Source organism: Suncus etruscus, chromosome 15 (assembly GCF_024139225.1).
Source record: "Suncus etruscus isolate mSunEtr1 chromosome 15, mSunEtr1.pri.cur, whole genome shotgun sequence".
NCBI lineage: Eukaryota > Metazoa > Chordata > Mammalia > Eulipotyphla > Soricidae > Suncus > Suncus etruscus.
This window is the reverse complement of record NC_064862.1, coordinates 20548123-20618685: the sequence shown is the minus strand read 5'-3', so window position 1 is coordinate 20618685 and position 70563 is coordinate 20548123. Positions and strand designations below refer to the sequence as shown.

General features: G+C 48.8%; 1 protein-coding gene, 1 long non-coding RNA gene and 1 other non-coding gene across 3 annotated transcripts; 2 read left to right on the top strand and 1 right to left on the bottom strand.

The window, feature by feature from the left end:
• Positions 1-17055: 17055 nt before the first annotated feature.
• ACAD10 (acyl-CoA dehydrogenase family member 10) lies at positions 17056-52846 on the top strand. Its single transcript, XM_049789324.1, has 21 exons — positions 17056-17154; positions 20162-20352; positions 21699-21847; positions 23321-23515; positions 28429-28587; positions 29797-29953; positions 31739-31880; positions 33395-33463; positions 34452-34633; positions 36661-36811; positions 38599-38744; positions 40191-40364; positions 41328-41731; positions 42215-42355; positions 43414-43551; positions 43626-43716; positions 45553-45711; positions 46579-46751; positions 51037-51180; positions 51837-51914; positions 52658-52846. Exons 2-21 carry the CDS (start codon positions 20175-20177, stop codon positions 52796-52798), a joined length of 3171 nt encoding a protein of 1056 aa, XP_049645281.1. The 5' UTR covers positions 17056-17154; positions 20162-20174; the 3' UTR covers positions 52799-52846.
• On the top strand, positions 41182-41288 carry LOC126031654 (U6 spliceosomal RNA). The gene has a single exon (XR_007503487.1). It is a non-coding gene; the product is annotated as a U6 spliceosomal RNA (small nuclear RNA).
• Positions 52847-61797: 8951 nt separating the features above from the next.
• Positions 61798-62309, bottom strand: LOC126031119 (uncharacterized). Its single transcript, XR_007503238.1, has 3 exons — positions 62275-62309; positions 61934-61984; positions 61798-61828 (listed from the first exon to the last, which is right to left on the bottom strand). It is a non-coding gene; the product is annotated as an uncharacterized LOC126031119 (long non-coding RNA).
• Between the last annotated feature and the right edge of the window lie 8254 nt (positions 62310-70563).

Sequence of the window (70563 nt, the reverse complement as noted above, 5' to 3'; positions counted from 1 at the left end):
AATTTTTTAAACTTTATTTTTCAGTTATAAAATGAACAACCCCCTTCACCTGTGCAACATCCCACCACCAATGTGCCCATCTTCCTCCTTCCCTACACCCTGCATTTATTTGAGACAGATATTTTACTTATCTCACCCATTACCAATGTTATAATAATTTTTAATGAAGATATTTCTCTAACTGCACTCACCACCCTTTGTGGTAAACTTCCTATCATGAGCCAGTCCTTTAAGCTCTCATCTTTATTGTCTCTGGGTATTATTAAAATAATGTGTTTTATTTTCTTAAAACCCATAAATAAATGAGACTATTCTGTGTCTATCTCTCTCCCTCTGACTTATTTCACTCAGCATACTAGTTTCATGTCTATCCATTTATAGAAAAATTGCATGAGTTCATCTCTTCTGATGGCTGCATAGTATTCCATTCTGTATTTGTACCAGTTTCTTTAGATACTAATCTGTTGTCAGGTATCTGGTTTGTTTACAGATTCTAGCTCTTATAAATAGCACTGAAATAAATATAGGTGTTCAGAAGGCATTTTTGTCTTGTGTCTTTGCATTCTTAGGATATATTCCTAGGAGTGATATAACTAGATCATATGGGAGTTAATGTCCAGTTTTATGAGAAATCTCCATATTGTTTTCCATAAAGGCTGGCCTAGAAAGAATTCCCACCAGCAGTGAATGAGAATTCCTTTCTCCCCACATCCTCTCCAGAACTGATAGTTCTTATTCCTTGTGATGTGTGCTAGAATCTGTGGCATAAGATGGTACCTCATTGTTGTTTTGATTTGCATCTCCCTGATGATTAGTGATGTGGAGCATTTTGTCATGTGTCTTTTGGCCGTTTGTAGTTTTTCATTGATTTTTTTTGTTTTGTTTTGTTGTAGGGCCACAACTGGTGATGCTCAGGGGTTGCGCCTGGCTATGCACTCAAAATCGCTCCTGGCTTGTGGGACCATATGGGACTCCAGGGGATCGAACTGCAATCCTTTCTAGGTCAGCTGCGTGCAAGGCAAACTCCCTACATCTGTGCCACTGCTCAAGTCCCAGTAGTTCTTCTTTGAGAAAATGTCTGTTCATTTCTTTTCCCCATTTTTGATGGGTTAGATGTTTTATTTTCTTGTTAAGTTCTCTCAGTACATTGTTTATCTTAGATATTAGCCCCTTATCTGATAGGTATTGGGTGAAAAGTTTCTCCCAGTCTGTGGGTGGTTTTTTTTTTTTTTTTTTTTTTTTTTTTTTTGTTTTTGGGTCACACCCGGCATTGCTCAGGGGTTACTCCTGGCTGTCTGCTCAGAAATAGCTCCTGGCAGGCACGGGGGACCATATGGGACACCAGGATTCGAACTAACCACCTTTGGTCCTGGATCGGCTGCTTGCAAGGCAAACGCCGCTGTGCCATCTCTCCGGGCCCTGTGGGTGGTTTTTGTATCCTAGTCTCTATTTCCTCTGAGATGCAGAAGTTTCTCAACTTAATATAGTCCATCTCTGCTTCCACTAGTTTGGAGAGTGATGTTTCCTTGAAGATGACTTTAGTCTCAATGTCATGGAGTGTTTTACCTACCTTTTGTTCTATGAATTCAGGGTCTGATACCAAGGTCTTTAATCCATTTGGATTTGCCCTTTGTGCATGGTGTTAGATGGAGGTCTGAGTTCACTTTTTTGCATGAGACTGGCCAGTTGTACCAATACCACTTGTTTGTTTTGTTTTTTGTTTTGTTTTTGGGCCACACACAGTGATGCACAAGGTTACTCTTGGCTATGCATTCAAAATCGCTCTTGGCTTAGGGGACCATATGGGATGCCATGGTCTGTCCTAGGTTATCCTTGTGCAAGGCAAATGCCCTACCACTGTGTCACTGCTCCAGCCCCTGGAATTGTTTTTTTTTTTTGTTGTTGTTGTTGTTGTTTTGTTTTGTTTTGGGCCACACCCGTTTGATGCTCAGGGGTTACTCCTGGCTAAGCGCTCAGAAATCGCCCCTGGATTGGGAGGACCATATAGGACACCGGGGGACCGAACCGGGTCCTTCCTTGGCTAGCGCTTACAAGGCAGACACCTTACCTCTAGCGCCACCTCTCCAGCCCCTGGAATTGTTTTTTATGTCCATTTCTTCTTTATTAGTGTCTAAGAAGGCCATGAATTTTGTGTGTGAATTTGTACCCTACTACTTTGCTATATATATATATTGTTTCTAGAAGTTTTTTGGTCGAGTTTTTATGGTTTTCTAAATATAGTATCATGTCATCTGCAAACAGTGAAAGCTTGGATTCTTCCTTTCCTATCTGGATGCCCTTGATATATTTTCTTGCCTAATTTCTATGGCAAGAACTTCCAGCACTATGTTGAATAGGAGTGCTGACAAGGGAAGCCTTGCCTTTCTTTTTTAAACTTTTACTCTTTGATTTCATGAAACAATATTTCATTTAATTTTTTTGATGTGTAATTCATACCCAGCAGACCCAGGTAACATTCATGTTTTTACACTCAGGAATCACCTTTGCTTATGTTTGGGGTCATGGATATCGAAACCCAGTTGACAAGTTGCAAAGCTAGTGTCTTTTTAGTTTTGTTTTTGTTTTTGTTTTTGGGTCCCACTCAGCAGCGCTCAGCGGTTACTCCTGGCTCTATGCTCAGAAATTGTCCCTGGCAGGCACAGGGCACTATATGGGATGCCGGGATTCGAATCACCGTCCTTCTGCATGAAAGGCAAAACACCCTACTGCTGTGCTATCTCTCTGGCCCCTGGACAATACAATATTAACCCTTTTTGACTTGTTTTTCTCCTTAGAAATGTTTTCCTCAAGTAAGATGATTCTTTCAATATTTTATCATCATTTTTGAATGGTCTTATTTAATTATACTACTACTGCTGCTGCTGCTGCTAAGCTTTTACATAGCTTAAGGTGACCTTTAGGACTTAGGAAAAGTCCTTGTGACCTCTTCATGAGCAATTTCTATGAGTCATAGATGGTGAGTCATAGAAACATACTGTTTCAGGGCATGGCCTACTGGACTTTGCCAAGGTGGGTGGTGGGGGGCTCGAGAGGACCATGAGGCATTGGTGGGGGGACTCTGACAGTACTGTTGTGTGTGGAGCAGGAACTTTACGTCTGACAAGATGTTGTTCGCTGTTGCCTACAGTGTTGGAGATTCTGGAGCCTAAGGAAAAATGAGAAGAGGGGTCAAGAGTTAAGGAAAGTAGTGAATTTCCTGGTGGGGTGTTTTGGATCTCCCCACTACATAAATATTGTTTGTCTTTTATTTTTCAGAGTGATTTGCTACTTTGGAAGCACTTTGAAGTGCCACCCTCACAGTTACTATTCCCACCACCTCGCCAGGATCCTTCTCATCCTTTTGCCAGTTAGCCTCGCCTTCTCCTTCAGCTGCGGCCTGTACCAGATCATCTCCATGGAGAGAAGTACCCTGAAACGGGAGTTTTACATCACCTTTGACAAAGTATGAGTTTTGGGAGAAAATGGTTGGCTGGTTAGTTGGCTGTTTGGTTGTTTGTTTAGCTGGTTGGTTTTGGGGTCACGTCCATCATGCTCATTATCATAGTGGTCTTTTCTCCAGAGAATTGTTGGTTTTTTTTTTTTTCTTTTGTTTTGGGCCACTCCCGGTGATGCTCAGGAGTTACTCTTGGCTACACATTTAGAAATCGCTCCTGGCTTGGTGGACTATATGGGATGTCCGGGGATTGAACTGCGGTTTATCCTAGGTTAACGCGGTCAAGGCTTTACCACTTGTGCCACTGCTCTGGCTTCTCCAGAGAATCTTTTTTTTTTTTATTTTTTTATTTTTTTTTGGTTTTTGGGTCACACCCGGCGGTGCTCAGGGGTTACTCCTGGCTGTCTGCTCAGAAAGAGCACGGAGGACCATATGGCAGGCACGGGGGACCATATGGGACACCGGGATTCGAACCAACCACCTTTGGTCCTGGATCGGCTGCTTGCAAGGCAAACACCGCTGTGCTATCTCTCCGGGCCCCGTCCAGAGAATTTTTACAGATATTTAAATATAGTTTTTTTTCTTTATTTTCATACAAATATTAGTATTCAGGCTACAGGTTTTTTTAACATCTCTAGTTTTTACATTCATTCCCAATTTATCATTTCAATGATGTTATTATTTTTCTTTCAAATTTAATCTTGGAAATGAGAATATATTTCCATTGTTTCTCAGGAAACAGAGGGAAATCAAGATGTTCCTTGAGTATAATGTTAAGAATTTTCTCACTCTGAGCTCAAGAAACAGCTCATGGGGGCTAATGATAGATGAGATGGATTGTCCCACCTCTCCCTGCAGTAAACTCCTTTCCTTTGTTCTCTTGGCAGGTTCTTAAAATGGGCGTCATCTCTGCCAGTCTGTCTCCATGGTCATTCTCTTTAAAGTCTTCCTGTGCCACAGTCTGCATAGTTCCAAAGCTGGGGTGGTGGGAGCGGGAAAAGGGTAATAAAAGAAATGCTTTGAAATCTGCTTAATAAACTTTTGTGAAACAGTGTTGTTAAAAGTTGATTTATGGGGGCCGGAGCGGTGGTGCAGTGGTAGGGCGGTCCGCCCTGGCATCCCATATGGTGCCCTCAGCCAAGAGTGATTTCTGAGCGCATAGCCAGAAGTAACTGCTGAGCATCACCGGGTTTGGCCCAAAAACCAAAAAAAGAAAAAGTTGATTTATGTATTGCTATATGGAAATAAAGGTTAAGGAGATGATATATTTTAGTAATAGGTTCACCCTCCATTTTGAAATGCTTCATTTTAATCTGTAAGGGACTCCAGTTGAATAATCTTATAAAAAGTAATCAAGGGGCAGGATCGATAGCATAGATAGGGCATTTGCATTGCAGGCGGCTGAAATGGGACTGGCCCAGGTTTGATTTCTGGCATCCCATATAGTCCTTACAGACTGCCAGGAGTGATTTCTGAGTGCAGAGCCAGGAGTAATTCCTAAGTGCTGCTGGTGTGGACCACAAAACAAAGAAAAATATTGAACATTCTATTGCTTTTTATTTCATTCTTTTTTTGTTTTTGTTTTGTTTTGTTTTGTTTTGGGTTTTGGGTCACACCCGGCAGTGCTCAGGGGTTACTCCTGGCTCTTCGCTCAGAAATGGCTGCTAGCAGGCTCGGGACCATATGAAATGCCCGGATTCGGACCAATGACCTTCTGCATGCAAGGCAAACACCTTATCTCCATGCTATCTCTCCGGCCCCTGCTTTGTTTTTTATTTATTAAACATCCCTGTAACTTTTTTAATCATTTCTCTTTTTGTTTTCTTTGTTTTTTGGGTTACGCCCAGAAGTTCTCAGGGGTTACTCCTGGCTCTGTGCTCAGAAATTGCTCCTGGCAAGCTTGGAGGACCATATGGAATGACAGGATTCGAACCACTCTCCATCCTGGGTCGGCTGAGTGCAAGGCAAACACCCTACTGCTATTCTATATCTCTGGCCCCTGTTTGTTTTATTTTGTTTTTGGGTCACACCTGATGGCACTCTGATGACTCTATGCTCAGAAGTCGCTCCTGGAGGCTCGGTTGACCATATGGGATGCCAGGATTTGAAACACCATCCGTGTCTGTCGTGTGTTGACCTCGTGCAAGGCAAATCCCTTACAGCTGTACTATCATTCTGCCCCACCCCCTGCAACCTTAATGTCAAGAGATCTGTTACAAGCACACCCCAAAAGGCAAGTATTTCATTCTTCCTTTCATGTTAGCAGAACCCAGATGATTTGGCAACCTGTCAGTGCCAATCCCAGCCATGAAAGAAATTTAAGTAGTGCCATGTTTTTCCTATTTGCACAGTTCCCTCTGGGCACGTTGGTACAAGATATTCATGAAAGACTAAGGTAGCTTAGCAGGGTTTTGTTTTGGTTTGCTTTTTTGGTTTTTGGTTTTGGTGGGAGAGACAACTCCTCGGGGTTTACTTACTAACACTAAAGGAAAAAATGGAGGAAGAGTAGTAATTATTTGGGGTAGTCACACCCGTGCTCAAGGCACTTGGTCTGTAATAAATGATCAGTTCTGGCAGTGCTGGGGGACGATATGAGGTACCATGAATATATATTGAATATGCATTGCTTGTGTTGGTTGCATACAACCAATTCTCTCTCTCAGTTTAACCCAGGGAACTGAAGTTCTTGTTCAGCTACAGAGAAGAAAGGGGTCAAGAACTGGTTAAATAGTTTGGGTCCAGGTGTCAAAGTTGCCAGTAGTGTATGAACATTCAGTCAGGTCATTGTTCCAGCTCAGGTTAGCAGGAGATAGCAAAGGCTTCTACAAATCTTGTGTGTATGGGATCCAGAATAGAAAGGCATGATATCTGGATCTTTGGACATACATGAGTGTGGAAGAGGAGATCTCCACACTGGCATCGTTGTAGCCGAGGATGTTCTAATCTAATGGAATGATCTTTGAGGGTTTTCTCTCAAGTTCAAAAGTAAGTATAAGAGGGTGGAGGATGGAAATGCTGTTACAAAGTGTCCAAAACAGGAACAGTGTTCAGAGCTCACTAATGTTTGAAGAGGACTCCAACTAGGGTCAGGACACATAGATTGCAAGGCCACATTTCATAGACCTTAAATCAACTCTAGGAGGGAGGTCCACTCACTCGGACATAGCCCTAGTGCTGCTGCCACTTGATGACTCTTAAAGGTCACCATAACTTCAGCAGAACCTGATACTAGCCTGGCTTACAGATGTCTGAGTAGAGCAAATAGTCTTGAGGAAAACTGAAGACAGAGGCTGGTCCAATGAGCACACATCCATAGGAGCTGAAGGCTGAAGACAAACAATATGACAGGAGGCAGTGGCCGGGAATGGGATCTGGTCACCCTGAGGAAGTTCAGCTAGGTGGATAAGGGGCAGGGAAGCCCTCTACCAGGGCAAGATCATAAGTGAATCTGAGACCCCACGTTCTGGCTGACATATGTATTAGTGGACCTTAGAAACTGTTACCTAGGGCCTGGAGAGATAGCACAGTGGCGTTTGCCTTGCAAGCAGCCAATCCAGGACCAAAGGTGTCCCATATGGTCCCCCGTGCCTGCCAGAAGCTATTTCTGAGCAGACAGCCAGGAGTAACCCCTGAGCACCGCCAGGTGTGGCCCAAAAACAAACAAACAAACAAAAAAGAATGTTTGCAGAACTAAGTCAAGAGTATGTATTTGGGTTCTGGGCTCTATATCTAATTTTACAGTTCTTGAACATTTTTGATCTTAGAATGAAATCTTTAATGGTGAACTCAAACTGTAAGAGCTTTTGTTAGTGTGGATTTAAGGCTGATTCATTTATAAATGAAACAGAAACAAATGCATATGAAATCATTTTTAAAACGGAGCTTCTGAGCTCTATATCTAATTTTATAGTTCTTGAACATTTTGATCTTGAAATCTAAAATTCTGAAAAGCTAGTAGAGAACTCAAACTGTAAGAGCTTTTGTTCATGTGGACTTAAAATTGATTCATTTATAAATAAAACAGGAACAAATATATATGAGATCATTTTAAAATACAGAGCTTCTGAGCTTTGTATCTAATCTTACAGTTCTAGAACATTTTGATCTTGGAATCTCTTTAACATTCTGAAAAGCTAATAGAGACAAACTGTAAGAGCTCTTGTTAGTGTGGATTTAAGGCTGATTCATGTATAAATGAAACATAAACAAATGTATATGAATTCATTTTAAAATAATATGCTCATTGCATGCTAACAGATTTGTAAAAATGACTGCCCTTCCGAACAACAATGTGAAAAAACAAATGACTACCATCAGGTTTCATAAAAGCTAACTGGAAAACGCGGTCTTAAGGAGATAAGCATTTTAACAGTCATTCTGCTAACATGGGGACACTGTTTTGGTACTACACAACTTCACATCTATAACTGGTTCTGAACTGTGGCAGTGTTGCAGTGAGGAACTGAAACCCTATCAAAGTCCTTTCTGTAAGGTTCCACTGAATTGAACCTTAGTGGTTGATCTTGCAGGTTCGGGTCTTTGACCCAGGAGTGATTTTGTAACATTGGGCATATATGTATGTATGTATGTAAGTATGTATGTATATGTATATGTATATGTATATGTATATGTATATGTATATGTATATATAGGTAGGTAGATAGATAGATAGATAGATAGATAGATAGATAGATAGATAGATAGATAGATAGATAGATAGATATCTTGCAGGAAAACTCCACTGCCAGGTCTAGATAGGCAACTTCAGTATTAAGTATACATCTCAGGATCAAGAGACATGTGCAACTCACTATCTTGGGAATTCCCTCCCTATCTGGGGTGGTGTAGGGGAGTCCAGTATTTCTAGTAAGAGAACCACTCAGGTAGCTGGCTCCAGGTTGGATCATGTCCTAGCAGCTTCTGCCAACAGAGAGCGTGTTGAAATCATCCCCTTAAACGCAGAACAACTGAGCGAAATTTAAAGCTGAAAGCTCAAGGTATGCCAGAGGAGAACACGCAACCCAGACAAACAAGCTTAAAACAAATGGCTCCTTACCTAAACTCTATCCTGCAGAACTATTGATGTCTATTTGTCTATTTTAGCCTTGGATGTGTCTCTTCTCTTTCCTCTTGCTCTTCCTCCTCCTCCTTAACCCCTCCCTTGCCCCCACCTCCATGGGAACCAGCAGAACTCAGGTCGGGTACCCAAGATCGGCTTGCTACAAGCCCCCAGCTAGACTAGTCTGTGCATGCGCTCGCGGGTCCGGGCCAGGTCAGGGGTCGTGAGCCGGGTTGGTGGGGCGCCAAGGGGAGCCAGGGCCACAGCTGGTGTTCGCGGGGTGGGCAATCCCTTCCTCCCTCCCTCCGTCCCTCCCTCCTTCCCTTCCTCCCTCCCTCCTTCCTTACTCCCTCCCTCCCTCCCTCCTTCCCTCCCTCCCTCCCTCCTTCCCTCCCTCCCTCCCTTTCCTTCCTTCCTTCCTTCCTTCCTTCCTTCCTTCCTTCCTCCTTCCTTGCTTCCTTCCTTCCTTCCTTCCTTGCTTCCTTCCTTCCTTCCTTCCTTCCTTCCTTCCTTCCTTCCTTCCTTCCTTCCTTCCTTCCTTCCTTCCTTCCTTCCTTCCTTCCTTCCTTCCTTCCTTCCTCTGCACCTCGACCACGCCTGCTGTAATCCATGTCTCCCCTTCCCCTGAGTGGACCTGGCCCGGGCACTGCTATCTTCTCAGCATCCCCAGGGGGTGATGGGCTTTCCTTGAGGCCCCTGGAAGGGGTGAGGCAGAGGACATAGGGGAGTGTATTGGGGACGGACAGTTAGCGTGGGCCCAGGCAGACTTGGCCTTTGAGCAGTGGGGTCCCCCAGAGCATCTGCTCCCCACAATCACCATCTGAGCCCTGTCTGGACAGTTAAGGGTGAAAATGGATCTCCCTTATGCCTAGCTTGTCCTTCTTTCCCTGGTGATCGGGTCCAGGATACAATCATCCACACAGCCACGCTCACACCTTTCCATCTCCTTTTTCTGTAACACTGGATTTAGTTAGCAATGCCCCAGTTGGAGTTTGAGATGGCAAATGATGTTGGCTGGTACAAATCTCTTAGTCCTGACTTATCCTTTTCCCTGGTTTCTATCCTAGTATATAATATCTCTCATTCCTGATTTACAGTCATTTTTTTCTCCTTATGGGGGAGGGTCACACCCTGTAGTGCTCAGAAGTTACCATATATTTTGCTCTGTAAGATGCACCTGATATTAAGCCACACATAGTTTTAGATGCTCTACTCCTCTGCACTCAGTCTTCAGCACTAGGTGGAATTTGCTTTATAAGACGCATCTTTTGGGGAAAAAAGTCGTCCTAAGTTATGAAAATATGGTACTTCCTGGCTCTGCACTCAGGAATCACTCCTGGCAGGTTCAAGGGACCACATGGGATGCTGGGGGATTGAACTTGGGTTGGCTGCAAGAAAGGCAAATACCCTACCCAGTGTACTATTGCTCTGTTGCCCTTCTCCTTTTGTTTGTTCCTGGGGCCACATATGGTGGTGCTCGGGGTGACTTCCTGGCTTTGCACTCATTAATCACTCCTGGCTTGTGGGAGCTTGTGGGACCATTTAGGATGTCGTGGATCATGTGAACCCAGGTTGGCCGTATGCAAAGCAATTGCCTGACCCTGGTGCTATCTCCCTGGCCATTATTATGCTTTTTCTGTAACACTGGATTTAGTTAGCAATGCCCCAGTTGGAGTTTGCATCCCTACCATTATGAGATATAGTTCTGCTCTTATGAATGTCTTTGATTTGAATTTCAGCGCACTGTTGGCTTCATAAAACACTTAGTGTTTTGCCCCAACTAGCAGAAGAGTTTGTGTGAAACTGCTATTCCTTTTTTCATAACTTCCCCCCCTTTTCCTCAAATGTTTGCTGTTTTTTTTTTTTTCCCCAGTGAGGCCATTAGGCCTGAAGTTTTACTTGTTGGAGACTTTTTTTTTTTTTTTTTTTTTTTTGGTTTTTCGGGCCACACCCGTTTGATGCTCAGGGGTTATTCCTGGCTACTAGCTCAGAAATTGCCCCTGGCTTGGGGGGACCATATGGGACGCCGGGGGATCGAACTGTGGTCCTTTCCTTGGCTAGCGCTTGCAAGGCAGACACCTTGCCTCTAGCGCCACCTCGTCGGCCCCAAAAATAGCACTTTCCCTAACTTTTATTTTTTTATTTTTTTATTTTTTTTTGGTTTTTGGGTCACATCCAGCACCACTCAGGGGTTACTCCTGGCTTCATGCTCAGAAATCGCCCCTGGCAGGCTCAGGGGACCATATGGGATGCCGGAATTCGAACCAATGACCTTCTGCATGAAAGGCAAATGCCTTACCTCCATGCTATCTCTCCGGCCTGTTGGAGACTTTTTATAAAAAGTTTTGTTTTAGACGGCGTGATGGCGCTAGAGGTAAGGTGTCTGCCTTGCCAGCGCTAGCCTAGGACAGACCGAGTTATGATCCCCCGGCATCCCATATGGTCCCCCAAGCCAGGAGCGACTTCTGAGCACATAGCCAGGAGTAACCCCTGAGCGTTACCGGGTGAGGCCCAAAAACCAAAAAAAAAAAAAAAGGAGTTTTGTTCTAGGGGCCAGAGTGATGGCACTAGAGGTAAGGCATCTGCCTTGCAAGCGCTAGCCCTGGATGGTTTGATCCCCAGCATCCAATATGGTCCCCCAAGCCAGGAGTGATTTCTGAGCGCATAGCCAAGAGTAATCCCTGAGCATCAATGAGCATGCCCCCCCCCTTCAAAAAATTTTTGTTTTAGGAACTGTATTGGGCAGTGCTGTTCATGATAGGGTTTCAGGCATGATAATAGAGCACCTTACTAGACCCTCTCTCCACAGCACTCACTCTTGTTGGAAGACTTGAATTTTAAATACACCTTCTGCATTTCTAGAGGACGATTCCAGCTATGTGTTTTTCTCTTTGAGTGAGCTTTGATTGGTTGTATCTTGTTTTTTTGTTTTTTTTTTTTTTTTGGGTTTTTGGGCCACACCCATTTGACGCTCAGGGGTTACTCCTGGCTATGTGCTCAGAAATCGCCCCTGGCTTGGGGGGACCATATGGGACGCCGGGGGATCGAACCGCGGTCCTTCCTTGGCTAGCGCTTGCAAGGCAGACACCTTACCTCCAGCGCCACCTACCCGGCCCTGATTGGTTGTATCTTGTAAAATAAATCCCATGCTGTGAAATCACCACACGTACCTTATTTCCAATGCCAGGCGGATGGGTCTGAAGCAGGTAGGGTATCTGCAAAGAATTCATGAAACAAGCCTCAGGAGAGAATCATGGAATCAGTTAGCTTTTCGCCTTGTATTATCTCTGAGCACACCAAGCCATAACTGACTCTTTATTAATCCAGTCCCAATTCAGCAGGAAGGGGAAGATTGAGAAAGAGACAAAAGTACCTATCCAAGTGTGCTTTTAGATATCAAAAGTCTAGGTGAAAAGGAAAAAGGAAACTGATGGGAATGACTTTGTTTTGGGTTAATAGCTGGGTATGTTCTTACAAACCTTTTTTATGTTTGTTTGGCTTTTTGAGCCCCAGGAGGCAGCACTCAAGTTACTCCTGGTTCTGTGCTTAGAAATCATTCCTCTCTGACTTGGGGGACTCAATCCGATGCTGGGGATTGAACCCTGGTTGTCAGCCGTGTTTATGTGCAAGATAAACAGCCCCCTGGCTCTTTTTTAGCTCTGGGTCCTTTGCTTTTCTTTTTCATCGATTTCTGCTTTTTCTTCTATTTCTCTTGTTTTTAAAGATGGTTGAAATCTGCATTTTGAAGCATTTTCTCTTTCTTTTTTTTTTTTTTTTTTTTTTTTTTTTTTTTTTTTTGTGGTTTTTGGGTCACACCCAGCAGTGCTCAGGGTTACTCCTGGCTCCATGCTCAGAAATTGCTCCTGGCAGGCACGGGGGACCATATGGGACGCTGGGATTCGAACCGATGACCTCTTGCATGAAAGGCAAACGCCTTACCTCCATGCTATCTCTCCAGCCCCGCATTTTCTCTTTCTATACAAACATCTGATGCTGTGGAAACTTTCCTTTAAACCCTGCTGTATTGAGGCCCCCTGCCTTATCTGCTTGTCTTCTGGTTTTTGTTTTTCCTTTTCTGTCAGAATGTTTTGCTTTCCCTAGTGAACTTCCTCTCTGACCCAGACATGATTTTGAAGCAGGTGTTTAATTTTTTGGCATCTGGAGGGTTTTCTTCCTTTCTGTTGTTTGTTTCTTTTTCTTTTTTCTTTTTCTTTTTTTTTTTTTCAGGCCACACCCGTTTGATGCTCAGGGGTTACTCCTGGCTAAGCGCTCAGAAATTGCCCCTGGCTTGGGGGACCATATGGGACAGTGGGGGATCGAACTGCAGTCACGATCTTTCCTTGGCTCGCTCTTGCAAGGCAGACACCTTACCTCTAGCACCACCTCGCCGGCCCCTCTATTGTTTGTTTCAAATTTAGTCTACGGGGCCGGGCGGTGGCGCTGGAGGTAAGGTGCCTGCCTTGCCTGCGCTAGCCTAGGACGGACCGCGGTTCGATCCCCCGGCGTCCCATATGGTCCCCCAAGAAGCCAGGAGCAACTTCTGAGCGCATAGCCAGGAGTAACCCCTGAGCGTCACAGGGTGTGGCCCAAAAACCAAAAAAAAAAAAAAAAAAAAAAAAAAAATTTAGTCTTCATGCAGTCTAAGAACATGCTTTGATTTTATGTGTAATTGTAATCCACTTATTATATACATATCAACTGAATTCAGAATTAAAGGTGTTTTTTCTTTTTCTTTTTTCTTTTTGGGCCACACCCATTGATGCTCAGGGGTTACTCCTGGCTCTGTGCTCAGGAATTGCTTCTGGCTTGGGGGACATATGGGATTCGGGGGATCAAACAGAGGTCTGTCCTGGGTCATCCACATGCAAGGCAAATGCCCTCCTGCTGTGCCCTGTGCTCTGCTGTGCTCTAGTTTTTTCTTTATTTTATTGTTTGGGGGGACAGATCTAATGGTTACCCCATAACCACTGTTTGTTTACTTCTGGTTCTGCACTTAGGGATCACTCCTGGTGGTGCTATGGGATGCCGGAGATCAAATCTGTCTCAGCTGCTCTTGTACTCTTGCTCTATCCCCAGAATTAGATATTTTGGGTCTGTGTTTTATGGTTTGGAATGGTGTGTCTGGATGCAGAATTCACTTGGGGAAAAACTAACACCACAACTGTGCCCTTGGTTGTAGTTGGGTAGAATGTTCTGGTAGTGTGGCATAGGTCACCTTGACAAGCACCAGTCCCTGAGTCTCCTGAACTGTAATGACAGGTCCTGGACAAGGGATACGGGAACTTAGTCCCTCTTGTCCTCTTCCCAACTCAGCTGCCAGAACAGCCCTTTGAGAACTTGTCCTCATGCCAGACCTGGTCGCTATTGGTGGAAATGTTGGGGTGTCCTTATGGCGGTCTTTTCGCAGGCTGTCCACCACTTCAGGGTACTGTCCAGGGACAGTACCATATACCAAATGACTATAGGTGGCATTTGGTACCCTTGGGACCCTATTCCTGGATGGACATGGCCCTGTCTCAGTGGATGCTCTTGGGGTCACCTCTACTGGAGGCTGTTTCTCTCCTGCTTCATGCCTCCCCCTTTCCCCAAAGGCCAGGCTGGATCCAGTGGTTGCCAGCAGCTCAGGGTTATTGAGGTGAAGCTACCACTGGGTGACTCTTTCACCCATGGTCCCCCCCCTTTTGCTGAGTCATTTGGGAGGGCAGCTTCGCTTAGCAGGGCACGTCCACCCCCCAGAACAGGGTCAGGGGTACAGCGGCCTCCTTCTGACCTGGAAGGATCCTGGGAATACCGTGGTGGATAAAACATAGGGCCATGCCCTCCTACCCCCACTCCATCATGGGTCCACGCCGAATGATCCAGTCTGCCCTGCTTTCCCTATCCAATCTCAGATCACTCATGCTCTCATGGATGATAGAGAGGGTAGGGGGACTGATGGCCCCCAGGTGACTGCACCAGGAAGCGGGAGGGCATGTGAGCCCTGTGTTTGGTGGAAAAGGGGTCGGGGCTGTGAGGGCACAAGTCATCTGAACTTCTCAGGGCTGGTGGGAAGGAGACAGTTCCCCCACTAAGTGAGGATACAGGGAGTCCTGGGAGAAGAGGGAAGAGAGACACACACCCTTCAGCATGACCCACTTAATGCCTATCGGGTCCCCACCTGTAGCCAGAGATGTCCCCTCTTCTGGGTAGCCATTATACTGTGAACTCTGGCTTTATTTTTCATCTTCTAACACTGCATTCATGTGTGTGGCGGGGGGGGGGGGGAATCTTTTATGCTTCTTGTACATGTGAAGGAAACTGAGGCTACAACTGCTTAAAACAGCTTGGGTCAGTCCCACTGCCAGCCTGAGGGCTCAGTTCCAGACTAAGGGATGCCCGGATTTGGGGAAACCTCACATGTGTTCCTGGGACGAGGGGCATCCTGAGTACTTGTTTCACTAACAGTTCCAGGGCTGGTGTGATAGCATGCAGCTGACCTGGATTCTATCCCTGGCATCCCATAGGCTTATTCTTTTTCCTACAATGGTTGTGATTTTTCTGATGCGTTTGTGATGTGAGCTTTATGTGGAACAATTTTATGTGGATAGGAAAAATACAAATATTTTATAGGTTTCTTATATATTACTTACATGAAATCATGTATTAAATGTAAATATTATAATCTAGCACACTTGGTGGCAATAAAAAAAAAAACAAGTTTATATTCATACCAGGATTCTAACAAATGAACTTTATATATATTTAGTAAGGTTTTTCCATTTAGTTCTTGTATGGAATTTAAGTATTATCACACTGCATACTTATTATTTCTCCTTTAATTTATTATTCCTCCTTTAATTTCATTATTCTTAATGTCTTTTGAAATAGGACTATGTGATATTTTTAAAAAATATGTGAAATTGGGTCCGGAGAGATAGCACAGCAGTGTTTGCCTTGCAAGCAGCCGATCCAGGACCAAAGGTGGTTGTTTCAAATTCAGGTGTCCCATATGGTCCCCCATGCCTGCCAGGAGCTATTTCTGAGCAGAGAGCCAGGAGTAACCCCTGAGTACCGCCGGGTGTGGACCCCCCCAAAAAATGTGGAATTTAGGGACCAGAATGATAGCACAGCTGGTAGGGCATTTGCCTTACATGCAGTCAACCTGAATTTGATCCCCAGCATCCCCGACCCATATGATCCCCAAGCCTACCAGGTGCAATTTCTAAGCGCAGAACTAGAGTAACCCTGTGTGCAAGGCAAATGCGCTACCACTGTGTTATCGCTCTGCCCCCCTCCATGAATCCTATTTTTTAAGTCCTCAGGTGCAAGCAATGGTGGTGGGCCCAAAATAAAGAGAAGCAGGTCCCTTAACAAATGATAGAGCCAAATCCTTTAGGCATCTTTACATCTTTCTTAAACACTGAAAATCTGTGTGTTCACTCACTTTGCAATCAGCGAAAGCCAAAACTGGAAAAGGCGTTTGGGGCCTCATCTCAAATACCCTCAGGATGCGATACTGACCTAACGCCAGATTCAGGTTGCTGCACCTGCCACTGTCTCCTTCCTCCCCAGGTTTAGATTTGGGGCACTGGGGCAACAAGGGAACATTCCTTAAAATCACCGAAATCAATGAATGACTGGAGAGCTGCGTGGGAGGGGGACGTCAGAATTCGGTCACCCACAAAATATCACGCTCCAGTCTTTCACAGACCTCTCCAAAATCCAAATTTCGCTTCTCGGGACCGTGCCCTGGACCCCAAAACCCTCCCCGCAAGCCAACAAACAGATCCATCCCGTAAGGATTCCCCAGAAGGATGCTCAAGACTCTCGGGGGACACTGCTCGAGGCCCAAAGTAGGGGTGACCCCGGAACCGCGGAGGTGCCAGAAATCCGGCTCAGCAAAACAGCGACTGTACCCCAAGGCGGGGTGGGTTGGGGTGGGGGACCCCCAGAACTGGTTGCTGGGTCAGGGCGGACCAGAGTCCATCGATTCCGTCCATCGAAGAAACCGGGGTTCGAGTCCTGCCTGGGACGCTGGCCCGAGACGGGGTCCGAGTGAGGGGATCGAGTCCAGCTCGGGGTGGGGGACCCCGTCTCGGGGTTTGGGGGGCTGCAGGGCAGCCACGGAGACACGACCCGCCGGGCTGAGCTGGGTCTCAGGGCCCCGGGAGGGGGCATCTTGGGGACCGGGAATTGCCGACAGGGGCTCCCCCGTCTTCACACACACCCCGAACCCGACCCCCGCACCCCTCGGAGCCGGTCCCCGGGACCCACACGTCGAGATGAAGCCACTTCCGCCTTCCGGCTTCCGTCGCTAATCCCAGGATCACGCCTACGCAGTTGTCGCGCGCTGATTGGTCGCGCTGGAGACCACGTGACGCGAGTCTAAACCCCGCCCCCAGGAACTTCAACTTCAGTTCCGCCCCGAGCTGGCGGAGAACGCGCGCGGTTCCTACAGGTCTCCGGAGGCTTCGAGGAAGAACTCAAGCCTGCGCAGACGCCGCGTGCGCTGATTGGCCGCTCTGGGTCACGTGACGCGCGACAAACTCCGCCCCCGGGAACTTCAACCTCAGTTCCGCCCGGAGCTGGAGGAGACCGCGCGTGGCTTCTGCGGTCCCAGAGCCTCCGAGGGAGGAACTCGCGCCTGCGGCTGTGGACTCGGGTTCGAATCCCGCCTCTGGCTCCGGGAACGGGTGGCGGGGACCGGCTGCACTCGGCGGCTAGGTGCGCGAGGGTAATAGAATCGCTGCTCTGCCGGCTCCATGGCACCCTCAATGTTTTTTTGGACTCTGGCCTGTGACCCCCTGCAGGGACTGCTGAAGCTTTGCAAGAGGGTTGGCACCCTAGGGCTCGGTTCTGCAGGGCATGCCACCCAGCACCCGCAGTAGCTTCTGCACGCCTCTCAATCACAGAAAGGCATGATAACACAGAGAGGCGGCCTGAGCTACTAATTGCACCGTGCAAGAATGAGTTCTGGGTCTTTTCCGTTTCTTACTTGTTGGGGGTGTTGGAGTCACAGGGGTGGCTAAAGAGAAAAGCACCTTGTTCTTTGGAAATCAGTTTCTCCTGAACGTCAACCTCGAAGCAAACGTAAATCACAGATTTCTGTGAAAATGCGTGTGCAACATAGAATGTACATGGGCACATAGATTTGACATGCACCAGACCATGTGCCTGCTTTGTTTTATTACTACTGGAGTTGACAGCATTTAATTTAATTGTGTGCGCCAGTCCCTTGAGTGCTTTGCAAGTTAAAACAACTATATATATATATATACATATATATTTATGTATGTATACAGTATATATCATGCTATAGCAACAGGTGAACGAGACAGGGTCTGTAATTCTTGCCATTTGCAGAAGAGGAGCCGGATGAGCCTGCGGGAGGGCAGAGCTGGGTCAGGATCCCACGCGACATGGCAGAGGACATCTGCACCCATCCTTCTGGTTCCAACTCCCACACTCCCGTGCTTCCCTAACCCTTTTCGCTAATAAGGACAACAACACACACCCTGTGGGTCTATCTAGGAAAGCCTAAAGAAGGCAAAGGTTCAACATTCTCTTGCCAATACCATTATCTTAAGTAAAACCCCAGAGATGCTTCCTCTGTGTCAGTGTCCCCTGTAAGTTATCTGTGCTGTCAAATCCTTTGTTGGGTATTTGTGAATCCAAGAACAGTCTCCAGAATGAGAAATTACTTCCCATCCCCTTGTCCCTTTTCGAGTGGAGACCTTGGTAATATTTATCCGCACAAATAATAATCCACACAGACAAGAAGGATAGGGTGTAAAAGATTGGGCAAAGAGAGCGAAAGAATCCTCTTGCAGCCTGCAACCAGTTCTTGCAAAAAGACCCCTCTTCCCTGTCCATCAAGCTATTTATTGCCAACTCCACAGCGCCCCACCTGGAAGGTCTAGGTGGGGCAATAGTCACAGAACAATCCTAAGGAAATATTTTTATATACAATTCCAAGAATAATCTTATGGAAACTTTTTCATATACTACAGCACCCCACATGATGAGTTGGTGCTTTTAGAAGCTTTTAAATAGGTCTTGCTTTTTTCTCACAACTTTATTTATTTATTTTTGGTTTTTTGGACCACACCCATTTGATGCTCAGGGGTTACTCCTGGCTAAGTGCTCAGAAATTGCCCCTGGTTTGGCGGGACCATATGGGACACCAGGGGATTGAACCACAGTCCTTCCTTGGCTAGAGCTTGCAAAGCAGACACCTTACCTCTAGCGCCACCTCGCCGGCCTTTTCTCACAACTTTAACTTGGCCCTGGAACACAAGTAAAATTGGAAATGCTAAGCAGCCTCTAACTTTTTTTTCTTGTCTTTTTTTTTTTTTTTTTTCGGTTTTTGGCTTTTTGGGCCACCCTGCGGTGCTCAGGGGTTCCTCCTGGCTCTGTGCTCAGAAATTCCTCCTGGTACACTCGGGACCATATGGGATGCTGGGGATTAAACCCGACTCCATCATGCGTTGGCTGTGTGCAATACCCTACCACTATGCTATCGCTCCAGCCCCTCTAACTTCAATTTTTATATTTTTGGGCTACACCTGGCAATGCTAGAGCTCACTGCTGGCAGGGCTCGGGATCATTAGGGATGATGGGGACTGAACTTGACTTATCCACTTACAAAACAAGTGCTCTACCGACTATGCTATTGCTCTGATCCCATCTGCCCTAACTTTTTTTGGGGGGCGGCACTCCTGCTGGTTCACAGGATTATGCCTGGCTTTGCACTTAAATCACTTCTGGGAATGTTTCAGGGACCATATGGGATGCCGGAAATTGAACCCAGGTGGGCTGCATGCAAAGCAAACACCTTACTTGCTGTAATTATGTGTTATTATTTTTTGGGGTGAGGGGAGCATACCAGGCAGTACTCAGGGGTTATCCCTGGCCCTACGCTCTGAAATCACTCCTGGCAGGCTTGGGAGACCATATGGGATGTCGGGTTCAAAATACGGTCTGCCATGTGTAAGGCAAACACCCTCCTTGCTGTGCTGCTATGCTATTGCTCTGGCCCTCGACTTGTGTACTATTGATCCGACCCTGCTTCCAACATTTTAGTTCCAAAATTTTTCATCCACTCAGTTTCTAAGGACACAAGGGGCCTGTGGAATGCTCTCAGATTCCTGGCCTAATCATTTATATACTCATGCATCTCTTGAATTTGTACACAGTCTGAGTGTGAAGGTTGCAGGGTTGAGCCCAAATCCAGTGCTATGAAGTGGGGTTGGCCCCTGCCATTCAGTGCTGTGATATGGGGCTCCAACTTACATCCAGCTCCTCGCTTTACAGTGAAGGTTTGAAGTGGGGTTCTAGTGAGATCAGGTCCACCTTTGGAGAGCCAACTATGCTTGGAGAGAGGAGTCAGTGAGAAGATTTGGGGGACCAATTAGGAGGCTATTTGTGTGATGGATGGGGTGGTGGTGTGGGATGCTCAAAAGGAAGAACTGGCTCCCCCATCCCCCAAAGTCAGGGGGCTGGGTTGATTCGGGGCTCCAGATGGAGGCAGCAAAGTACAACAAGCTGGTGCCTTTGACTGAACCAAGAACTGTTGCAGAGGTGGACACCGGGAGTTTCTTTGGGGGCGGGTGAGGGCCCCTTGAGCTCGTTTGGATGATGGTGCCTGGACACTTTGCCTTCTTCCACAGCTTCAGATCCAACATGGGCCTCCGGAGGCTGTTGTTGCCCACACCGCTCCGTTGGGCCTCGAGGGCCACTTTGCTGAGAGCCCCCGAGTGCAGAACCCGACGATGGACACGCTCTGCCAGTGGGCAGTGTAGGGCTGTGATATTTGACATGGGCGGCGTGCTAATCCCTTCCCCAGGGAGATTGGCTGCAGGTGAGGGGGCCTGGGTCTCCCTGGGCACCGGGCAGAGGGAGAGAGGACCCCTAGGCCACAGTGCTGCATGGACGAATATTCTGGCTTTCCCGTGCAATTTCAGGCACCCAGTGGCTGCGTGGCTGTGTATCTGGGGCAACTTAATTTAACTTCTCTGAGTCTTCATTAATTAATTTTACCGAGTTAGGAGGAAATTAAGACCTACTTCTGGGGCGCTGTAGGACAATGAAATGAGCTGGTACATGGAAAGCACTTAGTCCCCCCTGAGCACTTGGTTATTCCTGCATCCTCACCAGAACGTGAACTGCTGTTGTTGCTAGAGGCAAAGTGCCTTTTCCTTTTCTAAAAGTGGTGCAGCTCTTCCTGGGAACTCTCTATCCCCTGATCATGGCCTTCCTTTCTCCAGGCCCCTAGCTCTGCACCTGCTTTGAGGCCTGGAAGGTTATTAACCTCTGGTTCTGTCTGGAGCTGCCTCTCTTGGTTCTTCATTTTGGACCCACTGAGCTCAGCTCCGCTGACTTTCACTGGAGTGGTCCTTGCTTCAGGTGTTAGGAATTTGGACCATTACTGATGCTTTCCTAACTTTGTGTTCAGGGATCACTTCCTGACAGTGCCTGGGATCAAACTGGGTCTGCCACATGCAAGGCAAGTGCCCTGTCCCCTCTCTTTCTCTCCAGCCCCTGAAGTAGTTTCTGTATCCTTCCTGCCTGCCTCCCTTCCTGCCTCCCTTCCTGCCTCCCTTCCTTCCTTCCTTCCTTCCTTCCTTCCTTCCTTCCTTCCTTCCTTCCTTCCTTCCTTCCTTCCTTCCTTCCTTCCTTCCTGTTTTTGGGCCACACCCAGTGACACTCAGTGGTTACTCCTGGCTATGCACTCAGAAATTGCTCCTGGCTTGGGGAAGACAATATGGGATGCCGGGGGATCGCACTGCACCATGGTCCATCCTAGATTAGCTTGTGCAAAGCAAACACCCTACCGCTTGCGCCACCACTCTAGCCCATACCTACCTAATATTTTAAGACAGAGGCAGTAATTTATCCAAACACTAATATAAATAATTTTATTTCAAAGCAAAAGCTTGCCGGTGAGAGACCAAAGGAGACCAGGGACAAAAATCCACCGCTCACTGTTCAGAGTCACCTCCAACCAGACAGTTGGGGCTGACACTCAGCAAGTGTTCCCTCGGTGCCACAGAATAGTGTCATGTCCTCTTGGAGGTCTAAGGTGGAGACTTTGCATCTAGTGGGTTACCCAAGTCCCTGACACCATAGTGAAGCCCCAGACTCCAGGATGGTCATTGTGCTGAGTGCCAGGACATTTCATTGACTGTATTGCCTTCCTTCCTAAAGAATGGGAAGTCAAAAATCAGATCCCTTCTGGAAGTACCCTGAAGGCCTTGATCGCAGGTGGTGAAAACGGACCTTGGATGAAGTTTATGAGAGCAGAGATATCCACAGAGCAATTTTTACAAGAATTTAGGAGACATTTTTCAGAAATGGTGAGTGAGAAAGGCACTTGAATTTCCTAATTTTCCCCCTGCATAGAGTAGTGGGTGCCATGCACTTCAAGTAAGTAGTTAAACTGTGAAGAAAGGAAAATGTAATAACTGCTGTGCATTGTTCAGAACTCTCTATAGTAGCACATGTGGCCCTCACAATAACTTGTGCTAAAATAGAATCCAAAGCACCATAAAGAGTTCTATGGGGGGCCGGGCGGTGGCGCTAGAGGTAAGGTGCCTGCCTTGCCCGAGCTAGCCTTGGACGGACCACGGTTTGATCCCCCGGCATCCCATATGGTCCCCCAAGCCAGGAGCAACTTCTGAGCTCATAGCCAGGAGTAACCCCTGAGCGTTACCGGGTGTGGCCCAAAAACCAAAAAAAAGGGTGGATAGTGGCAGCGGCTGCACACTAAATGCCACTCAGCTGTGTATGGAAACTGGCTGAAATAAGTTTGAGTTTATATGTGAATTTCCATAAGTATACATATGTATTTGTGTGTACGTTATTATGCCTATGTAAACCTTGAAATCATAATGCCATGTGACAAAAGGACCACATAGCGTGGGCTTCTATTTGTAAGAAATGTCATATTTAATGACAAATCTATAGAAACAGTAAGTAGATCAGTGATTCTCTTTTCTGGGGACACACCGGCAGTGCTTAGGGCTTACTCCTGACTCTGTGATCATCACTTCTAGCAGGCACGGGAGACCATTTGGGACCATTCAAACCAGGGTTCTATCCTTTCAGCCCCAGATTAGTGATTTTTTCCTAAGACCAGGACTATTTGGGCCTTGGGTAGGATGGGGTTTGACTGCTACTGGACATGAGATTTTGTTTCAGGATGATGAAAAAGTTCGAAAATTGATGGTGGTGGTGGTCACCAACTGAGAGACTTAAAAGCCATTGATTTGGGTGGTCTGTGAATTGTGTTTCAGTAAAGCTATGTGTTTACGCACATATATGTGGTGTACATGGTCAGGTATGAGCTTTTAAAACCCACTGATTGCATTGGGGCAAAACATTGATCAGAAGCTGAAGTTTATAATCACCACTATCTATGCTCAGGCAATACTTCAATCACTTAATGTCTACTGGGTCATTAAACATTAAATTCAGTGCTCTTAATGCACTTTTAGAGTTTTATATTTCCCCTTCTGGTATTTTAGCACTTTAAAATAATTGATTATTGAAGATCAGAAAGAATATTTGACTGGAATATTGATATAAATAACTCCACTCCACACCCTGAGGCACTGTAAAAAGAAGTCACTTCTTCTGAAGTGACCACACAAGTGCTGGGCAAGGGCTGAGGGAAACCATCCCTCAGGCAGCAAATCGTAGGCGGCCCCCCCACCAATCCTTGCGACTGGTAGGAGCAAGTAGCTAGGAGCGGGTGTCTTTCTCTTGGCAGGAGCTGTTCTTCCTTGTCTGAATAATTGTGGATTCTTCTCTCCCCTCTCTGTACTCAGTCAGAGACGTCGGTACCTGTGGACTCATTTTTCTCCCTGCTGACCAGTGAGCGAGTAGCCAAGCAAATCCCAGTGATGACTGAGGCCATAACTCGAATCCGGGCAAAGGGTCTTCAGACTGCAGTCTTGAGCAATAACTTCTTCCTGCCCAATGGGAAAAGCTTTTTACCTCTGGACCGGAAACAGTTTGATGTGGTACGCTCCTGGTGACCTCCAGAACCATTCAAGTAGGGTTTGGGATTAAATGCCTGTAAACCTGGGTTTTTTTTTTTTTTGGCAGCTCTTGGATGAGTGACAGTTTCATTCAGACACTCAACTAAGCAAGTTAACAACATATGTTAGGGGCTGGAAGTTAGCATGGAAGTAGGGCATTTGCTTTGCATGCAGAAGGATGGTGGTTTGAATTCCAGCATCCAATATGGTCCCCCAAGCCTGTCAGGAGCAATTTCAGGAGTAATCCCTGAGCACTGCCGGGTGTGACACCCCCCAAAAAAAAATATTATAGGTTGAAAGGAGAACTTGGAAAGTATCACTTTGTTCTTAGCCAGATGAAATGGGTGTAGATTTGAAAACTGTTTTGGTCCCTCTCAGCTTTAGAGATCTCCTTACATTCTAGCTTTGACTTTAGTTGGCATAGAATAAGCACTTTTTTCAGTTATCCACTTTTTTGGGGTATCCCCCAAGGACAGGAGATGGAGGAAAAGCCCTCTCAGCATGGTGGAGGGAAATTTTGCTGAGGATTGAATTCAGGTTGATTGAATTTACTCTTGACGTTTAAGGTATGGGTTTCAGCCCTTCAACTCTCCCTGGCCTTCAGCCCTTGCATCCTTTTTGGTTTTGTTTGTTTTTTGAGCAACACTGCTGGTGCTTAGTGCTGAGGGGAATCACTCCAAGATTGCTAGGCAGACGGGGGTCCAAGTGATGCTGGGATTGAACCTGAGGTTCCCATATGCTAATAAGCATGTTCACTAACCCTTTGAGCTATCTCAGAAATCCAGACCCAGGCATTGAAAATTCACTTTCTGCCATTCCTATCTGTTCCTTGACCCATTCAAAAAGTCCCGCCTTGGAGATACCTTTTCCCTCTGTGCATCCTACCTGGGTCCGGATCCATGTTGTGTCCAGATCCCCTATCTAAACCTCTCTCCCTTCTGAGCACAGCCAAATCAAATCCTTTCTCTAGAGCTTGCCAACTTGCTTTGCTTCCAGAACTTCCGTTTCCACAGTTGGAATTCAGAGTCCCTTGCCTGGAGTGCTACTGTGTGGGGTGTGAGGGGATCAGGAGCAAAGTGCCTTGTGGAGGCCTGCCATGTGGATCAGTGTGTGGGGTTCAGTGCATGTGGTCATGGAGTCCTTCCATGAGGGCTCTGGGATGAACACTTCATCAGGGCAGGGAGAATTGGCCAGGCTCCCTCGAGACCCTCAGCAAAGGCTGCAATTTCAAAGATGGGGTTTCTTTACTGTGTATGTAGGTGCTTGTATTTTCTGTGGAAAACCCATCTCCTCTGAGCAGTAAGGGCTTCTGGGTTTTGTAGTTGTTCTCTAAAGCCCAGGCAAAAGAGACCTTCTTGGAGCTGTTCTGGCACTTTAAACAGTTCTCTAAAGAAAACTAGTATGTTTCTCTTGTCTAGAATATTTTCATCATCATCATCCTTGTTGTTGTTGTTGTTGTTGTTGTTAAATTGTACGTTTTATTGTAAAAGGAAATAGCTTTCCCACCTTACTGATTTTTGGAGTGTATACACTGGTTGTTGTGAAACACTTCCCAAATGTACAGTTTTGGTAATTTATTCCTTTTCTTCTCCCCTCCCCAGATTTTTCTTGTGTCATAACAGTTGGGGGAGGTCACCACACTTGGTTCTTTCTTTCCCTAGAAAGTGCCATCAGGGTGATTCAGGTGAAACCCAGATGTGTTTGGGCCCGGAGAGATAGCACAGTGGCGTTTGCCTTGCAAGCAGCCGATCCAGGACCTAAGGTGGTTGGTTCAAATCCCGGTGTCCCATATGGTCCCCCGTGCCTGTCAGGAGCTATTTCTGAGCAGAGAGCCAGGAGTAACCCCTGAGCACCGCCGGGTGTGGCCCCAAAAAAAAAGAAACCCAGATGTGTTTCTTTCTTTTTATTTTTTGGTTTTTGGGCCACATCTGGCAGCGCTCAAGGGTTACTCCTGGCTCTGCACTCAGAAATTGCTTTTGGCATGCTTGGAGACCATATGGGATGCTGGGAATCATATGTGATGCTGGGAATTGAATCTGGGTTTGTTCTGGGTTGCCTGCATGCAAGGCAAATGCCCTACTGCTGTGTGATCACTCTGACCCTGACGTGTTTCTTTTTTTTTGGTTTTTGGTTTATGGGTCACTCCTGGTGGCGCTCAGGGGTTACTTCTGGCTCTATGCTCAGAAATTGCTCCTGGCAGGCTCAGGGGACCATATGGGATGACAGGATTCGAATCACTGTCCTTCTGCATGCAAGGCAAAAGCCTTACCTCCACGCTATCTCTCCGGCCCCTAATGTGTTTCTTTCTGAGAAGTTTTAAGATATCTCTGAGTCTTGGTAGTAATAAGAAGTCAGTAAAAGCAGTAAGGAACTTTGGAATCCATCTGTGATTTTGGAGGGTATTTGTTCATTTTGGGACCACATCCAGTGATGCTCTGAGGACTACGCTAGGCTCTGTGCTCAGGGGTTTCTCAGGGGATCATGCAGTCCCAGGGACCATGCAGTCCCATGGATCAATCTGGGGTCAGCCCCTTATATGCAATGCCTCCCTTGTACTGTGTCTCCAACGCTCCTTCTCTGCTTATACATCCCTTTCTTCTCCCTCTGAACCAACACTAATGCTTTCCCATACCTTCTGGCAAGACACAGAGGTGAAGGATAGCTTTCTGCTGAACCCACATTTCTCATCAGACTGAATCCCAAGGTCATTTCACTTCCCAAATCCCCTGTTGTCGGCCCTTAGGATCCCTGGCCCCTCCTTCTGTCTCCCGGGGATGCTGTGCTACCCTCCTGCAGAAGGTGCCTGTGACATCCCCTATTGAGGATTCTTCAAAGGTTCTTTGTCTTCTCTGCAGTAGCTCATTAAGCTCCTCAGGAGAAAGGGAGGAGGTGCAGAGAGCAGCTTCCTCAGAATTTTAGTCATTCATTTCCTTAGATGTAGATGGCAGGTGGTTCCCCAAAGCATCCCAGCGTTGTGCTGGAACAATCCAGGGGGAGGGAGGACTCTGAGCACAGTTGGGGTCACTCTGATAGTTTTGTTCAAGAAAGTAAGGGGACGGAGAGATAACATGCCTTGCATGCAGCCTAACCAGGACAGACGGTGGTTCGAATCCCAGCATCTATATGGTCCCCTGAGCCAGCCAGGAGCGATTTCTGAGCGCAGAGTCAGGAGTAACCCCCTGAACACTGCCGGGTGTGAACCCCCTCCCCCCAAAAAATAACCAAACAGGGGCCGGGCGGTGGCGCTAAAGGTAAGGTGCCTGCCTTGCCTGCGCTAGCCTTGGACGGACCACGGTTCGATCCCCTGGTGTCCCATATGGTCCCCCAAGCCAGGAGCAACTTCTGAGCACATAGCCAGGAGTAACCCCTGAGTGTTACTGGGTGTGGCCCCCCCCCAAAAAAAATAACCAAACAAAAAAAGAAAGAAATCCAGAGTTCTGTTCCTAATGGGTATGAAGCTTCCAATCATGGAAGGGTGCAATCCATTTCTCCTCATCTCCCTCTTGCTCCTTTGGGCTGGAGAGAGAGCGTGAAGGTAGGGCATTTGCCTAGCATGCAGAAGGATGGTGGTTTGAATCCCAGTATCCCATATGGTCCCCTGAGCCTGCCAGGAGCGATTTCTGAGTGTAGAGCCAGGAGAAACCCCTTAGCGCTGCCAGCTGTGACCCAAAAACCAAAAAAAAGATATCCAGTGGGTGCCAAGTGAGGTGTGTTAGGTTCCTGTTCCCTTTTCAGATGGGGGCAAGTAGTCACAAAACACTCAGATTATTGGGGCTGGAGAGATAGTATAGAGGTAAAGTGTTTGCCTTTCATGCAGAAGGTTATTGGTTCGAATCCTGGCATCCCATATGGTTTCCTGAGCCTGCCAGGAGCGATTTCTGAGTGTGGAGCCAGGAGTACCCTGAGCACTGCTGGGTGTGACCCAAAATCAAAAACAAAAACAAAAACATAAAAACTTTTCAGGGGAAAAGCATTTGAATCAAGGAATTGTCAGTTTCTTCCCACACGTTGGTCTTTGTATAGCTTTGACATTGGTGGTGGGAGGAGAGTTAGTTTCAGTGGTTCAAGCACCTCCCTTGTAGGTGTGCGCCTGGGAGTTCTGTCCCTGGGGCCATGCACCAGAGCTGACTGTGGCCCAGAGGTCTGCCCTTGTGTAGCCGCAGCCAGCAGTGAAGTGTGTCATCTCTACATCCAGCTGTGTGAGCCTAACTTAAGTGTGTCACTCCTATGAGCAACACAGCCAACTGTGTGTGTGACCTGGTTATCCAGCAACATCAATAGAGTAGGAGAAGGTGCCATCAGAAGACAGTCTTTTTTTTATATCATACTATTCTTTAGCTACTTATTATAACAATTTTTTTTTTTTTTTTGGTTTTTGGTTTTTGAATCACACCCGGCAGCGCTCAGGGATTACTTCTGGTTCCATGCTCAGAAATTGCCCCTGGCAGGCTCGGGAGACCATATGGGATGCCACGATTTGAACCACTGTCCTTCTGCATGCAAGGCAAACGCCTTACCTCCATGCTATCTCTCCGGCCCCTTGTTATAACACATTTGACTGTTCTCTTTTGAGGGGAAGGGATGTTTTGGGGACACGCCCAGTGGTACTCAAGGGTCTTACTCTTGGCTCTGTGTTCAGGGATCTCCTGGAAGGGCATAGGGGACCGTAATAGGTGCTGGGGACTCATCGAACCAAGAGGTCAGTAGCATGCAAAGCGATCACCCCTGTACTGTCTATCCAGGGCTGGGGGTAGTGGCTCAGTGGTAGAACATGTGCCTCGCATGCAGAAGGCCTTGGGTTCAATCCCCAGCACCCAAGACCATCAACATTTATGCCAGCATGCGAGAGAGCCCTTCTCATTCTGTGTCATTTTTCTTGGCTTGTCCCTCCCCAGGTTGTGGAATCCTGCCTGGAAGGGATCACTAAGCCAGACCCAAGGATATACAAGCTGTGCCTGGACCGCCTGGGTGTGCAGCCTTCTGAATCCATCTTCCTCGATGATCTGGGACCAAATCTCAAAGCAGCTACTAGCCTGGGCATGCGCACCATTAAGGTAAAAGGCACCATTTCCTGCATATTTCCAGGCCATCCTTCTCCACTCAGATTGCTGCTGGAGTAGTTGTTTTCTCCTGTGGTGGACCTCATATGTTATTTTTCTTTAGCTGAGTTTTTTTTTTTTTTTTCGGGGAAAGCATATTGGCAGACTTAAATGATTCTGTACTCCGAGGTCACTCCTGGGATGCCAGAAACTGAATTGGAGTTGACCATGGGCGAGGCGAATGCCTCTGGTTCATTTTATTTTCATGAGCTTTGTCATCTGATATAACTGATGGCCTGTGTTTTCCCAGGGGGAAAAAAGACAGACATGTTGGCAGTTCCCCTTTATTGGCCAGTTTTAGTTTTAATTGACTTTCCATCCAGGTAGTTGGAACCATTCTAAGCTATTTTGGGAGGCTGAGAGCCGGAAAAAATGTGTGTGCAAGCCCGTGTGCTTGGCATATTGTTACCAATGTTCTGTGTTATTCGTTGTTATCACTCGCATGCCTGTTCATGAACTCACGTGCTTATAAAAAAAAATTACAACACATAGAGGATTCAACTGTCTGTGGTTGACCTGGGGGCGTCTTGGAATGGATTGCGCTTTGAGAAAGGGGCACCTGCTATACCCGAAAGGCAGACTGAGAGAAGGAGTTACCCCTGGAGGTGAGAGCCTATGGCCTTCAGGATGGTATTGAAGCTGCCTTATGCCACTGTCACAGGGCCCAGCCAAACAGACTTTCCAGGACACAGCATCCAGCAAGAGAGGTCACGTGAGAGGCCATCTCTGACCAGCTTTCTCCCTCGGTGCCCTGGGTACAGTGTGGGGGTAGCAGCACGATATTCTGAACGTAAGAGACAGGTCTCCCCTAGCTCCTGACCAGCAGATTTGCTACACAGAAGGCAGCTGCATCTAATTAGGACTTGGTGGGGAAACAAGCCAATAGTGGGACTTCTTCGTGGGCTTCCTAGAGGGCTGATTCTTGTATGTCTCCCTCTTGGAGACCACAGCTGAACCTGACTCTGCCTGGGCCACACAGTCAGTGTTCTCTTGGGTTTGATTTGGGAGCCACCCAGAGACACTCCTGACTCTGAGCTCAGGGATCACTCTGGTACTTGGCAACCTTGTGGGATGCTGGAAATTGAACTTGGGTTATGGGCGTTACAGGAAAGCACCCTTCCGGCTATACTGTCACTCCAACCCCCTTATCCTCTCTGAAACCAGGTCCGCAACCCAGAGGCTGCCATCGAGGAACTGGAAGGTCTTTTGGGTTTTGCACTAAGAAGCATTCCAAATTCTGGGCCTGTGAGAAAGAACATGGAAATCCCAACAGAGTCCTTGCAGAAGTACCTCAGAGAACTTCTGGGTCCCTCAGCCGCAGGTATTTCTGGGTTGGGATCCCCTTAACTCGTTACTGGACACTCGACTGCCCTCCTGCAGAGATGGTGTGAGGGCAGTGTGGGCCCTATGGCTCTCAATTCTCAGTTTTGCATGGGAAAAACACTAACCCCCTTTTTTTGGGGGGGATATTTGAGGCCACACCTAACCATACGCAGAACTTGCTCCTGGGGAAAGCAGTTCTGGGGAGAGCCATGTGATTGATGTTGGGGCTCAGACCCTGTGCTCCTATAGCAGAGCATATGCTCCAGCCCTTTACACCTGCTCCCAGCCCTCACCCCTTTCTTCCCCAAGTGTCTTTGCCCCCTTTTCCTCCTAAGTGTGTGTAATAGCAATCGTCTGGGATGGGAACCCAGGTTGGCTGCATGCAAGGCAAACCACACACACACACACACACACACACACACACACAGAGCTGTTCTGTCTCTTTGGTCCTATGGTGATCAGGGGACCATATAAGATGCCAGGGATTGAACCCAGGTTGGCTGCATGCAAGGCAAATACACACACACAATATATACTCATATACACAACACACACTCTCTCACACACACATACTGTTCTCTCTCTCTCTCTCTCTCTCTCTCTCTCTCTCTCTCTCTCTCACACACACACACACACACACACACACACACACACACACACACATACAGCTGTTCTGTTTCTCTGGCCCTCTGGGTGACAAGAGTCTTGCCCTTTGAAAGAGTCTTTGTGTTGGGAGCTTTTGATCCTCTCTTCACTGGGGTTTGGGGTCTTTCCATTACCTTTCCCCCAGCTCTGAGGCCTTGCCAACCTGACCAGCTGTCTCAGGCACCCAGCTATTGCTGTCTTGCTCTTATGACCAAGTTGAGCTGATCTGTGTACAAAGTTCAGCTATTTCTGTGAGAGCCACAGAGTTCACCCCTCTGGGCCAGGTCACTGCTCCCCTGGAGGCTCAGGCTGGAGGCCTCTACAGGCCCCTTTCAGCTATCACGTGCTTCAAGTTTGTTTTGGCCATGTTTCAACTAGGGCTGCCCTAGTACCGTCTTTTCTGGGCTGAAAACACTCCCACTTAGCAATGCAGGCTGCCAAGGCTGGGCTGGTGGTGGAGAAGCAGCCAAAACCCTTGTCTTCACAGGCCAGAATTGGCAGGAAACCAGAACCAGGCAATCTGCAAAGTGTGAGGAAATTGAGGTGACCTTGAGTGGTCTCAAAAAATACTGATAGAGGGGCCAGAGAGATAGCATGGAGGTAAGGCATTTGCCTTGCATGCAGAAGGATGATGATTTGAATCCTGGCATCCCATATGGTCCACTGAGCCTGCCAGGAGCCATTGCTAAGCATAGAGTCAGGAGTAACCCCTGAGAACTGCTGGGTGTGACCCCCCTCAAAAAAAAAAAAAAAAAACACTGATAGGGTGCCTGGAGCGATGGAAAAGCATGTAGAGCATTTGCCTTGCATGTGGCCAATCTGCGATGGATCCAGGTTCAATCCCTGGCTTCCCATATGGTCCCCTGAGCCTGCCAGGAGCAATTTCTGAGCACAAAACCAGGAGTAACCCCTGAATTCCTCTTAGTGTGGCCCAAAACCCAAAAATAAAAAAAAAAAAAGAAAGAAACAGCACTGATGGGCTGGGGCTCTGGGCCTGAGCTGGCAGGCACTGCCTGGTGCTATGTCACTGGGGCTCAGCCAAGATTGTATTCCATGTATTCCAAACATGGAGCGCAAAGAAACCCCATCAGGTAGCTCAGACGGGCTTCTAAAATAGGTTTTGTTTTCCAACATGCAGGTCCAATGGAGCTTCTTCAGTTTGACCACGGGCAGTCAAACCCAACGTACGCCATCCGGGTGGCAGGCCAGCAGCTCGTTCTGAGGAAGAAGCCTCCAGGGAAGCTACTTCTCTCTGCTCATGCGATAGAGAGGGAGTTCAGGTAAATCAGCAGGGCCTGGCAAATCCTCTCTCCAAGGTGTTCCGGAACTCAAGCTTCGATGCACAACTCTCTAAAACAGGGGCAAGTCAGAATTTGTAATCTGGAAGCTGAAGCCTCGAGTGGGGAGGGCACTTGTCTTGCACGTGACCAACCCGTGGTTTGATCCCAGGAACCCAATATGGTCCCTCAAGCGCCTCCAGGAGTTATTCCTGAGCACAGAACAAGGAGTAATTCCTGGGCATTGGAGGCTATGGTCCACACCCAAATCAATCAAACCAACCTAAAAAATCAATATAATAGGGGCTGAAATAATGGTATAACATGCTGGGTGTTTTTCTTGCATACAGCTGACCAGGGTTTGATCCTGGCACCACAGAATGTCTCCCCCACAGCCATGTCAGAAGTGATCCCTGATCCCAGAGCCAGGGCTATTCCCTGAGCATGGTGTACCTCAAAAAAAAGTGTATGATGCACTCACAGATAGAGTGTTCTAGAAATATCTTTGGTGTGTTTCTGTCAGTTACTGAAAGAGAACACTAGAGATTAAACTCTATGGACATGCTCCTTTCTCTTTTTTTTTTTTTTTTTTTTTTTTTGGTTTTTTGGGCCACACCCGTTTGACGCTCAGGGGTTACTCCTGGCTATGTGCTCAGAAATCGCCCCTGGCTTGGGGGGACCATATGGGACGCCGGGGGATCGAACCGCGGTCCTTCCTTGGCTAGCGCTTGCAAGGCAGACACCTTACCTCCAGCGCCACCTACCCGGCCCCATCTTTTTAATTCTTTTCTTTTTTTTTGTTTTTTTGATTTTTTAGGCTTACCCATTTGATGCTCAGGGGTTACTCCTGGCTAAGTGCTCAGAAATTGCCCCTGGCTTGTGGGGACCATATGGGACTCCGGGGGATCGAACCGAGGTCCTTCCTTGGCTAGCACTTGCAAGGCAGACACCTTACCTCTAGCGTCACCTTGCCGGCCCCTCTCTTTTTAATTTTTTTTTTTTTTTTTTTTTTGGTTTTTGCTCAGGGGTTACTCCTGGCTCCACTCTCAGAAATCACTCCTGACAAGCTCGGGGGACCATATGAGATGTCGGAATTTGAACCAATGATCTTCTGCATGAAAGGCAAACACCTTACCTCCATGCTATCTCTCTGGCCCCCTTTTCTTTTTATTATTTTTTTTTTTTTTGGTTTTTGGGTTCTACCTGGCAGCATTCAGGTGTTACTCCTGGGTCTGCACTCAGAAATACTCCTGAGAGGCGTCGGGTACCATATAGGATGCTGGGATTCAACTCAGGAAGGCCTCATGGAAGGCAAGCACCACACCTGCACCACACTCAGGCCTTTCTCTTTTGGAGCAGGGTGTGGCCCAAAAACCAAAATAAAGAAATAAATAAAGCAACTATCGATAAGTGACAATTTGAGTGACAATTTCATAATATGTTGTGGTTTGTCCTGTGTGGTCTTTGAGTCAGTTGAGAGTTTTTCAGTTGTCACTGACATGTCATTGTTTTGACAGGATAATGAAAGCCCTTTCGAATGTTGGTGTCCCAGTGCCAAAAGTCCTTGACCTCTGCACCGATTCCAGGTGATGCTCAGACTTGTTTGGTTTGTACAGTTTATTTCTGCTTTCTTATAAATCCACGATTTTCGGGGCCAGAGAGATAGCATGGAGGTAGGGCATTTGCCTTGCATGCAGAAGGACAGTGGTTCGAATCCCAACATCCCATATGGTCCCCTGAGCCTGCCAGGAGCAATTTCTTAGCAGAGAGCCAGGAGTAACCCCTGAGCACTGCTGGGTGTGACCCTCCCCCCCCAAAAAAATTATGATTTTTGATTTCTCATTATTTCTAGCATTTGGTGTAGTCAGAGATTTCTCCCTCTTCCCCTTTTATTTTGGGTCCTGGTGCTCAGACTCTACAGCCCTGGGAATCCCCAGGACTTTCTAGTAATGCTCAGGGCACCAGACTATACCAGTGATGCTGGGCAGAGGACCATGTGGTACCAGGGATTGAACCTGACACCTACACAGCTCAACTATATACCCCTAACCCATGCCATCTCCCTTGCTCCAGCTACTTTTCTTTGTTAGTCCACTTAAGCTCATTTCAGTGGCTTCTGCAAGAAAAATGAAGAGAGGAGAGGCAGGCTGGTCATGTACAATTGAATGGAACTGAAAAAAGTGAGGCTGGAAAAATATATTGAGGTGGTGTATATGGGTTGGTTGGCGGAGGAGGTACTTCTAATATGCGTCTGTGCTGTATGTGAAGGAGAAAGTAGATGTCCAGTGACCCATCCTTCACTCTCAAAGTGCACACAAAATAATTAGAAAGAGCTGGGCCTGGGGCCTGTACAGTGGTCAGGGCACTCGCCTAGCTTGATGCCCATCCTGATTTGATCCCTATCACCACATATGGTCTTCTGAGCACTGCCAGGTGTGATTTTCTGAGCACAGGAAGCCCGGATCATCTCCAAGTGTGACCAAAATGAAGTGTGGGAGTGGGAGAGGGAGAGAGAAGGAAAGAGAGAGCTACCTTGAGTAACCGCTGCCACCCCAACACCTTGTCTGTCCTCAGTGTCATTGGCACCCCGTTCTATCTGATGGAGTACTGCCCCGGCATCATCTACAAAGACCCCTCACTGCCAGACTTGGAGCCCAGCCAGAGGCAAGCCATATACGCTGCCATGAGCAAAGTCTTGTGCCAGATCCACAGTGTGGACCTCAAGGCCGCAGGTCTAGAAGACTATGGGAAACATGGTGAGTCAGTGACTGATCGTCTTCCTGTGGCCTGTCATGGAGAAACTGATATTTATACCATTGGCACATCCAAATTGTCACCTTCCCCAGAAGACCTAAAAACTGGCTCAAGCTTAGATTCTCTTAACTATCCCCTGAGCTTTCTTTCTTTGTTTTTTTGGCCACATCTGGCAGTGCTCGCGGGTTATTCCTGGCTCTGTACTCAGGAATCACTCCTGGCAGTGTTCAGGGAACCATCTAGAATGCTGGTGATTGAATTCAGGTCTGCTGTTTGAGAGGAAAGAACCCTCTCTCTCCTCTGCAAGCACCTTACCCATGGTATTATGCTTGCTCCCTGACTTTTTTTTTAAATTATTAATATGAGTTTCTTTTTCCATATCAGGATTTCATGAGAAAATCTCAGAAACCCTCCCCAGTCTTTCTTCTTTCAAAGGAACTTTTACTTGTTCTTTTAGAGGAAATTTAGCAGCACTCTTCTTTGTTTTGCTATTTGTCTACACCAGGCTGTGCTCAGGGCTTACTCCTGGCTCTGTGCTTAGGAGTGACCTTGGCAGGGTGCAAACTAAGTGCCTTAATTCCTATATATCTCTGGCCCTGATTTCATTCAGTTTTCTTTTTTCTTTTTTTTTTTTTTTTTGGGTCACACCCGGCGGTGCTCAGGGGTTACTCCTGGCTGTTTGCTCAGAAATAGCTCCTGGCAGGCACGGGGGACCATATGGGACACCAGGATTCGAACTAACCACCTTTGGTCCTGGATCGGCTGCTTGCAAGGCAAACACCGCTGTGCTATCTCTCCGGGCCCTTCATTCAGTTTTCATGACAGTCCTATGAATATAGAAATCCGTATATTCTCAGTACAGATGAGACGGTGGTTGAGAGGTTAAATCAGATGAAGCATTTTGGCTCTGAACCAGTGACTCCAGAATTTCCCTCAGTGTAAAATAAAAATTCACAAATTGTGAGATCACCTCACGTGCCGTATTTCTTTTTTTTTTGTTTTGTTTTATTTTTTTGTTTTTGGGCCACACCCGGTGACACTGAAGGGTTATTCCTGGCTATGCGCTCAGAAATTGCTCCTGGCTTGGGGGACCATATGGGACACTGAGGGATTGAACCACAGTCCGTCCTGGGCTAGTGCAGGCAAAGAAGATGCCTTACCGCTTATGCCACCACTCCTGCCCCTACCCACTGCAGTGTTTCTAACTCCTTAGGCAATGGGTCTGCAGAAGTAGGGTAGCAATGAAGAAATAATAAGCCAACCCAGTCAGGAAAGAGCCATGAAGCCAGACTTTTCATCTCCAAGTCTCTCTGTCTCAGCCAAAAGCCAGAACTGACTTTTCTTTATTATTCCAGAACAAAATCCACCAGTGCACGGTGGGGCAGGGCAGAGTGATCCCAGCAGGCTTTGACATATCAAAGGAGAGAAAAATTGATGGGAAATTGGAAGATGGAGAAACACCTTTGTTTTGGGTTAATTGCTGGATGTCATCTTACCCCTCAGTGTATGGCTCCAGATGTAATATTGCCAAGTGCCTCAGCTGTGGGAGCTATTGGGTATCTTAGCAAATAATTGAGTAGGAATAGCACATATTCCTAGACTTAGTACATACCAGGAACAGTTTTAGGGGCTTTCTGTTTTGTTTTTTGTTTTTTCATTTTTCCACTGCTCTACAAGGACCCATCTCATCGATGGGCAAGAAGGGGCCACGGAGAGGTTGAGAAATCTGCCCAAGCTCACACAGAAATGAGAGGGTTTGGGGGTCTAGATTCAGGCATCTAGTCTGAGTCCAGGCCATTACTCCACCATTGTTCAGTCTAGAAAGGAATGTACTGAAGGCTGTCAGGAAGCTGCTGGGGATCTCTGAGCAGGCCAGAATCAGTCCCAGGACTGAGTGGCTGGGGTCCAGACCCAGGTCACACTCATGTGACTCAGAACCACCTGGCGCTGTCGTTGGTGCACAGAGCTGGATCTGTGAACAAAGGCCCACACAGGCTTAAGCCGTACCATGTTCTGTTCCTCCCTACAGAAAACTACATTGCACGCCAGGTCCAGACCTGGACCAAACAGTACCGAGCCTCAGAAACCAGCACCATCCCCTCGATGGAGCGGCTCATCGAATGGCTGCCGCACCATGTCCCCAAGCAGCAGAGGACCACAGTGGTGCATGGGGACTTCAGGTCGGCTCATCTCCGGGAAAAGACTAGGCTGGGGGTTGGGGTGTCTTTGGGGTCCCTGGCAGCATTTTCTTGGGCCCAGCTCATAGGGGAGGATTATTCCCATCACAAAGGCCTTGGAAGATCATGTTTCTTGGCCTCATTGACATTCTTCCTTCAGTTTGGGGCCTGCCCTGGGCAGCAGGAGGCAGTCCAGTTTCTGCCCTGGCACAGCAGACTCCTCCAACTGTGTGACTCTCCCCCATACTGCTCACCATTTTGGGGCTTGGAGGCTTTTTTGACTATAATCTGGACAGTCACACTGGGCAGTGGTCATTGATTTCTCCCATGCCAGGTTCAATGCTGGAGCTCCCTCACGCCAAGGCTATGCTTCTCAGCCTGTCAAGTGATATCACGGGCCCTAGGAGAGCATGTCCTCACTGTGGATGCTTTGGAATGGGGCAGAACACCCTGAAGGCTCCCTCACAGGCCTGGTGCAGAGTCCTGAGATGGGCATCTCAGGCTATATTGTCTCTCCACTTTCTAGCATGAAAGCTTCCAGATCACTGGCCTTAGACTTGGCAACTCAAGGCTCCAAAGTTTCAGTGCCTGAAAGCCCACTTTACTTTTTTTTTTTTTTTTTTTTTTGTGGTTTTTGGGTCACACCCAGCAGTGCTCAGGGATTATTCCTGGCTCCAGGCTCAGAAATTGTTCCTGGCAGGCACGGGGGACCATATGGGACGCCGGGATTCGAACCGATGACCTCCTGAATGAAAGGCAAACGCTTTACCTCCATGCTATCTCTCCGGCCCCCTTTTTTTTTTTTTAGCCCACTTTACTTTAACCCCACAGCACCATTCTTTCCTGCACTAGCTTTTTCTTGAAGGAAGTTGATTCAAGGGGTGAAAAATTAGCACCCTCTGTGACAGGAATGTCTTAGACACTATTTGGGATTGTTCATTTGTTTTGTGTGTATGATTTGGCCTGAGGGCCACATCTGGCTGTCCTCAGGACTTAATCCTGGCTCTGCACTCAGGGATCACTCCTGGTGGGACCTGATACTGTGTTGTATGCCGGATTCAAACCCAGGTCAGCTCTGTGCAAGATTAGTTCCCTACCTGCAGTTGTACCATTTAAGACTTATTTTAAAATCATTTCAGTGGGGCTGGAGCTATAGTACAAAGGGAAGGGAAGGGCACTTGTTCTTTTTGTTTTTGTTTTTGTTTTTGTTTTTGGGTCACACCTGGCAGTGTTCAGGGGTTATTCCTGGCTCTCTGCTCAGAAATCACTCCTGGCAGGCACGGGGGACCACATGGGATGCCGGGATTTGAACCATGGACCTTCTGCCTGAAAGGCAAACACCTTACGGCCATGCTATCTCTCCAGCCCCAGGGCACTTGTTCTTGCACAAAGCCAACCTGGGTTCAATCCCTGGCATCCTGAGTCCCACCAGGAGTGATTCCTAAATACAGATCCAGGAGTAACCCCTAAGTATCACCAGATGTGACCCCAAAACAAAATAAAGCAATCAAGACAGGAGAAATTCCCAAATCCACAAAGGACTCTCTCTCTCTTGAAACCATTATCCACCTGGAGTAAACAGAGCTGAGTGACTGGCCATCCTTCGAGCACCAGAGCCCTTGCCCGCCCTCCTCCTCATGTTATGTTCTCATTGGCTCAGAGTTCAGCCCCAGAGTATTGTGTGTTGGGTTGGGGGGCACTTTATCGAGAGCTGAGGTTTGAATACCATGTAGCAGAGGATGGCATGATAGATGACTGGTTTCCTGAGAGCTCCGCCGGTGCTATTTCAGGCTGGACAACCTGATCTTCCATCCTGAGAAGTCGGAGGTGCTAGCCGTCCTTGATTGGGAACTCTCCACACTAGGGGACCCCCTGTCAGACGTGGCCTATAGTTGCCTGGCTCACTTCCTCCCTTCCAGTTTTCCCCTTCTGAAAGGTAGGCACTGCTTTTGGGGGACAGAACGAGGGAGGCAGTGCCATCCAATGGCTGGGGCTGGGCTGGTAGTGAGAGATAAGGTGGGAAAGTTTCCTTGCTTCCAGGGGAGCAGAGGGATGCCAGGGGAAACCCAGGTTGGAACATTTCTTATGCATTCCCTTAACTTTCTTGAATTTTCTTTTTTTTCTTTTTCTTTTTTTTTTTTGAGGGGTCACACCCGGTAGCACTCAGGGATTACTCCTGGCTCTGCAATCAGAAATTGCTCCTGTCAGGCTGGGGTACCATATGGGATGCCAGGATTTGAATCCCCGTCCATCCTGGATCTGCTGCTTGCAAGGCAAACGCCTTACCGCTGTGCTATCTTTCCAGCTCCCCCCCCCCTTTTTTTCAATGCACTCAGAAATCTCTCCTGGCTTGGGGGACCATATGGGGCAGTGGGGGGTCTAACCATGGTCTGTCCTAGGCTAGCGCCAGCAAGGCAGACATCTTACCACTCTGTGCCACTGTCTGGCCCTTTTTTTAACTTTCCTGAAAATTTTTTTTCTTTGAATTTTTAAATGAAAAATAACCTTTTTCTCAGGCCCTTACAGCCTGGCCGGCAAAGAAACAACCTGGGGTCCCTTAAGTATGTCTTGGGAGACCCCAATATTAACCACAAGAGTTAGGTTAAATAAAAATCAAAGGTTATCTTATTTATTTGCCGGAGGTTTTGGGTCACACTGGTGGCACTTGGGATACTCCTGGCTCTGCGCTCAAAAGTCACTCCTGGCAGGCCTGGGCAACCATATGGGATGCTGGGATTCGAACCACCATCTGTTCGAATTAACTACATGGAAGGCAAATGCCCTACCGCTGTGCTATCTCTCCATCCCCTATTTATTTTAGTTTATACTTTTTGGGCCATACCTGGTGACACTCAGGGGTTACTCCTGGCTATGTGCTCTGAAATCGCTCCTGGTGTAGGGGATCGTATGGGACGCTGGAGAATCAAACTGACGTCCGTCCTAGGTTAGCACATGCAAGGCAAATGCTGTACCACTTGCGCCACCTCTCAGGCCCCCCTAGTTTATTTTTTATTTTTATTTTATTTGCGGGGTGGGCCCCTGAGTGTCACCAGATGTGCCCCCCCCCAAAAAAAAAAAGAACTAGTGAGGCAAATTTCTGAGGGATGAAGGAATTTCCAGAATGTAAATGCTTGTGGGCTCCTTGAGGAGGGCTCCTTGAGGAGTGCCCCGTGAGGACTGCTCAGGGCTGTCCCTCAGGGTTTTTTTTTTTCTGGGGGGGCACACTCAACAGCACTCGGGAATTACTTCTGGCTCTGTGGTCAGAAATCGCTCCAGGGAGGCACAGGGGGACCATATGGGATGCCAGGAATTGAATCCAGGTCCGTCCCGGATTGGCCGCATGCAAGGCAAATGCCTTACTCTCTTCGGCCCTGTCCCTTAGGTTTGGGAGAGAGTGATCTGCCTAAGCTGGGGATCCCAAGCGCTGAGCAGCTCCTGGATATGTACCGTGAGCACGCCGGGATCCCTGCCGTGGACAGCTGGAACTTCTACCTGGCTTTCTCCTTCTTCCGTGTGGCCGCCATCCTGCAGGGGGTCTACAAACGCTCCCTCACAGGTACCAGGCAGCTGGAGGGGCTTTGCAGGGGCTAATCTTGCACGCTCAAACTTTTCCAGGGAAATGTTGCTTGGACAGGTCCCAGGGAGCTGGTGCCTAAGCTGGGATATAGACCTTGTATGTGAGAGCCCCCAGTTCAGGGGTCCTCAAACTTTTTAAACAGAGGGCCAGTTCACTGTCCCTCAGACCACTGGAGGGTCTGACTATAGTAAAAACAAAACTTATGAACGAATTCTTATGCACACTGCATATATCTTATTTTGCAATGAAGAAACAAAACAGATACAAATACAATATGTGGCCCGCGGGCCATAGTTTGAGGACCACTGCCCCAGTTCAGTTCTCAGCACCCTGTGGTCTCCCAAATATTGCTCTGGGATTGACCACAACAAAAAAACAAACAAGGGGTCCATTGAGATAATACAGCAAGTCGGGCACTTGCCTTGCGTGTGTCTGACTCAGGTTTAATCCCCAGCATCCTATATGGTCCCCAAGTACTGCCAGGAGTGATTCCTGAGTATAGAGTCAGAGTAACCCCTTGGCATTCCTGGGTATGACACCAAAACAAACAAGCAAATAAAAACAACACCTAAAAGGGGCCAGAAAAAAAGTACAGCAGATAGGACATTTGTTTTGCAGTGGGTGGGACACTTGCCTTGCATGCAACTGATCCAGGTTTGATCCTTGAGATCCATAGAATCCTCTGAGCCAGGAGTGATTCCTGAGCACAGAGCCAGAAGTAACTCCTGAGCATCCTGGGTGTGGCCCAAAGATTCTACATATACTCTGTTTATTTTTCTAAATAAAAGAAAGTTGAGTGCTCGCTTTGGCAGCACATATACTAAAATTGGAACGATACAGAGAAGATTCGCATGGTCCCTGTGCAAGGATGACACAGAAATTTGTGAAGTGTTCCATATTTAAAAAAAAAAGTTGAATGATTTTTTTCCTGTTTCTTCATAGGGCAAGCCAGCTCAGCAAACGCCAAGCAGAGTGGGAAGCTAACCGAATTCATGTCTAACCTGGCATGGGATTTTGCAATCAAAGAAGGGTTCCAAGTTTTCAAAGCGATGCCAGCCACACAGCCCTTGGCGAGGTCCTATCACACACGGGCCAGTGCTCCGTCCCTACCCAGTCCTCCAGGCACTAGGGCCTACTGCTCTACACCCAGGTCGTCCCCAACTCCTGCTGCCTCACCAGGAACCCTGATCCTCTCCCCTGAGGGTCTTAACGCACCCGTCAGGGAGCTGTATCAGCGGCTGAAGAAGTTCATGGACCGCCATGTGTATCCCGCGGAGCCAGAACTGTGTCGTCATCAGGTTTCAGCCAAGAAGTGGACCCCTGCCCCACTGATGGAAGAACTCAAGGTGAGCAGTATGAAAGCTGGGAAGACTTTAGGAGCAGGCAGTGCCTCGAACTCTGGACAGGAGAGAACTCAGACTTTGCATGCAGGAGGTCCTGGTACTACAGGCCCAGACACATACACACACACACACACACACACACACACACACACACACACACACACACACACACACACACACACACACACACACACCCAGTGGTCCCAAAATGGTCCCAAACCAAACACACACACACACACACATATACACAATGGTCCCAAATGGTCCCAAACCAAACACACACACACACAAGGCTGGGTGGAGCAGGGGAGGGTCTAGAAAACTGAAATGACACTCACCTCCTCAGAGCTCTCCTCCTTGTCCTGGGAACAAAGCTGTGCCCATCCAAACAGCTGGCCCCTGGCCTCCCTCTGTGCCACATCACAGCAGTTCCCTGAGTACCTCAAGTCATTCATTGATCCCCGGCCTGATTTCCACTCCTAACAGGAAAAAGCGAAAGCCGAAGGACTTTGGAACCTTTTCCTCCCCTTGGACACAGACCCCGAAAGAAAATACGGAGCAGGGCTTACCAACATGGAGTATGCACACTTGTGTGAGCTGATGGGAAAGTCTCTGTTTGCTCCTGAGGTACTGGCTCTACATTTCCTCTTGGGAAAATATCCTGACCGACAGCCACCCTCTCCAGTACCCACAGCCTGCACTGGAGCCAGGAACCCTGAGACCAGCTGAAACTTATAATGAGGGGGCCAGCTGCAGGCAGGAGAAGGGGAGAAGGGATCCAAAACAACAGAGTTTCTGTGCCCCTGGACACTAGCTCAAGGGACTGGAGCAAACACTTTGCATGATCATTCCCTAAGTGCCATCCACAGCATGACCTAACCCCCAGAACTACAGGCATGATCCCCTGAGTACCACTGGATGTGTCCCCAAGACCAAAGAAAGAAAAGGAAGTTAGTTTCTAGGCAGGCAGGGGTAAGTAAAGCCTCAGCTGGCAGGGCCTCATGTTTCCTTTTAGCAAAGATCTGTGACTGAGCTTTGTGGAATCTGAGCTAGTCCATGAAAAAAATTCATGTGTTAGGAACCAGATTGATAGAACAGTGGGCAGGGTGTTTGCCTACACGAGGCCAACTTGGAATGACCTGGGTTCCATCCCTAGCATCCCTGCCAGGAGCGATTTCTGAACTCAGAGCTGGGAGTAACCCCTGAGGAAAAGAAATAAAGAGGGGCAGAGCAATAGCACAGCATTAGGATGTTTGCCTTGCACACAGCCAACCCAGGACAGACCCAGATTCAATTCCCAGATGGTCCCCTGATCCTGCCAGGAGCAATTTCTGAGCACAGAGCCAGGAGTAACCCTTGAGCACTGCCTGGTATGAATGAAGAAAGGAAGGGAGGGAGGGAGGGAGGGAGGGAAGGAAGGAAGGAAGGAAGGAAGGAAGGAAGGAAGGAAGGAAGGAAGGAAGGAAGGAAGGAAGGAAGGAAGGAAGGAAGGAAGGAAGGAGGGAAGGAGGGAAGGAGGGAGGGAGGGAAAGAGGGAGGGAGGGAGGGAGAGTATGTGTCACAGGAGTGGAAGAGTGAAATATGCTGGAGGGCTTGAGATATCAAGGTGGCCTCATCTATGCGTCTAGGTTTGAGGTGTTTCGGATTCCGCTGAGACTGGCTATGCTGCCTTTTCTCCTTTGCAGATATTCAACTGTTCTGCTCCTGATACCGGGAACATGGAAGTTCTGGTGCGCTACGGCACAGAGGCCCAGAAGGCCCGCTGGTTGCCACAGCTGCTGGATGGCAAGGCCCGCTCCTGCTTTGCTATGACTGAGCCCCAGGTACCTCACGCTCATCTCTCCTCCGGGGCCTCCTGTCCACTCTGACCAGCACACGCTCACTCGCTCTCTCCCAGGTCGCCTCCTCGGACGCCACCAACATCCAGTCTTCCATCAGAGAGGAGGGCGACTCGTACGTGATCAATGGTCGCAAATGGTGGATCTCAGGTAGCTGATGTCTGAGTTTCTGGCCCCCTGCCCCTTGCCCAACCCCACTCTCTGGGCACCTTCCCGTGGAGAGGCAGAAGTTATCGTCCTCAGTGACTTCACCTAATGCCTCAAATGTGCTGATAAAAATCCTGCTGCCACTCACATGAGCTGTGTGAGAGCCTCACTCCCGAAGTGGTACAGATGTCACCTCCATTTTACAGAGGAGTGGGCTGGGGCAGAGTCACTGGGCTGGGGCAGAGTCACTGGTCTGGGGACCCAGACATTTGGATCCAAGGCCAGCATGTTTATGTGACGTCTGGGCACAAAGCAGAGCTTTGTGGAAGGCTAGTTTGAAGTTTTCAACCTCTTGTTAATTTTTTGGTTTTGGGCCACACTCAGCAGTGCTCAGGGCTTGCTCCTGGCTTTGTATTCAGAGATCACTCCTGCTGATCATGTGACCATGTGGGACCAGCTGTATGCAAGGCTAGTGTCCTACCTGCCTTACTGTTGCTTTGGCTCCAGCCTCATGTTACTGAATCATATTTGGAGTTTAATATGATGCATTTAAAAAAACAACCCTTTTGGGGCTGGGAAGGTGGCGCTAGAGGTAAGGTGTCTGCCTTGCAAGCGCTAGCCAAGGAACGGACCGTGGTTCGATCCCCCAGCGTCCCATATGGTCCCCCCAAGCCAGGGGCGATTTCTGAGCACATAGCCAGGAGTAACCCCTGAGCGGCAAACCGGTGTGGCCCAAAAACCAAAAAAAAAAAAAAAAAAAAAAACCCTGGGGCCGGGCGGTGGCGCTGGAGGTAAGGTGCCTGCCTTGCCTGCGCTAGCCTAGGACGGACCGCGGTTCGATCCCCCGGTGTCCCATATGGTCCCCCAAGAAGCCAGGAGCAACTTCTGAGCGCATAGCCAGGAGTAACCCCTGAGCGTCCCAGGGTGTGGCCCAAAAACCAAAAAAAAAAAAAAAAAAAAAAAAAAAAACCCTTTTGTTCTGTTATTTTTCTCTTTGAATTTACATGTATTTTTATTATTTACTTATGAACTCTCTTGAGGCATATTTATGACCTACATCACATCATTAATATAGTAATAAAGCATTCTCTAGAAAGTCTTTAAACTAGAGGGAGTTAGTCTTAACTATTACAATTAATTAAGTTGGCTTTTATTTGGGGGGAGGGTCACACCCAGCAGCGCTCAGGGGTTACTCCTGGCTCTACGCTCAGAAATTGCTCCTGGCAGGCTCAGGGGACCATATGGGATGCTGGGATTCGAACCACCAACCTCCTGCATGTAAGGCAAACGCCTTACCTCTATGCTATCTCTCCGGCCCCACATTGGTTTTTCTTTATTCCACAGAGGATGTTTATTATTTAGGCTTGAAGTTAATTTGTTCATATTTTCATGTCTGAGTTAGTAGAAATAAACTTCAAGCTCTGGAAATTAAAATTTGATTACGGATTGGTTCTGGAGAGATAGCACAGCAGTAGGACATTTGCCTTGCATGCAGCAGGACAGACAGTGGTTCAAATCCTGTCATCCCATATGATCTCCCGTGCCTGCCAGGTGCCACTTCTTAGTACAGAGCCAAGAGTGACCCCTGAAGGCCGCTGGGTATGACCCCCCCAAAAAAAAAAAAGAAAATTTTGATTATGGATTTATTTTGCTCTTTTGATTTTAGATTCATTTCTCCCTGGGACAAGATGCAAATCTTTTCTGGTCAGGCACTTGCCTCTGCCAACTACTTGCAGCTGGAAAGAGGAAAGAGCAGTGTCTGTGAAGGCGCCACGTTCAGAAGCACCTTGCTGGTCCTCATGTCACCTCGGAACATTCCTCTGTCTTTCTCCCTCACAGGCAGCCTGGATCCGCGCTGTGAGCTTTGCATATTTATGGGGAAAACAGATGCACAGGCCCCCCGCCACCAGCAGCAGACCATGCTCTTGGTTCCCATGAACACCCCAGGCATCAAGGTTCTCCGGCCTCTGACCGTCTATGGACTGGACGACGCTCCAAGTGAGTCCCCCAGGCAGGGCTGTGTTGGCTGTAGTGGCCCTTGTTGAGGGTGAAACTCCCGTAGAAGCTGCCCGCCTGCTCCTGGGCCTCTGGTTTCCAGCCACATGCGCAGCTTCTGAACAGGTCTTTATGCTTCTCTCTCTTCCCTCTCATCACCTTAGAGACAACCTAGGAATCTGAGTTGAAAGCCACACTGAACAGTGACCACAGGATAGAAGCAGTGGCTGGGTGGGCATTTCACGTTCTACAACAGCTAGTTACTTTCTGATTTGTTTTTAAGTTCTACTTTTATATGGAACCGGAGTTTATAGCACAGCGGGTAGGGTGTTTGCCTTGCATGTGGCCAACCCGGGACAGGCCCAGGTTTGATCCCCAGCAGCCCAAATGGTCTCCCAACCCTACCAGGAGCTAATTTCTGAGTACAGAGCCAGGAGTAACTTGAGCACTGCCAGGTATGGTCCAAAACCCAAAAAACAATAATTAATAATTAAAAATAATTAATTTTACTTTTACTAGAGAAATTGTTATTGTTTTTGGTTTTTTGTTTGTTCTGTTTTGTTGTGGGGTCACACCTGACAATTCTCCTGGTCCTGCACTTACGAATCACTCCTGGTGGTGCTCAGGGAATCATGGATGACAGAGCATGTGAATGGCCAAGTGCCCCACACGATGTCCCCTCTCTCTAACCCACCCTTTCTGATTTGTTGCTTTACACATTTCTGCCCTCTTTCCCCCTCCAATCACACAATTAATTAGACTGAATGAGGAACAGGAATTTTGCCAACATTGCCATGAACCGAGGCCAGCAGGAAGATCCAGCAGGACGATCAGACGGATCACTGAGGGGATGACTTGGGTACTTTGCAGGTGGCCATGGAGAAGTCCTTTTTGAGCAGGTGCGTGTACCCAAGGAGAATGTGTTGCTGGGCCCTGGTCGAGGGTTCGAGATCGCCCAGGGCAGACTGGGTCCAGGCCGGATCCATCACTGCATGCGGCTGATTGGGTACTCGGAGAGAGCACTAGCACTTATGAAGGAACGGGTGAGTAACCCCCGGCCCCTCCCTGACCCCAGCATCAGCTTTGCTACCACATTTCAAATCCTAATTCTTGTCTAACAGCAGACTTAGCAGGAAGAAAGTACCATATTTTTTGTACCATAAGATGCACCCCGCACCCCCAAGATGGGGGTAGATTCTGTGTGTCTTATGGAGCGAATGCCGCCTGGAGCTGAAGCCTGAGTACAGGGAAGAAGAGCATCTAACCACTTGACATCTGCAGTGTGACGCCCCCTTTATTGCACAGATATGCCACATAGGACGAGCAATCGGGTTAACGCAGTTTCACCGTCACATACGGATTTCGTTTAAGACTATTTGATCGTTGGGGCTGGAGCGATAGCACAGCGATAGCACAGCGGTAGTGTGTTTGCCTTGCAACCTGAGATGGACCTGGGTTCAAATCCCCACATTCCATATGGTCTCCAAGCCTGCAAAGAGCAATTTCTGGGTGCAGAGCCAGGAGTAACCCCTGAGCACTGTGGGTGTGGCCAAATAAAAAGTGCCCAAGAAATGTACAGTAGGAAGAGACCACTTTATATGTGGTCGACTCAGGTTTGATCTCCAACACCACAAGTGGTTCCCTGGTCCCTGAGTACCCCCAGATGTGGCCCCAAAGCAAAGAAAGGGAAAAAAAGGGCCTGGAGAGATAGCTTAGCGGCGTTTGCAAGCAGCTGATCCAGGACCAAAGGTGGTTGGTTCAAATCCCGGTGTCCCCTATGGTCCCCCGTGCCTGCCAAGAGCTATTTCTGAGCAGATAGCCAGGAGTAACCCCTGAGTACCGCTGGGTGTGACCCAAAAACCAAAAAAAAAGAAAGAAAAAAAAGAAAAAGACAAGACAAAAACCCCAAACTGTACCAAGAAAAGAAAAGGCAGTCCAGTTTGGTTTCAGTGTGTTTGGTCTCTGGGCTGACTGCCTGTGGACTGCAGTCTTTTGAGCTGTTCTTATTGGCTTTTTTTCCTTGTTTGTTTATTTTTTTTAATTTTTTAAATTAAAAATTAAATTAAATTTTTAAATTAAATTTAAATTGGCAGTGGTCCTCAGGGATTACTCCTAGCTCTGTACTCAGAAATGGCTCTGGGCAGGCTCAGGGGACCATATGGAATGCCAGGAATTGAACCTGGCTGGCTCAACCATGTGCAGAAAGCCTTATCACTGTGCTATCTTTCCAGCCCTGTTCTTTTTTTTTTTTTTTTTTTTGGTTTTTGGGCCACACCCGGTGACACTTAGGGGTTACTCCTAGCTATGCACTCAGAAATCGCTCCTGGTTTGGGGGACCATATAGGACACCGGGGGATAGAACCCCGGTCCATCCTAGGCTAGTGCGGCATGGCAGACACCTTACCACTTGTGCCACCGCTCCGGCCCCTCTCCAGCCCTTTTCTTGTTGTTTGAAAATCAAATGTTTTTCTCGGGGCTCAAGTACTTCAGCCCTGCGCTGTGGCGAAGCTTGGCTCCTCCTGACTGTTACTGCTAAAGTCTTCATAAAAGTGTGAACATAGATGTGGCAGTTGACTCAGAGGCCTTGGTCCTGAGGGAGAAATTAGGAATCCTCTCAAGACTTGATCCGAGGGGTCCTGAGAGAGAGTACATGATTAAGGCATGCTGGCAACATGTCTGATGCCTGGCACCACATGGTTTTCCCCAGCATGGCTGGCTGCAGCCATGGAGGCCAGAGAGCTCTGTCAGGGCAGCCTAGGTCCTTCAGGTCATGGCCAACAGAGCAGGGCAGGAGCTACACCATATCCTCAGGCCTAGCGTTGACACTAACACCATCACTCTGAAGAGCATCAGACTTCTTGAGCACTGTCTGAGAGACCACCTCCCCACTTCATAAGAGACTTGAGCCTAGGCCATGCACCGGAATGATCTGGCAACTCTGGTCCCCGGGGGTCCTGGTGATGCAGTTTTTCAGTGCCACGACTAGATGGGTGAGCTCCGAGCAAGTGGGCACGCTGCCCCATCCCTCAGTGAGCACAGCCTCTTGGACGTGTGTGAGAGCCCTGGCCAGGAAGAGTGGCCTCCTGCAAGCACCACTGGCAGGCATGCATGTTACTCAGTCGTTGCAGCATAGTCACAATTGTGAAGGGACAAGAGAAAAGGGGCCATCAGGGAGAGGTTGCGTCATCTGAGCAGCCCTACAGCCTTGATCACGTGGCATAGTGGCGAAGCAGCCCATGGGGCTCTGCTGCTAGACCCCAAAAAAGTACTGCACACTCTGATGTTCCTTTCTTCCTCCCTGCCTCCCTCCTTTCTCCTTCCATGGTGCTCAGGGCTTACTACTGGCTCTGCACTGGTGGTGCTAGGGGACCATATGGGACCAAAGGTGGGTTGGCCATGTGCGAGCACCTTACCCGCTGTGCTATCACTTTGGTTCCAGACACTGTTTCTTTTTTTGTTTTTGATTTTGTTTTTTGGGCCATACCCGGCGGTGCTCAGGGGTTACTCCTGGTTGTCTGCTCAGAAATAGCTCCTGGCAGGCACGGGGGACCATGTGGGACGCTGGGATTCAAACCAACCATCTTAGGTCCTGGTTTGGCTGCTTGCATGGCAAATGCCGCTGTGCTATCTCTCCGGCCCCCCAGACACTGTTTCTTAATTAAACACACAGATGCTGACTGTGGACTTTTTTTTTGTGTGTGTGTGTGGTTTTTGGGTCCACCTGGCAGTGCTCAGGGGTTATTCCTGGCTCCATGCTCAGAAATTGCTCCTGGCAGGCACAGGGGACCATATGGGACACCGGGATTTGAACCGATGACCTTCTGCATAAAAGGCAAATGCCTTACCTCCATGCTATCTCTCCGGCCCCAGACTGTGGACTTAACTTTTTTTTTTTTTTTTTTTTTTGGTTTTTGGGCCACACCCGTTTGACGCTCAGGGGTTACTCCTGGCTATGTGCTCAGAAATCGCCCCTGGCTTGGGGGGACCATATGGGACGCCGGGGGATCGAACCGCGGTCCGTTCCTTGGTAGAGCTTACAAGGCAGACACCTTATCTCTAGCGCCACCTTCCCGGCCCCGACTGTGGACTTCTTTTTTTTTTTTTTTTTTTTTTTTTTTTTTTTTTTTTTTTGGTTTTTGGGCCACACCCATTTGACGCTCAGGGGTTACTCCTGGCTATGTGCTCAGAAATCGCCCCTGGCTTGGGGTGACCATATGGGACGCCGGGGGATCGAACCGCGGTCCTTCCTTGGCTAGCGCTTGCAAGGCAGACACCTTACCTCCAGCGCCACCTACCCGGCCCCGACTGTGGACTTCTTAATGGAAAAAAACAGCTACAGTATGACTCTTTCTAGAAAAAAATATATGTAGAGAGCCAAAATACTAGTACCAGCATTCCATCTGGTCTCCCAAGCACTGTCAGGAGTGATTCCCATGTGCAGCACCAGGAATCAACCCAGAGCACTTCTGGGTCTTGCCCACATTCCCTCCCCCCAAAAATAAACACCAACCAGAAAACATGTCTATTGTATGTATGCATAAAAAAGAAGCCTCGAAGTTTATCCTATAAGTGACTAACTCAAGGTTTTGAGAATTGACTGAGAATTGACTTTTACACCATGAGACAATGCATTTTCATACTAGTAGCAGCAAGAAGAAAGCACAATGACTCTTTTGGGGATACCACTTTTGCAGAGGCCCCAATGCTGTAGAAGCGCTCACAAGAAGTCTGGTTTTGCTTAAATATATTAATAAAAAATAAATAAATAAAACGTATTAGAGATAAAAAATAAAGGTCTGGTATCTTGCTGCTGGATACCAGATACAAAAATAAAATCTCAGGCTGGAGAGATAGCACAATGGTAAGGTGTTTGCCTTGCACGCAGCCAAACCAGGATGGGTGGTGATTCGAATCCCGGCATCCCATAAGGTCCCCCAAGCCTGCCAAGAGTGATTTCTGAGCACAGAGCCAGGAGTAACTACTGAATGCTGACAGTGTGACCGCCTCCCCCCAAAAAGAAAGAAAAAAAAAAAAAAAGACTAGTTCAAGGACTTTGAGGACACCCCAGGGTGCGATTTTGGGCCTCGGTCAGCAGAGGGCACCCTCGCCAGGAGCCAGAAGTCACAAGCCAGATGCTGATTCAAAGCCATTGAGTTCTCAAGCCAGGAAGTCCGAGAAAGAATTGTTAGTGTTGACCTGGAACTGCCCCGTGGGAACTGGCAGTGGCTGGGGAGCCAGCAGGCAGGCAGGCAGAGGGGTCACCAACCCGCTCAGCCACCTCAGCCAGCCCCTGCCTCATCTTCCTCTGCTCCACCTCCACCTCCACAGGCCAAGTCCCGAGTGGCCTTCGGGAAGCCCCTGATCGAGCACGGCACAATCCTGGCTGATATCGCCCAGTCGCGCGTGGAGATCGAGCAGGCCCGGCTGCTGGTGCTCAAAGCGGCTCACCTCATGGACGTGGCTGGAAATAAGGTAAGAGGCAAGGCAGAAACCTCAGCCCTCGTGGCTGCTCCTCCCACACACAAGCCTAGCAAAGGCACCTGGCCTCCCAACAGGCTCAAGGACTCGACTAGGATGGATGTGTCAGCCATGGAGCACTTCAATAAACGAGAATGGAACTTGCTGTCTTACTAACTGGGTGAACTCTGGGTCCACCGATGGACCTCGGGTGGAGGGCGAAGGGGTCACACAGTCCCCTGACCTTAGCTGCACCGAGCCTAACTTCCAGCCAGAGAAGTACACAGAAGCTGGAAGAGTGGCTGAAGAGAAACTATTTCCACGTCGTTCCTAATGGGAACAGGGGCCCAATGTGGGCCTTTGCCCAGGGACCTCAGTGATGGGGTTTCCTGGGCTCAACTTCCCAAATCTTGGATTCGAGTTCAGCTCAGGACTCAACTAGGCCCCAAAGGGGCCTGGCAGGCCTTGGGTTCTTCTCAAGTCAGAGAGTGAGCACAGACAGCTCCCAGTCTGTCCTCCCTGTGCTGCCCACTGGCTGCGGGATGTTACCGAGTCAGGCCTTGTCCTCCCAGCTGCTGACAGCCTCCACCCCTGTTCTTGTGACCAGGTGGGGCCTCAGCTCTGGCCAGCTGCCTTTCCACAGCCCCGTCTCCTCTCCCTCTTCCTCACAGGCTGCCGCTTTAGAAATCGCCATGATTAAACTGGTGGCCCCATCCATGGCGTATCGTGTCATTGACCGAGCTATTCAGGTGAGACCAACTGGCCTGCTAGCTGCTTTTCACAACCCGCCAGACTGACTCCTGGCATCCCACTGTCCCAGCTCCCATCATCATAGCATTCCTCTTAATTCACACTTACTGCAACATGATTTCCCTTTTCCACTTCAAGCAGCCTTGAGGGGTGGATGGAGGAAGGGACGGCCTGGTCCCACCCCTACATTGACTTCGAGTCAACACAGGTGCAGAAAAGTTAAGGGACTTGTCCGAGGTCACTCATCCTACCTGGATTTGTGGGACTGAAGGTTTACTTCATGCCAGTCCCAACCCTCTGACCAAGCAGGGGTATGGGACTGGAGCAATAGTACAGAGGAGAGGGCATTTGCCTTGCATGTGGCCTACCCAGGCCCAATTCCTGGCATCCCATATAGTTCCCTGAGCCTGCCAGGAGTAATTCCTGAATGCAGAGTCAGAACTAAGTACTGAGCACTGCAGGATATGACCCCCAAACAAAACTAACTTAGCAATTTAGTTTGACTGCTTTGCTCCCAAGTCTTCTCAGTGGGTCCCCAGCTTGGAAATTGCCTGGTAGCAGAAGTTCCCTTGACGAGGCAGCTTGGGGTCTAGTATGGCACCATGTGACGTGTCCCACATCTTAGCACTGCCAGCTTGGGGGAAGGGGGGTAAATCCCCGAACCATTCTGGAGACTTCTGGGCTGGCCTTTGACCCAAGGCTCACCAGGAGCCTCCTCTTCTCACCCACCCGTGTGTGGCAGGCCTTCGGAGCAGCAGGGCTGAGCAGCGACTACCCACTGGCCCAGTTCTTTGCCTGGGCCCGAGTTCTGCGCATTGCTGATGGTCCCGATGAGGTGCACCGGGCAACTGTGGCCAAGCTGGAGTTGAAGCCCTCGGTGTAATCATAGGTGTAAATCTGTGTGCGGTGTGAACCCCATACCTCTGCTGGGCTGGGCCCGAACTTTCAGTGACAAGATTTGAAAGGCCCAGGGTCTTCAATTCTTGCCATTGTCTCCTAAAGCCACTCCTGGAAGCAGAGGCAGCCAGAGCGGGCTGTGGCCTAAAGTCCAGGACTCCTCAGGGAATGAACTGAAGCCATAAAGTTGAGATTGATGATCCTGATTTTTCCTCAAACCAGAACACTAATAAAGATGTTACATGAGGAAATTACAAATTAAATCAACAAATTGAAAAAGAAAACAAAGGGCCGGGCGGTGGCGCTAAAGGTAAGGTGCCTGCCTTGCCTGCGCTAGCCTCGGACGGACCACGGTTCGATCCCCCGGCGTCCCATATGGTCCCCCAAGCCAGGAGCGACTTCTGAGCGCATAGCCAGGAGTAACCCCTGAGCGTCACCGGGTGTGGCCCAAAAACCAAAAAAAAAAAAAAAAAAGAAAAAGAAAACAAAACCAAAAACGTTTTTGGGGAAAGGGGCCACTAGGGAGGGACCACAAAAGAATAAACTTGGTAAATTTGAGCATGACCCAGGAGTTGAAGGTTAAGGTCCCGCTTCCACCTGCCAATCTCAGTGCCTCAGACCCCTCACTGCGGGAGTTTTCTTTCATTTGGGGTCTCACTCAGTGGTGCTCAGAAGTTACTCCTAGCTCTGCGCTGAGGAATCACTTCTGGTGGTGGTCTCCCCACTGTGCTATTGTTCCGGCCGTCCTCAAGCTCAGAACTGAATTTCTGCAGGATTCTACCTGGGGCATTGGTCTGGACATGTCTGGGGCTGCAGACAGCTTGGTCACTGGTAGTTTTTGATCCACTGCCTCAGCACTGAGCATGCAAATGTCACATGCAAATGTCACCAAAGAATTGGGGTTCTTCTGAAGTGGGGGTCTCCATTGCTCCCATATTTCCTCAGCTGCTTGATATCAAAGGTGAGGGCTGTACCATGGTCATTAGCATATCCTGGCCTCTCAGAAGAAAGTGGACAGAAGAAAACATACTCCTTACCAAGGTCTCAGTTCTTGGAAAAGAGGGAACATACCCTCAAGCCCGAAAGCAGAGAAGTTCCTGACCCTTAGACCACACTGCTACTCCTGCATTTGAATGTGCTGTGGCTAACAGCTGCCCCTATCAAGCAGGCCAGTGGGCTGCACCCAGTATACCAGCTCTCCTGAGGAGAAGCCCCCACCCCAGCTGCAGCCAGGGTGCCCAACCTGACTTCTCAGTTTAATGTGTCCCCAGGCAGGTCCTCCACCACACTGCTTGTTTCTCCCAAAAGGACAAGTTCCATGCAGGCCCCCAATTAAATTGTGCTCACGGCTGTGGCACCCCAGACAAACAGCTGCACCAGCAACCTGAACTTTCATGGTGATGGTAGCCAGGAGGCGTGTTTTCATGGTACAAGTCTTGGTGCGTAGCCCGGCCCATCTTGTGCCCCCATGGAATTTCTCTGTGGTCCCTGTGATTAATGTGGCAGCTAAGGGGAGCAGGTGCAGGCTCAGACTACAAGTTAGGGTTGTGGGGAACCCCCCATGAGCCCACTCAGACACTCTGCTGCCAGGGCAAAATACAGCACAGCTGCAGCTCCTCGGGCTGGCGCTCTGTGAGTGGTTCTTCCCCTCCTCCCCTCCACTGTGGGCCACTCTCCAGCTCTCCCCGGGCCTGCCCAGGGCACGGCCTTGGGAACATGCTGAAGAACAAAACAGCTCACCTTACTCTGAAGGAGTTTGTTCCCACGGGGCTCCCAGTCCAAAGAGGCAGCCTGAGCCCTGAGCGGGAGGGGTTCTAGAAGAGGCACCAGACGCAGGGGTCCTCAAACTTTTTAAACAGGGGGCCAGTTCACTGTCCCTCATACCATTGGAGGGTCTGACTATAGTAAAAACAAAACTTATGAACGAATTCTTATGCACACTGCATATATCTTATTTTGCAATAAAGAAACAAAACAGATACAAATACAATATGTGGCCCGCGGGCCATAGTTTGAGGACCACTGCACCAGAGCCTGAGCTGAATGGCCAGAAGGGCCAAGGGGGCTTTCAGAGGAAGGAGCAAAGCAGAAACCCCTGGGAGCAGCTTCAGGGCTTGGGAAAGGAGCAGAAGGCAGGAAGTGCGGGTGATTTCAGGGTGTTCTGAGGAGTTGGTGTTGAGCTTGCGCTGGGTCTTAGCCAGAAAGCCCAAAAGTGGTGAGGCCACTAGCTTCTAAAGGTGACCAAGTGGTGAGTTTACCTGGTGAGGAGATATCCCAAGACTGGAGAGTTTTGCTGTTATGTTTGTTTTGTTTTGGAACCATACTGGCAATGCTCAGTGTTTACTCCTGGCTCTGCTCAGTATTACTCCTGAAGAATAGTAAGTGCCATATGAGATACTGGGGATCAAAGTCTGGCTGGCCGTATGCAAGGCAAGTGCCAGAGCTGTCTTCTCTTTCCAGCTCTGTGGCTGGAGTTTTAAACAGTTCATAGGGCAGGAAAGATGATGCAAAGGACTGGAGCAGGCTTTGCACACTTGAGTCCTAGGTTCAGACTTTGCATGGGACCACTGGAGCTTCAAGCCTGGAGTTGCCTTGAGCACTTCTGGGTGTGATCCAAAGCAAACACATAATAAACAGGTTTAGACTGGGCTACAGCTCAGCAGTAGAGCACTTGCCTTGCATGTGTGAGGCCCTGGGTTCAGTCCCTTGAACTCCCCCCCCCAAAAAAAAAACACCCAAAAACAGCAGCCAGGGTCATAATACAACATAGGACACATCCATATGTCCCCCAAGCACCTCTGAGTTCCTGAGTTCAGAGTTGGTGTAACCCCAGGCACTGCTAGCTGTGGCCCCAGGCAAACAAAAAAAGAAATCTAATAGGGCCAGAGTTATAGCTTAAGGGTAGGGAGTTTGCCTTGCAGGCTGCTGACCCAGGACTGATCTGGGTTTGATCCCTAGCAACCCATACTGCCAGGAGCAAATAAATAGCTCCTGGCAGGCATGGGGGACCATATGGGACGCTGGGATTCGAACCAACCACCTTAGGTCCTGGATCGGCTGCTTGCAAGGCAAACGCCTGTGCTCTCTCTCCAGCCCCTAGGAGCAATTTCTGAGTGTAGAGCCAGCAGTAACCCCTGAGTGTTGCTGGTGTGGGCCAAAAACAAACAAACAAACAAACAAACAAAAAAAGAGGGCCCGGAGAGATAGCACAGCGGAGTTTGCCTCGCAAGCAGCCAATCCAGGACCTAAGGTGTTTGGTTCGAATCCCAGTGTCCCATATGGTCCCCCATGCCTGCCAGGAGCTATTTCTGAGCAGACAGCCAGGAGTAACCTCTCAGCAACACCGGGTGTGGCCCAAAAACAAACAAAAACAAAAAAATAAAACAAAAAAAAAGAGAAAAATCCAAACAGGTGATCCAAAGGAGCATTCATCTTCCCCCATAACTCCTGAGGCACTGTCCCAGAACTCCTGCTCTGGCGTTGAAGGTAGTTGTGTGGTTGTGAGCATATGCTTGGGCATGATTAGGCTGGGTTTGGTAACAATCGGCCTGGCCAGTTTGATCTGTGAGGTCCTTAGCAGCTTCCCACCACTTCTAAGTGGCCAGACCTGCCTTGGGAAAGGGGAAAAATGTGATCCTAAATGTTAATAGCTCCTTTCTTCTTTCTTCAATTTATTCTTTCACAAGGCAACGAAACCCACATTTCTCTGCTGCTTTAGTTTGTTTTATGTTTTGGGGCCACACCCAGTGGCGTTCAGGGGTTACTCCTGGCTCTATGCTCAGAAATCACTCCTGGCAGTCTCGGGGGATCATATGAGATGCTGAGGATTGAACCCGGTCTGTCCTGGGTTGGCTGTATGCAAGGCACAGCGTGTTAACACGCTGTGTTATTGCTCTGACCCCATTTCTGGTGCTTTCTTGGTAGGCCTCAGGGAACTACATTTTTGTAGGGCTGAGTTCGCCCAGCAATCAATGAGCAGCCATAAGCCCATCCAGGATGGTGGCTGAGTGGGAAGGAGCTTTCATCCTTTCCCAACCCTCCTCTTCCTCACTCTCCTTGCAGCAACTTTTACTTTTTTTTTGGTTTTTGGGTCACACCCGGCAGCGCTCAGGGGTTACTCCTGGCTCCACCCGGCAGCGCTCAGGGGTTACTCCTGGCTCCACGCTCAAAAATCACTCCTGGCATGCTCCGGGGACCATATGGGATACCGGGACTCAAACCAATGACCTTCTTCATGAAAGGCAAACGCCTTACCTCCATGCTATCTCTCCGGCCCTGCAACTTGCACTCTTGGAATCTACCACCTCTCCCTGGCTCCAGACCTGATTCTGATTGCAGATAATCCCAGAATACTCCAGAGCAATCCAATAGAAAGAGCTAAACCCCAGGACACTCTGGAATCTTCCAGAATACCAGCTAAGGATCCTAGCACTTGCCCTTGTTGGTGGCCACAGGGCTTCAGAGTTCCTGGGTTAGAGAAATAAGACAGGAATTAAAGTGCCTGCCTGGCAAGTGGTTGACCTGAGTTTGTCCCAACATTACAGGCACTACCCAGCAAGATCAGAGACCATCCTGGGTCACAGAAGCAAGATTAGCTAGCTCCTGAGCACCCCGAGTGTGGACAGCAAACTCACAACAAATGAAAAGATAAAGGGAACTAGTGCAGAGGTGAAGGGACCTGCCTTGCTCCAGGCTCTCCTGGGTCCCATATAATCTCACAAGCACCTCCTGGAGCAATCCTAGAACCCAGAGTTGGGAAATGGTCTGTTGGGACCCAGGTTGTGGTGCCGGTGTCTCCCGAGAAGGCAGGCTTGGAGGCTTGACTTGCAGGACTGGGGTCACCCCTGACACTTTCATAGGGCAGTTGCTTTGGCAGAGGGAGACCTGGAGGTGACAGTTGAATTGTAGTTGGACTTAGCTCTAACCTGAATCCCTTGAGCCATTTTGAAGATTCATGTAGGTCATTGGGTTTAAGGGAGTCAGAGTTTTCTCTTTGACTTTTTTTTTTTTTTTGGTGTTTTTGAGCCATACCCAGTTGTGCTTAGCTCAGAGGTTACTCCTAGTTTTGCGCTCAGAAATCATTCCTAGCAGGCTCAGGGAATCATATGTATGGGATGCTGGGGATGGAACCACCCTGCCTCTGTGCTATTGCTCCAGACCAGGATTTTTCTCTTTGAGATGCAGTACTTTTTTTCCCTTTTCCTTATCTTTTTGCTTTTTGGGCCACACTGCTACACCCCACTCAGGAGAACCACACACCAAAGTGTAGTGCTCTCCTGAAAAAAGAAATTATCTGCCAAAAAGGTCCGCTTAGAGCAGTCAAAATCACTTGACCCTTTGCGTGGATTATTTGGACATAATTTCATAAGGGCTGTAACTAGTTCTCTCTTTATTTTTAACCAATATTAGAAATCAGGCCTTAGTAATTTCTTCCTACAACAAAGGACAGTGCTAATCCCGCCAAAAAATCTCCCATTCAACAGCTCCCTGTAATTTTTCCTACCTTGGCGCCTAAATTCAGGTTTTTCCATTACTTAGCTCAAAATAAAGTAATTTTCACTTTTCACCCCGAAACTCTGATACATTCCTCACATTTCACCCGATAATTATTTTTTCCTTCTGTTTTACCCAAAGCAAAGCGAACCCAAAACAAGCTGTCTTTTTCACCTTCAGTATTCCGCTCTTTAATATGCTAATCTAGCCAGGGTCTTTCCATTCTTCTCCCAGTTTCTTTGATGCCTAGAATTTGCATCTGCCTTCCAAGTCTCTAACCTTTAAAAGCTGCCAGCTCAAAAAATAAATTTGTCTTTCGTTTCTGCTAACGAGAGTCCCCATGCAATCTGCGTGGTTTCATTCATTTCTACAATATATTTCCGTTATTCGCCATTCCTCGTGTCCACCTTCTCCCCGTGGAATTTTTCCCGAACTCCACGAAGGATCTGTTTGCAGGCGCTGGCGTCTTGCAAACAGAATATGGCTCACAACACCACACCCGGCAATGTTCAAGGCTGATTCTGGCTTTGCGCTCAGTGATCACTACTGGCAGTACTCAGGAGACACTGTGAGATGCCAGAGATTGAACACTAGTCAACTGCATGAAAGACAAACAAATGCTCTAACCACTGTGCTATCACTGCAGCCCCCCAGTTTTGAGGATTTTATACCTGGTACCACCTAAGATTCCTCAAGCTTCTCCAGGAGTGACCTCTGAGCACAGAGCCAGGAGTAATGCGGAGTACCTCTGGGTGTGGGAAAACAAAAACAAAAAAGGAACGTCCTGGCATCTAAGTTCACTGAAATTTTTGTTTTTCTTTGTTTTCAGACAGTGTTCAGGGTTGACTCCTGGCTTTGAGCTCAAGGATCACTTCTGGTGGGGCACAAGGGACTCTGGAGCATGCTGGGGATCGAACCCAGGTTGGTCATGTGCAAGGCACAAGCTCTCCCTGCTGTCCTGTCTTTCTAGTCCACCCTAAGAAAGGACAGAGATAAAAAAAAAAGGGGGGGTGGAACAATAGCACAGCGGTCCTTGCATGAGGCTGACCCAAGTTCAATCTCCAGCATCCCATATGGTCTCCTGAGTCTGCCAGGAGGGATTTCTGAGCACAGTGCCAGGAGTAGTATACTGCTCCTAAGCACTGCCTTATGTGCCCCAAAACATAAAAAAATCAAAATTAAAACAAAAAAAGGACAGGTCCAGTGTTTTTATATTTACTTTTTTTTTTTTTTTTTTTTTTTTTTTTTTTTTTTTTGGTTTTTGGGCCACACCCGTTTGATGCTCAGGGGTTACTCCTGGCTATGTGCTCAGAAATCGCCCCTGGCTTGGGGGGACCATATGGGACGCCGGGGGATCGAACCGCGGTCCGTTCCTTGGTAGCGCTTACAAGGCAGACACCTTATCTCTAGCGCCACCTTCCCGGCCCCTACTTTTTACTTTTAATTGAATTTTGTTCATTTGGGGGAGCGGGGGGGGGGGGGTGGTGAGTCTTACTGCCCCAGTCCTGGCTATCCGGGCCATCATTTCCATTCGGGACATCCTCTCCATCTGGGACACACCTGGAACAAAGATGATGCTTGGTCCCCACACTAGGAGATCCCTGAGCCCGCTCAGGCCCCGCCCAGCCCAGCTGATTGCAGACAGGACAGGACTAGGTCCCTGAGCCCGAGAAACTGCACTGTCTGGGGTGCCCAGGAAGGGCCAACCCTAGGCAGTTGCTGCACTTACTTGGGCCAGGTACCTCCCACATGCTTATGGGGGCAAATGCAAGACAGTAGCATATAGTGCCCCTTGAACCCGGGACTGGGAATGTTCGGGGTCCTGAGGGGTCTGTGCTGATGTCCCTGGACTTGATCCCACACTATAGACCCACTTGGAGTGGTGGTAGGAACAGGGATCACCTGGGTAGATGAGGGGGGCCCTGGGCCCTCGTTCACGTACCTTTCAGTGGTATCGGCCTGCCCGGAGTCCAGGCTGCTGTGTTCAGGTTCCCTTCCCACTGGTGCTGGAGCTCCCAGTAGTAAGGCTGGAAAGAACAAGGCAGCTGGGACTCAGCTCCCCTGTCCTCTGCTATAGCTCAGCACACCCACTCAGGGCCTGCTGAGGGGGACTGGAGCGATGGTGCAGCGGTAGGGGGCTTGCTTTGCATGCAGCTGACCCAGGACAGACCTGGTTCGATCCCCAGTGTCCCATATGGTCCCCCGAGCCAGGAGCTATTTCTGAGTGCATAGCCAGGAGCGATTTCTGAGTGCATAGCCAGGAGCAATTTCTGAGTGCATAGCCAGGAGTAACCTGAACTCACCGGGTGTAGACCTCCCCCTCCCCCACGAAAAAGTAGAAGACCCAAAAGCTAACACCTGGAGCTGCTCACAGGATCCCAACGTCCAGAGACTGACGGTCCCACTCCAAGTCCTGCCTTCTGGATCAGGAACTGGGGGTCTGGCACCCCGGCAGGTCTGGCTCCAGGCCCAGGCCACATGGGGGTTGCCACCTCGGCAACCTGCCCAGGGCCTCTCAAGAGCTGGGGTTCCTCGCAGGGGCCCACATGCTTCCTGACAGCAGCAGCGACCCCCAAGCTCCAGGGAAGGGACTGGGAGGTGTCTTTGGAACGAGCTCCTACAGGAAGCATTCCCGAAAGGCAAAGCTACGTGAGTGGAAGGGGGCTATGACCATAGTCTCCTCCTCCCCAAAGACACCAAACAACCCCCTCAACAAATGAGGGCAGCAGCTGCAGGGGTGCTTTAGGGAGTAGGATAGACAGGAATGGGAGACACTGCACCCAGGTCGCCATCTGGTCCGGCCCAGGAATACAGCTCCTGGCGGGGTCTTGGTGGGGGACCAGGGCCTGGTCTTCTCTCCCTAGAGGATGAGCCTAGGGGGTGAGTGTGTCCCTGCACGGATAGCCAGCATAGGGGACTCGGCTTTGAGCGGGTAGTCAGAAAGGCAACAGAAGGCGGCCCCACACCTGCGAGTTCTGGGCCAGGCCAGTCCCGGGGTACCTGACAGAGCCACGGGGGGGGGGGGGTGTCCCCATGCTGATGGGGGGCTGACACAGCTTATGATGGCTTTCAACTCAAACCTAGTCCTAGAACTCATTTTGGGATCTGTGACGTGCTGTTATTATTACACTACTATTACACTATTTAATAATAATGTTATGGGGCCAGAGAGATAGCATGGAGGTAAGGCGTTTGCCTCTCATGCAAAAGGTCATCGGTTCGAATCCCGGCGTCCCATATGGTCCCCCGTGCTCGCCAGGAGCGACTTCTGAGCATGGAGCCAGGAGTAACTCCTGAGCACTGCCGGGTGAGACCCAAAAAACCAAAAAAAAAAAAATAATAATAATAATGTTATATTATACCAGATAGGGAGGACATGTGTGCACAGATAGGTGCTCCCGGTTTCCTCCTGGCCCTCCTCAGTGGTGACTCAGCAGTGCTGGGGAGACTGGATGAGGTGCTGAGGAGCCAGGCCAGCGCCTGCCTGCCCTTGTGCTTGCTTTTTAGAGCTTCCTCTCCAATTCTGAGAGGCAAAAAGTCCTTGTCCTCAAGCCATGCAGCAAAGACACCAAACTTACCCGGTATTCGGGCCCACTGGGCCTCATCTCTAAGGTGAGATGAGACTCACCGTGATCCGAAGTCAGGTGAAGGTTGCTTCCTTCAGGAAGAAATCAGCGGCCTATGAAGGTGGAGTTAGGTCAGAAGGTGGGAGCGAGGCTAGGAGGCGGAGCAGCGCTCTGGGCCCTGAACAACTGCCCCTGCCCGCCCACCCACAGGGTTCTCTGGGGTCCTGGACTGTGACTGCAGCAGGAGCACCCACCAAGGGGTGGTACTTTGCCTTCCATGTCTACCATCAGGGCTCCCCACCTCTCTGCCCCTTGCAGGTCCCTAGGTGGGCTCTCACTAGGGGTGAGCACTGGGCCTTGGAAAGCCCCTCACCACCACCGCATGGGCACTGAACAGACTCACCACCTGACTGCACGTTTAGCTCCATCTTCACCTTCATTATTCTGGAGCAAAACAGAGGCTGTGTGAGTCCCTTGACCCCGACACAAGTGTCTCCCCTTGTCAGTTGCAGGAAGTACCCCAAGCCCCATCAGGAAGGGGCCCCAAGCCAAGACCAAGCAGGCTGCAAGATCCCACAGCGGGCTGAGGGTTGTACCCCCAATGCTCAACACACTGAACTGTGAGACAGGCATGCGAGTGGACAGAAGACACCAATACCAAAGCTTGTGGAAAAGCAAAGACATTTTCGTTTTAGCCACCATATCGTTCTGACCCTCAATTTTCCTGTTGATGTGGGGAGAGTAACCATAGAGGTCAGGCACAATCCTGTTCCCAGCAGAGAAGGGGGGGGGTCAGGGGGCCTGGAAGTGTAGGCGCTACCCAGCAAACCTGGTCAGTGGATGTGCAAGGACTAAGTAGAATGAGCCCGGTGGGGAGCCAGCCTGGAGTCCGTATGCAGACCCTACGCTTCATACCACCTCCCTGCCCTACTGTGCTGGGTTCCTTTTAGGGGGGTTTGGGACACAGAAGCGCACAGGTAAGCAATCAAACCCCTGAAAGATCTGTCCCCTGGCGCTGGGCCCCTCTCCAGCACCCTACTCCCAAGAGCCAGGAGCAGGGAGGGTTTCCCGGAAGAGCATGACTTTTCCTTTTTTTGTTTGTTTGTTTTGTTTTGTTTTGGTTCACACCAGTCAGTGCTCATGGCCACTCCTGGCTCTAGGCTCAGAAATCGCTCCAGGCAGGCTCAGGGGGTAGGGGTGGGGTGGGACACTATATGGGATGCCTTACCTTCATCTTACCTTCATGCTGTCTCTCTGGCCCTGACTTTTTCATTTTGATCTCCACTGGGTGATACCCGTCTACACCAGACACCTTCTTCTTCACTTCACACCCCTACCTCTTCCTCCTCTTTCTTCCCTGGGACTTGTTCTGGGGTACCTGAGGGAAGAGGTTTGGGTCAGGTCAGGTGGGGTTGGGTCAGTCGGGTCAGTTGGGTCAGGGCTGACACACCCATTTTCTCCACAGAGATCATTTTTCCATGCATCTTGGTTTTTTGTTTGTTTGTTTGTTTGTTTGTTTTTGGGCCATACCTGGCAGTGCTGAGGTTACTCCTGGCTAGGCACTCAGAAATCGCTCCTGGCGGGGCCGGCGAGGTGGCATTAGAGGTAAGGTGTCTGCCTTGCAAACGCTAGCCAAGGAAGGACCTCGGTTCAATCCCCCGGCATCCCATATGGTCCCCCCAAGCCAGGGGCAATTTCTGAGCGCTTAGCCAGGAGTAACCCCAGAGCATCAAACGTGTGTGGCCCGAAAAAACAAAAAGCAAGGCAAATGCCCTTCCTGCTTTGCTATCACTTTGGCCCCAACTTAGAATTGCTTGAGCTCCAGCTTTGTCCCTTAGTTAATAGTGAGATTTTTTTTGGGGGGGGGTCACACCTGGCGGTGCTCAGGGGTTACTCCTGGCTGTCTGCTCAGAAATAGCTCCTGGCAGTCACGGGGGACCATATGGGACACCAGGATTCAAACCAACCACCTTTGGTCCTGGATCGTCTGCTTGCAAGGCAAACACCACTGTACTATCTCTTCGGGCCCTAATAGTGAGATTTTAAGCAAGCTATATCTTCTCTAGCCTACCTGTTTGATGTAAAATATGAGTGAGAGCTAGGGAGATGGTTCAAAAAGCTGGGGTATATTGGGGCCAGAGAGATAGTATGGAGGCAGGGTGTTTGCCTTGCATGCAGAAGGACAGTGGTTCGAATCCCAGCATCCCATATGGTCCCCTGAGCCTGCCAGGAGCAATTTCTGAGCATAGAACCAGGAGTAACTCCTGAGCACTGCCGGATGTGACCCAAACGCAAACAAAAAAAAGATGGGGTATATTGCATTGCAAGCTGGAGTCTCGAATTTACAAATTAAAATTTACAAATGATTGTAGTTGTATGATTACAGTCATGTAAAGAACACCCCCCTTCACCAGTGCAAGATTCCCACCACCAATTGCCCAGATCTCCCACCCCACCCACACCTGTACTCGAAACAGGCTTTCTATTTCCCTCATTCATTCACATTGTTATGATAGTTTTCAGTGTAGTTATTTCTCTAACTGCACTCATCACTCGATGTGGTGAGCTTCATGTCATGAGCTGCACCTACCAGCCCTCATCTCTCTTGTCTCTGAGATACTGATAAAATGTCTTTCATTTTTCTTAAAACCCATAGATGAGTGAAACCATCTGCGTCTTTCTCTCTCCCTCTGATTTACTTCACTCAGCATGCATTTTGCCATTTTGAGTGAGGGTAAAAATCATGTTTGCCACCCCCGGGCTAAGGGATCTAATTGGCGTTGGCAGCATGCAAGGAAAGTGATTTAACTCATCTCTCTCTGGCCCTGAAATAAGTAATCTTTAAGACCCCTGAGTGGTTCAATAAACATTTTGTAGTTTAGCCAAATAAATCTGACTTCAGTACAAATATCTTATTTGGGCAATTTCATTTGGCCTTTTCATTAATTTCATGTGTGTGCTTTTATTTTTTTGGTTTTTGGGCATACCTGGGCAGTGCTCAGGGGTTGCTCCTGGCTCTGCCCTCAGAAATCACCCCTAGCAGGCTTGGTGGACCATATGGGATGCTAAGAAACAAACCCATATTGGTCCCAGGTCAGCTGGCTGGCACTAACGGACTTTCAAGAAGAAAGTCTCCTGGCCTGCAGCCTTCACTCCTGCATGTACTGGCTCCGGCTAGGTTTTGGCTCCCGTCATCTGCTGCTCTCTGCCAAGGTCGACCAAGAGCTCTCTTCTCGAGGACAGTCACTGGGTTCCCTGGCACTACCCCTGGTCCTGTGGGCTGCATTCCCAGAGACCGCTTTATGGGGCTAGTACCAGGAGCCCTCCATACTGGCCTTCATGCTGCTTGCCTGGACAATGGCCAGTAACTGCCTTAACTGTTGGCCTCTAGAAACCCCGCCCCTGCCAGCCCTGCTCCAAAAATGAAGAACCAAGAGAGACAGCTCTAGACAGAACCAGAGATTAACAACCTTCCAGGCCTCGAAGCAAGTGCAGAGCTAGGGGCCTGGAGGAAGGAAGGCCATGATCAAGGGACAGAGAGTTCCCAGAAAGATTTCAGGATTCCTGATCTCAGGAGCAGCACCACTCTCGGGAAAGGAAAAGGCACTTTTCTCTCTCAAGTACCAAAAGCAGTTCACGTTCCGGTGAGGATTTAGGAATAACCAATAACTAAGTGCTTCCCAGGTACGGGCTCATTCGTCGTCCCACAGCGCCCCAGAGGTAGGTCCTAATTTCCTCCTAACTCGGTAAAATTAATTAACGAAGACTCAGAGAAGTTAAATTAAGGTGCCCCAGATACGCAGCCACTGGGTGCCTGAAATTGCACGGGAGAGCCAGAACATCCCTCCATGCAGTAAGTACTATGGCCCAGGGGTCCCCTCTCCCTCTGTCTGGTGCACAGGGAGCCCCACGCCCCCTCACCTGCAGCCACTTTCCCCAGAGAGGGGAGGAGCACGCCGCCCATGTCAAATATCACGGCCCTGCACTACCCCCCGGCAGAGTGTGTCCATCGGTGGGGTCTGCACTCGGTGGCTCTCAGCAATGTGGCTCTCGAGGCCCAACGAAGGGGCGTGGGCAACAACAGCCTCCAGAGGCCCATATTGGATCCGAGTCTGTGGAAGAAGAAGGCAGAGTGTCCAGGCCTCCTGACTTTGGGGGATGGGGAAGTCAGTTCCTCATCACCCCATCCATCACAGCCACAGTCTCCTAATTGGTCCCCCAAATCTTCTCACTGACTTCTCTCTTCAAGCATAGTTGGCCTCCAAAGATGGACCTGATCTCACTAGAACCCCACTTCAAGCCTTTACTGTAAAGCGGGAGCTGGGTGCAAGTTGGAGCCCCATACCACAGTACTGAATAGCAGGGGCCAACTCCACTTCATAGCACTGGATTTGGGGCTCAACCCTGCAACCTCCACACACAGACTGTGTACAGATTCAAGAGATGCATGAGCATATAAATGATTAGGCCAGGAATCTGAGAGCATTCCACATGCCCTTTGTGTCCTTGGAAACTGAGTGGATGGAAAATTTGGAACTAAAATGTTGGAAGCAGGGTCGTATCAATAGTACACAAGTCGAGGGCCAGAGCAATATAGCACAGCAGCACAGCGGGATGATTGCCTTACACATGGCAGACTCTTTCTATCCTGGCATCCTATATGGTTCCCTCAAGCTGCCAGGAATAATCCCTGAGCACTGCCTAGTGTGCTCTCCCCTCCCCCCCCCCCCCCCCCCCCCGCCAAATAACACATCAAAACAGCAAGTAAGGTGTTTGCTTTGTATGAAGCCCACCTGGATTGAATTCTGGCATCCCATATGGTCCCTGGAACATTCCCAGAAGTGATTCTTTTTTTTTTTTTTTTTTTTTCGGTTTTTGGGCCACACCCGGCGTGCTCAGGGTTTACTCCTGGCTGTCTGCTCAGAAATAGCTCCTGGCAGGCACGGGGGACCATATGGGACTCGGGATTCGAACCAACCACCTTTGGTCCTGGATTGGCTGCTTGCAAGGCAAACACCGCTGTGCTATCTCTCCGGGCCCCCAGAAGTGATTCTTTTTTTTTTTTTTATTTTAATTATGACAACAAAGATGCAAAGAAAGAGGACAGGGTAAAGTTACAGTGGAAGCCCAATCACCCATAAACAGAATTCTCGGTAGTCCCATCGATGATATCCCAGCCTTGAACTTTCTTTTTGTTTTTTTTTTGTTTTTTTGTTTTTTTGGTTTTTGGGCCACACCCGGTAACGCTCAGGGGTTACTCCTGGCTATGTGCTCAGAAGTTGCTCCTGGTTTGGGGGACCATATGGGACGCCAGGGGATCGAACCGCGGTCCGTCCAAGGTTAGCACAGGCAAGGCAGGCACCTTACCTTTAGCGCCACCGCCCGGCCCCTTTTTTTTTTTTTTTGGTTTTTGGGCCACACCCTGTGACGCTCAGGGGTTACTCCTGGCTATGCATGCACTCAGAAGTTGCTCCTGGCTTCTTGGGGGACCATATGGGACGCCGGGGGATCGAACCGCAGTCTGTCCTAGGCTAGCGCAGGCAAGGCAGGCACCTTACCTCCAGTGCCACCGCCCGCCCCGCCTTGAACTTTCTTAAGGGCAAAGCCAGTTGTAACTCTTGACAACCAGCAGGAGTGCCCCCACCACAAAAAGTTAGCGGCAGCTGGGATCAGAGCAATAGCACAGTGGGTAGGGCACTTGTTTTGCATGTGGACAACTCACATTCAATCCCTGGCAGCTCATATGATCCCAAGCCCTGCCAGTAGTGAGCTCTAGCATTACCAGGTGTATCCCAAAAATACAAAAATTGAAAGCTAGAGAAGCCAGAGCAATAGTATAGTGGTAAGGTATTTGTCTTGCACGAAGCCAACCAGGGAAGGACCCAGCATGCATCTCACATGGTTCCGAGTCTGCCAGGAGGAATTTCTGAATGCATAGCCAGGAGGAAGCCCTGAGCACCACAGGGTGTGGCCCAAGAAAACAAACAAACAAACAAACAAAAAAAAAAGGAAAAAGAAATGCTTAGCATTTCCAGTTTTACTGTGTTCCAGGGTCAAGTAAAAGTCTGTGAGAAAAAAAGCAAAACATATTTACAGGCTTCTAAAAGCACCAACACATCATGTGGGGGGCACTGGCACAGATGAAGTATCTCTGGGGCCTGAGGAGTTGATTCTCAGCCTCACAGGAGCCCCACTAACTGAGAAGGGGCATGATACCCCTAGCTACTCCTTCCAGCCAGTTGTCTGTAGTCACTTGCCAACCATCTATAGAGTGGAAAGTGTCTGCACCTGTGGCTGGGCACCGATTGTGAACAGAGCAGACTTCCTGCTTTCATTGGCAAAGGCACTTGCCCTTCATTCTCATGCCAGGGCCCTGTCTGTCCTCCTTTGAAGGACTTTTCATTTTCATTTCCAGAAGGTTTCAGTGCCCTCTCACCCACTCTGCTTCCTCTCTGTACTTCCTCAGGAGTAGTTGTCCATCACCTGGTAAAGATATGCTCATTCATTCATATGACTGAAACCCAAAAACAATCATGTCTGTAATCAAGGTGCTTAAATTTTTTTTTCTTTTTTGGTTTTTGGGTTACATCCAGCAGCACTTAGGGGTTACTCCTGGCTCTATGCTCAGAAATCGCTCCTGGCAGGCATGGGGGACCATAATAAAGATACTATTAAAAAAAAAAAAAAAAGACATGCTCATTTAGGGCAGGAGCAATAGAACAGCGGTAGGGCATTTGCTTTAAACACGGGGATCATAAGGGCTGCCAGGGACTGAAGGTTGAGTTGTCCACATGCAAAACAAGTCCATCCTGGAGAGAATGAACTGGGTTCGATTCCCAGCATCCCATATGGTCCCCAAGCCAGCCAGGAGCAATTTCTGAGCACAGAGCCAGGAGTAACCCCTGAGCACCTCTGTGTGACCCAAAAACCAAACCAAAACAAAAAAAAACTTGTTCGTTCATTTTTGTAAAACTCCATCCCTGTCTATGGCCACAACACCCTCAACGTGCCCGATCTCATCTGAAATCCATCCCAGAGACCTGACACAGAGCAGGTATTCAGTATATTTAACTTCCTTTTTTGGTATTAACAGGGCCCACATCATCTGTCCTTGGGAATGATGGGAAGACATCTTGTGTCAGGGCCCAGATCAGGGTCTCACTTGAGCTATCTCCTCCCCAGACCAGAAGGTGCTCAGCAGAAATATAACCTGGAAGCTAAATACACTGGAAACATCAGAAATAGTGGACTAATGGGGGTTGAAGCAAAGCACAGCGGCCGACCTGGGACAGACCAGGATTCACTTCTTAGCATCCCATATGGGCTCCCGACCCTGCCCGGAGTGTTCTGAGCAAGAAGCCAGGAGTAACCCCTGAGTACCGCCGCCAGGTGTGACCCAAAAACCTAAAGAAAAATAAAGAAAATAATGGATTGGGGCTGGAGCGATAGTACAATGGTAGGGTGTTTGCCTTGCAGACTGCTGACCCGGGAAGATCTTGGGTTCTGTATCTGGCATCCCCTATGCCTACCAGCAGCAACTTCTGAGAGCAGAGCAAGGAGTATCCCGAGTGCCGCCAGGTGTGACCAAAAAACCCAACCCCCCAAAAAAAACTAGAGGATGGAGCTGGAACCATACCACAGCAAGGAAAGTGCTTGCCTTGTATGTGGCCAAGCCAGCTTCCATCTCTAGCATCACACCATATGGTCTCCCGAGCAATGCCAAGACTAACCCCTGAGCATTGCTGAGTGCAGTCCAAAAAAATTAAAAAAGGAATTGAGGACACCTTGAAACAGATGTATGGGTGGCAGCCATAGAGAATGGTAGTTCGCCCAACTTACTCACTTCTAGCCCTCAGTACTGGTATTTTCCTTCTAACTGGTGAAAAGCCATTTACCAATATCTTAATAATATCAGCGAGAGTGATGAACTTTTGCCTTCTTTAGGCTTTCCTAAATGGACCCACAGGGTGTGAGTTGTCCTTATTAGCGAAAAGGGTTAGGGAAGCGCGGGAGTGTGGGAGTTGGAACCAGAAGGATGGGTGCAGATGTCCTCTGCCATGTCGCGTGGGATCCTGACCCAGCTCTGCCCTCCCTCAGGCTCATCGGCTCCTCTTCTGAAAATGGCAAGAATTACAGACCCTGTCGCATTCAGTTATTGCTATAACTTGTTTAATATATTTATATAAATATATAAACAATACATTATATATTAAAATATATTATATAAGTATAAATTTATATAATATATAAAATAATAAAATATAAAATTGGACGGGCATGCAATTAAATGCTGTCTACTCCAGCAGTAAAAAAACAAGGCAGACACATGGTCTGGTGCATGTCAAATCTATGTGCATTTTCACAGAAATCTGTGATTTACGTTTGCTTCAGGGCGACGCTCAGGAGAAATTGATTTCGAAAGAACAAGGGGCGCTTCTCTTTAGCCACCCCTGTGACCCCAACACCCCCAACAAGAAATGGAAAGGATCCAGAATCCATTCTTGCACGGTGCAGTTAAGGAGCTCAGGCCGCCTCTCTGTGTTATCATGCCTTTATGTGATTGAGAAGCGTGCAGAAGCTACTGCGGGTGCTGGGTGGCATGCCCTGCAGAACCGAACCCCGGGGTGCCAACCCTCCTGACAAAGCTTCTGCAGTTCCTGCAGGGGGCACAGGCCGCACCCCCTTGCCAGAG

Bases quoted from the DNA above. Each gene is read 5' to 3' on its own strand.
- ACAD10 (XM_049789324.1), top strand. From the start codon at position 20,175: ATGGGCCTCCGGAGGCTGTTGTTGCCCACACCGCTCCGTTGGGCCTCG. The intron at 40,365-41,327 runs GTACCAGGCAGC...GTTTCTTCATAG, and splicing joins CTACAAACGCTCCCTCACAG to GGCAAGCCAGCTCAGCAAAC. The intron at 41,732-42,214 runs GTGAGCAGTATG...CACTCCTAACAG, and splicing joins CACTGATGGAAGAACTCAAG to GAAAAAGCGAAAGCCGAAGG.